This window comes from Myotis myotis, unplaced genomic scaffold (assembly GCF_014108235.1).
Source record: "Myotis myotis isolate mMyoMyo1 unplaced genomic scaffold, mMyoMyo1.p scaffold_m19_p_13, whole genome shotgun sequence".
In the NCBI taxonomy this organism is placed as follows: Eukaryota; Metazoa; Chordata; class Mammalia; order Chiroptera; family Vespertilionidae; genus Myotis; species Myotis myotis.
In genome coordinates, this window is record NW_023416317.1 from 46,985,500 (window position 1) to 47,057,588 (window position 72,089).

Here is a 72,089-nt window from a genome sequence, read left to right on the forward strand (position 1 = left end):
ACCCTTTGAATCTGGGTTAGCCTTGTAACTTGCCTTGACAAATACACTATGGCAGAATAAGTGGTACGCAAAATCTGGAATCTGTACCTGATAAGGCTTGTAGATTCTGTTTTTACACTTTTGGAGCCTCGAGATTGTTTTGTGAAGAAGCCCAGGATAGTTTCCTTGAGGATAAAATACCATGTGGAAAGAGAGACCCGGGGGACAGCCAACACTAATCACCAGGCATGAAGAGGCATCTCAGAACAATTAAAGCCATGAGCTGACTGCTGCCACGTAAAGGACCCCAGGCAAGACCTGCAGAAGAACCACCCAGCTGAGCCCAGATCATGTTGTTGATCTGTAGAATGTAGAGCTAATAAGTTGTTATTGTTTTCAACCACTAAATTTGAGGGTAGTTTTTCTGCGGTAATAAATTGCTGAAGTCATCATAACCAAATGCAATGTATAGACACTACTTTCCACTTTTAAATAAATCAACTGTAAAAAGATCCTTTGAAACAAATAAGGAGATTTGAACATGGATTACATATTTGATGATGTCAAGGAATTATTGTTAATTTTGTTGTTTCATTATGTAAACAAAAAATGATATAGAGAGGCATCCTGTAGATTTATCATGGAAATGACCTGATATATGGGATTTGTTTTAAAATAACAAAGCAAAGAAAAAAGTGGGGAGGATAGATGAAAACGAATATTTGAGCCATCCCCATAATCAGGGACATCACGATTAAACTTGACTGAGGATAGTTGATTTGGTTTCAGTGTATAAAGCCACTCAGGTTTTAATTAGAATGTCCTCTGGTATCATATCTAAGTTGTTTTTTTTTAAAAAGGCTGTCTCTTTCAATAAGCATACAGTTCATGTTTATGTATATGTAAAGATAATTAAAAATAAAGGTATTTTAAGTTCGGTTGAATTTATTACTAAACCAGTCCTAATAATAATTGAGTAACACGTTGTAACAATGCTCTTACTTTGGGCTCACCTATGGGTTAGGGAGTCATATAAAGAGTGGCCTTTCAACGAGAGGAACCTGACAGTCAGTTCTAGCAATGTCCCTACAACAGTGCTACTTTAACATTAATATCTCTGAGCCTTGGTTTCCTTATCTGTCAAATAAAAACAATCCTGACTATAACCCATGAGAAAAGAAATGAGACTACATAGCAAGGCTTCCAACACAGTGTCTGGCAAATATTTTCTTCTTCTTGAAAGGAGCTATTTGCATTTGTACGTACTGAGCTTTATCTCCACCCTATACTCTTTATATTCTCTTTACCATTCTGTGCAGTTTAATGACCATTAGTACTAACAAGGTTATTGCCAATAAGGTGAGATTAAGGGATGTTAATGAGGTAGCATTTTATGGAATGTGTTGCCTCCCATTACTGAGGTGATGATAAAGGCAGTGAAAATTATCCGGGGGTAGCAGGCTACTCTATTCAAATTTCATGCACCAGGAAGTTGCTGTCTCTATTTTCCCAATGCAGTGTTCCTTTAAGGGAGCCGTGCAAGGCAATGTGGAGGGCAGTTACATGACTTGGGCAGTCAGGCAAGAAGCACAGACACAAATGTGTTACTTAATATGTCATATTCCTTCTCTTGTTGGTGTCATTTTTAATGATAATCCTTTTGCAACCTCCTAAGACTTTCTCCCAAGAGTGAATCAAATAGAAGACATATGGCCCTGCTTTTTTAAAAAAACAAAACACTTTATTTGCATGTGGCTATTCTTATTATAACACCACTGAATTGTGACTAAGACCTTTAGCTCTATTTGGTTAGACCTGTACTGTATTTTTGGCTTTCTTCAGTGTTGTGGTTTAAAATAGTGCAAACCTTTCCCTTTCTGCATTTTTCTATACTTGTCTTTTTCTCCTACAAGGTCTGACACTCTTTTCCATGCCAAGCAGATCAGCATTTCTCTTTAGCTTGAGATTTCCTCATATTCTAGAGTGTAGAGCCTCTGAATTCTGTCCAGCACCTCCCACTCAGCATTATCTGGCCGGGGTAGCTAGGGAAACCCAAATCCTCATTCTTCCCATTTGCCCTTTTTCACTGTGAGATTCCTTAAAAGAATGATTTTTTTCCCCCAAAACTTAGGCAAAGCAAGGCAAAGCATAACTTTATTGTTATCTGGAGAAATGGTTACACCCCTGACTCCAGAGGTCCTAGGAGCTAGGCAGGGTCTTGTTCCCCTCGCCCGGCCTCAATGTCCTCACCTTAGTATGGGTCACCACTCAAATACAAAATTTGAGATGACTCAGAGCATTCTGGCAGGATGCAGAGGAAAAAGAGAAAGACAGATAAGCTAGGGAGAGTCCTCAGGTGGATGGGAGTGGAAGAGGCCCTGTAGTTACTTTCCAGCCTCCTGTATGCTGGCTTTTTGTTTGAATCCTCTGGAGTCTCCACTTTTAGAAAATATGTTTCTTATGCCTTTGGTCATATTTAAGAAACAGTTGCCACATCCATGGTCATGACGACACCTAGGTTTTCTTCTAAGAATTTTATAACCTTAGTTCTTACATTTAGTCTATTATTAATTCTGGGGCCATTGTTGCATGTGGTGTGAGGTAGGGGAATGACTTTAATCTGATGCCTGTGGATATCCAGTTGTTGCAGCACCATTTGTTAAAAAGACCATTCTTCCCTTATTGAATTATCTTGTTGAAAATCAATTGGTGTAAGGATTTATTTCTGGACTCTCAAATCTATTCAATTGATGGATAGGTCCATCCTTATGCCAGTACCACACTGTCTTGATGACTGCTGTTTGTGTTAAGTTTTAAAATCAGAAGGTGTGAGTCTTATAACTTTGTCAAGTGTTATAACTTTTTATCAAGATTCTTTTCTTATTTTGAATCCCTTGCATTTCCATATTAAATTACTTTATGCACTATTTGGACCAACGTATTAAATTGTTTAAAATATTATACAGTTACACTATACATATACTTACCAAACATGAATTCATCTAAAATTTTCTGAAAATTAAAACAAAATAGAGGAAGAAGAGAGATTTCCCCTAAAACTCCTTTTGGTGTTCTCACTGTCAGTTGAGATGAGTGACATAAGTCTCTGAGATCTTAGCAGTTTTTTTTTTTTTTTTTAGTTCCCATGTACTTCTCAAAGTTTGAGCATTTTATCAAGATAGGTACTTCTAATATTCAAAAAGTCACAGGGTATATTTTCAGGATTATTTCTTACTTTAGAACATAATCCTACTAAGTATAACCCTTACATAAACTCCTTGAGGTCAAAGATTGGATTATCAATGCCATTTATAGCTTCTCAAATTACATTGGAGAATTTTGGACATCTGGATACTCTTCTACTTCTACTCTACTGCTATTTATACAATCTTAGCTCTTTAAAATTAGGCTTGGTTGGTGGAATCCATTATTCAATAGACATCTAACTGGGAGAGAATAATTTCATTTGAAGGCCATGAAGCAGACAAACAAACAAAAATAATGAGAAAGACAATAGATTGACAAATGGATTATACTGGCAGAGTCCATCAGGACAATACTGAGAATTATGAAACTGATGGAGGTTAGTTGAAAATTGGGTTCATACATGGCTTATACTCCAGGACACGTGATTTTGCTCCAAGCCATGATGGCACTTGGCATTTCATTATTGCTTAGTGAAAGCACAAAGCAAATTCCAAAATAGCTCTTTTTGAATTTTTTAAAAAATAAGTTTTATACCGTAACTGATTTTGGTAAGACGGAATGGAGTAACTCCCAAATATTTACTGCCATATTGAATGCTTTCCAAAGGATCTATAAACAATATTGACATGCTGCCAAAGGCAGGTGAAAATAGTAGCTCTCAGTGAACAGGGGTTGCAACATAAATTTAGGTCTCTGCAAAATGTTAGTAAGTGTATTTTTCTAAATTCTCTATGTAGACTTACACAGAAAGAACCCTCATTTGCCTTAATCATCACAGGGAGATAATTAATGTTGGAACATAGTCTAATCATAGTCATTAGATCATTTGTCCATATTTTGGATCACTCTGTGGTGTATCTGGCCCTTTCAACATTAGTCTTCAACTTGTCGCCCATGCTTAGAAGTATAGAATTTTAAGATTAGAATAGATCTAGGACAAACCTCCTCAACATTAAAAATCTCTTATAAGATGGAATCTACCCTGTGCTTGACTACTTTTGGTAATGAGGAACTCACTAATTAAGCCATTCATTTCACTTTTGTGGGGCTCAAAACAATGAATAAAAACATACCTCAATGTAACTTTCAATCATAGTTTATTTTTACTCTCTGGACATATGTCTTCTAGATATTTAAGGTAGCCATCATCTTCCTCCAGGGTCTCATTTTTATCTTAATTAAATGTCACTTTTTTTTTCAAGCACTTAAATTTTTAATTTTTTAAGCAAAATTTAGCCCCTTATAACTGAAACCCAAATTACATCCATTCCCATTAAAAATGTAAGAATAGCCCTGTCACACAATTATGATGCTAAATTTTTCATCTAGGGAGGAAGAGCTAGGTCTTCAAATAAATCCAGTTAAATCATTTTCATCCCTTGTTAATAGGTTGCAGTGTCTTGTTGATTTCATTTTCTGATTTTACAGAATATGATCTCATTTTAACTGCATTGGAGTCGGGGGGAATTGAATGCACTCCCAGATTTTCAGAACCATGAAGAGAGACTCCTGGAAGTAGAGAGTTATACTTTGACTTTGCCCCTATTTCATAGTTTCACAGGTGGGGCTAGTCATCCAATCTCACTCCACCCTTTATGGAAAGGTGATGGATCTCAGAGATATGCAAACCTTCACTTATCTTCTAGGCAGGTGAGGGAAACAGCTGGGCCCATAAACCCTATTCTTCAGTAACCACCTCTTTTGTCATGTTTCAGTCCATTTAACCTTCTAGCATGTATGCACATTGTAGTCACTCAATTACAAGAGCTAAAGCAACATAACAATTATAGAGGTATATTATGGCACAGCAACTCAAGAGCTCAGGGACTCCATTAAAATTTTAAAGGAGTTAATCCTCTGGGAAGTGTTCCTATTAATTAAATAAAGGTGAAAGAAAATAGTTTTTACATTTATTCCCTGTTAAGGAAGGTGGGCCATAGCCTGCATGCAAAGGAGCTGTGTGATCACAAGTAAATGCATCACTTCCTCGAGCATTTGAAGGGTGACAATTTCAGGTCATTTATCTGCAAAGCAAGCTGGGCCAATTATTGTGTAGTTCTTCCTGGAGAAGTAAAGCTTTTGATCACAGAAGGTTTCTGAAAGTCCGTTGGGATTTAAGCGCTACAGATCCGTGCTGCAGCACAGGAGACAAGCAGCCGAGCCTCAGTTGATGGTCCATCATGGAATGGACGGGAGAGTGGAAATCCATCTGATGGAGTAGATCAGTAGCCATAGCCCAGAGTTTGCCCACTGGACTTTCATTCCTTTGTCTCAGACAGTCACTGATTAAGAGATAAAACTTTGGGACCCAGTTTTATACTTGCATAGTCACAAAGAAAGAAGATGGAATGGTAGTTTGGAAATAAATGTGTGTGCACTCCTGGAAGGGAGAAGATTCTAGATTGGACTAATATTTATTAGGGGACAAGTATCTGGCAACTCCTTTCTCTTGCTGTTATCATATTTTAAGGAAAAGAAAATTGAGGCTTGTAGAAGTTATATAATATACCCAAAAAAGTGGTAGAGTAAAAAAAGTGATGCTGGGTGCTTGGACTCCAAGCCCTGGGCTCTTTGCACTCTGCCCCATGACAAATCAGTAAGAGCATATGAGAAAGACAGGGATACCTGTGCTAATGGAGAGAATGTGAAGGTTGGGGTGACCTGGGTCTATAGGGAGAAGGGAAACCTAATGTCAATTGGTAGAAAATCAGTGTATTGCCTGCCTGGCATGGCTCAGTGGTTGAGCTTTGACCTATGAATGAGGAGGTCATGGTTTGATTCCCAGGCAGAGCAGAGCACATGCCCAGGTTGTGAGCTCAGTTGACAGCGGGGGATGTACAGGAGGCAGCCAGTCAATGATTCTCTCTCATCATTGATGTTTCTATCTCCCTCTCCCTTTCCCTTCCTCTCTGAAATAGACACACACACACACATAAAGAAAATCAATGTAGAACTGAAAAAGAGGCTGATGGGAAGGAAGATAGTTTGTGCATGCCACTGAGGTCTTTACACTTACCTTATCTCTGCATTTCTGAATCATTATATCGATACTAGTGGCCCGGTGCACAGATTCGTGTACATTGAAAGGAAATTAATTAGAAGAAATATTTTAATATTGCTATTCACCCTTTCTCTATAATAGAAGTATCAGAGAAGAAAGAAAATTAGTAAAATGTATATGAAAATAATATATAAATTGATTAATAAATAAACAACAACATGATATAACAACAACAAAAACATGATATAAAAACAACATAAATAAAAACAATTATCTCCCTGTATACCACATTAAGAGTAAAAACACTTTCAGAGTGCTTGACTAATTTCCCTTGTGATGAAGTATTTACAACTTTAACTTTAATGTCACATGCTCTTCGAACTCCAGAGAAAGCAATATATAACTGACCATGTCTGAAAATGGGTTCAGGTAGGAATATTCCTACTCTGTCTAGATTGGCGTCAGCAAGAGCTTTATATGTATTGTGCATGCGCGAGTCAACATTTGTTTTTAAATTGCCAGTGCGCATCATATGTACTGGCTGGCCGGTTGGTCAGTCAGATGGTCGGACAGACATATGGTTGGTCACTTAGCCTTATATATATATAGATTTGTATTTTGTAGACATACAGCTTTGTGTAATGTAGATGCTGGAAAACTGACCAGGTCCCTAAACACTTCTTATGTGCCATTCTCCTGTAAAAACTAAGAAATAACCATGACAATATAAAACACGACTTAGTATATTTCCTTGTGGTTGACTTAGAAATACCTTTAGCACTCATAGTTGCTCTGTGGACTGATAGGGTACTTACTCTAAACCCCCTTGAAGCTCCGCCTTTGAGGTACTAAAGTGACCTTTCTGAGTGTTTTGGTGGGGTGTGGAGGGGGAAGGTAATCCTGTAGTTAAAGAAATTTTGGAGAAAAAGAATTAACTAAGCTAACTGGGTTTTTATAAGTGGCTTAACTCTACATCTGAATGTGCTCTATGAATGAATATTCCACAGAAGAATCCACAGTAGAAGGTTTCCCAAGTATGTTTGAAAATAGAAAACCTTTTTCTTAAGGTTCTGGATAGGAATAGGGCTCTGCTAAACCCCTGAGAGAACCTTCATAGGCAGTTGCAGCTATACCTCCTGCTCCTGGATTTTAAACTTTAATTTTCTCTCAAATGGAAATGTCACTGGGTAAGGGCAGCATCTTCAGCTGTTGTCAGTCATTTACATGATGGGTAAATGTGTGTAAGAGTCCTTAAGAGGAAGTTTTGAATTCACATTCTCCTTTTCTGATTTAAAGTCGGACCAAAACAAAGACATTAGAGCGGATTGTCAGAAGAGCTCTGTTTCAGTCATCCTCTGATGGTATCAGCGAGGAGGTGAGTTGAAGGTCCGTGCAGCTGAATTAATCAGTAGGTCTTAATGGTTCTTATGCAGCAAGAAAACCCAAGTACTGATTCCAGGGAAAAGATCTGGTAGCAAAGGCTGAAATCAAGTGGTGGGGTTACAGAATGACTGGATGCTAACACTCCTGAGAAGCATTATGGGGTAGGAGAGTGGTCTGCAACATGGGAAGATTCAAGTACTAAAGGCCAGCTACAAAACCTGCAAAAAGAAAGTCATAGACGTTCTATCTGGAATCCCTTGATGTCTGGAACACTTGAGAAATAACAAAACCTTTCCTAACGCATACTTAATGTATAGTTCTAGAAAGATGCCCTCATTCAGGCTGTATGGCAGATCCCCAAGGCCTCCTGAGGGAAGCGGGCATCCTTCAGCATTCATTTGCTCTCGGTGTTGTCCAATGCTAAGTGGATTCTTAGCTACTATTTAGTTTTAACCAAACCAACACTCACAAAATAGACAATTGACTTTACAAGATTTCTGCAAAGCAAAGTGTAGATTGAAAAGAATTCTAATACTGTAATGTTGATTGTAAGTAAAATTGACTAGGTATTCCACCAGCAGAAAGGATTTATTCAGGAAAGAGAAAGGATTGCAATGTGGTATGTGCAGCCTTGGCATGCAATGTGCAAGCTCCCTAGAGAAGAAAAAAGGAAGTTCTTCTTAGAGCAGTGGTTCTCAACCTTCCTAATGCCGCGACCCTTTAATACAGTTCCTCATGTTGTGGTGACCCCCATCCATAAAATTATTTTTGTTGCTATTTTATAACTGTAATTTTGCTACTGTTATGAATCGTAATGTAAATATCTGATATGCAGGATGTATTCTCATTGTTACAAATTGAACATAATTAAAGCATAGTGATTAATCACAAAAACAATATGTAATTATATATGTGTTTTCCAATGGTCTTAGGTGACCCCTGTGAAAGGGTCGTTCGACCCCCAAAGGGGTCTCGACCCATAGGTTGAGAACCGCTGTCTTAGAGGGAAGGAGGAAGTTAACGGGAGAGGCTGTTATCACCATAGAGTTCTTTCTATAGGTTTTTCAGGTCTGGCAAAGGGTGTGAGAGCTCCTCCTACAGGCTCTCCCCATTCCTGTCTTGGTTAAGGTTTCAGTCATAAATTTGATAGCAACGAAAGTAAGCAATAACAACATCATAAGATAACGCGGCTTCGGCTCTTACTCCTTTAGCAACCTGCTATTATAAAAATCTATTCATATTTTTTAAATGTCCTAAAATAATTAGAACTTTCTATATTGGTTGTGGAGATTAATTATGATAGGGGTAAGCAATCAGGACAATTGGGAGATTACTGTTAGAGAGATCATTGGATCTGGAGTTCCATGTGGGTTTGCACCAGGCTCTGTGTCTTTGCTAGATGGGTGACCTTGAACAAGTTAAAGGGCTCCTGGGCAACTCAGTTTTCTCATCTGAGAAATAGGGCCAGAAATCTCAGGGGTGAAAGAGATAAAGTTTTTAAAGCATCTAGCGTAGTTCCTGGCATAATTGGTATGCCAAAAAAAAAAAGAAAAAGAAAAATTATGTCCATTTGTTTTCTCTAGTCAGTTCTATTTTGAATTTTATGAGATGTTTGTTTCTCAAATCCCCAATTAGGTAAGCAATCTAAAATAAATCCCTGGAAAATATTTGTAACTTTCTTTGTTTATTTTTTTTATTTCATTTGAAATTAGAATGGAGGCTAACAGTCATCATGACATGTTAGGCATAAAGAAAGGGGTTAATAAGCCTATGTCCTTGAAGCCCTTGGTAATTGCTGGGACATGTTGCCATGCTTGCCACAGTTTTATTAGTACCAATACACACATAACGTTTGACCTTTGGAAAGACTTTGACATCTGAATCTGTAATACTGTGAATTATATATTTCTCATATATATATATATATAGTTGGTCTTTCTCTAAGATTCCTGGCTCACAGCTCCCCAAACACTTGGAGTTTCCTGAGATAAGGGCGTCCTTTGTTATGTTAATGAAGTGACCTTTGGAAAGCCCTCAGGTAACCCAAGAAATGGATCTGGGGCTGGTTGCCTGGGAAAACCAACCTTGTGATTAGAGGGTTGGAACTTTCAGCTTCCCCACCCCTCCAATGATTTAATAAAGCCTCCAGAAACACCCCAGAGGACTGGGCTGAGAGTGCTTCCTGCTTAGTTAACACCTGGAGGTGCTGGGAGAGTGGCTCATCTGCAGAGAGCTGGTAAGTTCCACAGCCCCATGCCTTGCCCTATGGATCTTTTCCATCTGGCTGTTCTTGAGTTCTATCCTTTTATAAACCAGTGACCTAATAAGTAAAATGTCCCTCTGAGTTCTGTGAGCCGCTCTAGTAAATTAATTGCAACTGAGAAGGGGGTCTTGGGACCCTCTGATTTATAGTCTGAGCCTCCCTCCCTCCTGCCCACCCTCCCTCCCTCCCTTCCTTCTCTTTATCTACTAGCTCCTTCCAGTAAGTTCGCAATCCTTACTCTGAAACTCTTCTTGGGTTTTGGTGTTTGTTATTTTTATAAGACAGAACCATTAAATCAATAGTTTAACAAAGAAAGGGTTACCCCCGCGTATACTTTACACCAAAAACAAGGCTTGTGAGCATTAGGGAAAAACAAATAAAGATCAGTCCTATGATTAATCTGGCAGGAAAGATGATTCTTTTTTGATGTTTATTTTCTGCAGTGCGTCCCACATTGTCACTACCTGCCAGATGGCATTGTGATTGTGTGATTGCTATAATGAATATTATTAATAATGCAACTAACTGTGATCTCAGTCTTCTTTACTAACATTAAAAGAGCCCTGAAATGTTTCCAATTTAGTTCACAGACTTCTTTTTAAGTTAGTTTATTCACCACATGACTAAATGCTCTGAGCTAAATCTCTGAGTGGTATGCAACCAGTAGATGTATATATGGTACTACATACTATATATGGTAAATGTGCCACATTTCACAGAGACTCTACAGTAGGTATTCTCTCTATAGCCCAGAGAAGTGCTATCCAAGAGAAATAGAACATGTGGCACACATGTCTTAAAATTTTCTAGTAACTACATTACAAGGTAAAAAGGAAACAGGCAAAATTAATTGTAAAACTATATTTTAGTTAACCCCCAAAAGAACAGCTTTTCTCAATACATCTATAAGTATCTATAACCACATCACTTACATTTATTCATGAACAAAATGAAAACTGCATGCTGAATGGAATGTAAAAGCCAAGTGTTATTATACTTGATAGAGAATGTCTCTAACTCTGAACATGAGATGGTCAAAGTAAGATTTGCCCTATACTAATTAGCGTGGTCAGGTTCAGATAAGTCTAACGGCTGGAGTATGTGCAGGAGGGCGAAAGTCGTGCTTGGACAAGGAAAGAGCTAGTTAATGATTATATTTAAAGGTCTTCCATTTACTTTTCCAATAGCCTAGTGACATTTATCCTAAGTCACTTAAGAAATGTTCTAAAATGTCACAGGTCCATGTAGCATTGCCATATGGAGGGCTTAGGTCTCAAGATTAGTCTGTACAAGGACTGTGACTCTATATTGTTATTGATGATATAATTAGAGGACACTGTTTGGGCTAGAACAGGAGTTGCGGGGTGGTATCATCATTTTGATAACTCAGTTTCATTTAATACTCTAACCTTCTGGAGAATCTATAGATGCTGGCCCTCTACGGCCTTAGACCAGAAAATGACACAGATACAAAGCAAAGAATGAAGCTGGGGGCGGGGGCCAAATTATTGGTGCATTTGCCCTCTTAATGTTTGGCATGACTATAAAGTAAAAAGATGAGATATCCTATGTAGTGAAATAGTTCTATTACTTGATATATAAACTCACTTAAGTACTAGGATTCTGAAGACTATTCAGGTAATTCATGAAGAAGGTCAAAGTTGAGAATGAAAAAAAAAAATGGCCAGTAGGAAAACACAGTCTTATAGGTGGAACCAACAAAACATAGAAGTAATTATGATTGGTGAGAGTTGCTAGAGTGGAGCATGGGACCAAATTGCTGGAGTTGAAGCCATTAGAACATCAAGACAGCAGGCTTGGCCTTGGTGGTTGTTTACTATTCCAGAAGTTCAACCTATTCTGAGAGCAGGGTTTCGAAATAGCAGATCTGTTGGTATTTTGGACCAGACAATTCTTTGTTGGGGGTGGAGGGCATTGTTCTATGTGTTTAGGATAGCCGTGGGCAAACTACGGCCAGTGGGCCGGATCCGGCCAGTTTGAAATGAATAAAACTAAAAAAAAAAAAAAGACCGTACCCTTTTATGTAATGATGTTGACTTTGAATTTATATTAGTTCACACAAACACTCCATCCATGCTTTTGTTCCGGCCCTCCAGTCCAGTTTAAGAACCCATTGTGGCCCTCGAGTCAAAAAGTTTGCCCAACCCTGGTTTAGGATGTTGAGCAGCATCCCTGGCCTCACTAATTGCCAATAGCACATCCCCTCCAGTTGTGACAACCAGGCATGTCTCCAGCTATTGCCAAATGTCTCCTATCTAGTGGACAAATTTGTCCTCAGTTAAAATTGTCCCCAGTTGGAACATTTAGAGTTAAGACTGATTTGGAAGATGAAGATGAGAGATTTTAAAAAAAAGTTTCTGATGGCATTTAACAGGATTCTCAGGCTCTAAAAGCAACACATTTCAACAACGAAATGAAAGGCAAACTTAGCATATTTGACAATGCAAGCATCATTGGAAGAAGTGTTATTTTTTTTTAGTAACTTCTCATTTTCCTGGAGATAACACTCATTAGAATTTGTGTGTTCACATATATTTGTCAAAAAGGTTTCTCTTTTCTGTATACCCACACCATATACCCACCTGGATTTGTTGACAATCTCAGCTATTTAATGCACAGAGTAAGTAGTTCCAATAATAGGATAATTACCAAATACAGCCTATGACAGTGTTCACTGAGGCTTGAAATAGTCATTGTGGTCTCATGAGGTTGCCCACATGCCTGTGCTGGATGCACTATGTCTTGGATGTCTCTGAATAATCTTATTTTCTTGTATTTTTGTTGACTAGTTGGGAGGAGATTTCATGCGGGTAGGAAAACAAGCTAAAACTCTGCAGTTAATTAACTAACACTGGATTTGAAGCACAGTCTAGAGAAGAAATCCCACCTACCTTATTTCATTTGGGCTGCCCTATAATTGCTTTGCCTGTGCTTACAATTTTCTCATTTAATTGAAGCTTGAGTCAGTTCTTGGAGGTGCTCCAGTAAGGAAATATTGCCAGGTGGAGCTGGAAGGAATCATCAGTTGAACCACACAAAATAACTTCTGGAATAAAATTCCTGCAAGTTGGGGGCACTAAGTTTCTCATATTTTTAAAATGGGAAGTGTAAGAACTGTTGGTTGTCAAACTCATGAGTTGAACACATGGTAAACACCTTTAATAATGCCCTCATGCCGAAACCGGTTTGGCTCAGTGGATAGAGCGTCGGCCTGCGGACTGAAAGGTCCCAGGTTCGATTCCGGTCAAGGGCATGTACCTGGGTTGCGGGCACATCCCCAGTAGGAGATGTGCAGGAGGCAGCTAATCGATGTTTCTCTCTCATCGATGTTTCCAATTCTCTATCTCTCTCCCTTCCTCTCTGTAAAAAATCAATAAAATATATTTAAAAAAAAATAATGCCCTCACGAGGTTTTGTAGGAGGTAGCCTCAAGACCCTCAACAGCATCTCCTGGTATCACCCTCTACCTTAGCCAAGCCAAACTCCCTCCTCCACCCCCCAGACCCTTTCTTCTGTTGTGTCTCTTCCCAAAATACTCCCCTTGCTGCCCGCCTGCCTGGTGAATTTCACTCCTCATTCAGAAACCTTCCTGTGTTTCCTTTTCACTGATGCGCCACGGACGAACCCTGTAGATCCCTATGCCACACAACTGGTTAACACCGCTGTCTTGGAATTATACTTTATCTTTTTTCTGACTCTGAATTGAGAACTCTGAAGGTGGGCACCCTGTTTTGGTCCCCTTGGTATTTCTGTCTAGCATTGCATTTGTTAATATTAGTTATATCTCTCCAAAGCGGACAGGTGTAAGTGACTCAGTAGCAAAGAACAGCCAAGAGCCTGCTCATCTTCTAGAGAAGGATGCTGTTGATATATGCTTCTACCAACTCAACCACTGTATGATGCCATGGTCAGCTGACTTAACTAGCCATTTCCACACACTGAGCATCAAAACCAGTCCTACCTTTGACCTCATTCAGCAGGTTTGAGTCTGCCCCTGGGGCTCTGTCAGTGACTTCAACTATGCATAGTTGCCGGAGGACATGGAAGCTCATAGGGAAAACAAGACATGGACATATACGTATTTGAGAGAGATGCTTAAAAAGACTTTTTCAATTTGTATTTTTAGCGATGTTATGAGAATTTGTATGAGAATCTAGCCGGGTGAAAATGGCTTGCCACACGTATGGCCATGCTCGCCTGCAGAAGCATGCACACCGGCTCCATAACTGCGCACCCAGAGGCCCCTGACTCGCTTGGCAGCTGTTCTCCCTCCCCAGGTTCTGGACTAACTCTGCCAGTGATGACAGGAAACGGCTGCTAGTAAATGCAGCCCGGAGCCAGTGCCCTTTAGCAGGAATCATCTGTTACTATGACATGAGCCAGCATGTGCAGAAAAGCCTGCCCCTGAATGTGCTGGGGAGGGTGGAGCAGAGCAGGGAGAGGAAGCAGACCAGCCAGGATTGCAGTTGTGGTGAGATGTTAGTTCCATGGGCCTGGAGAGTTTTCAGGGGCTGATTTCCTGGACCAGGTGGATGGGGAGAAAATGAAAAAGGATCAGAAGGTCTTGATACCCCGCTCCCCACTGCCGGCCCCATCACTGGCCAGTCCCAGTATTCCCAGCATGCTCCTTGGCTTTTTGCTATAAGCAAGCTCCGAATCATCTGCTACTTTAGGAGGAAGGAGGGCAAAAAAATCAAAATAAAAAAATTTCAAAGGCTGAACTGTTGATAAAAAGCTCTCCCTTCTGGGCTCAAAGGTGGATTTGGGTTTTGTAGGGTCGATGCTTCTCTAGTTTGTGAGTATGTGTATGCACGTGTGTGTAGATCTCTTAAGACAAACAACATTTAAAATTCATTTAAAATTAGGTATAAAAATGAATACCTATTTTCATATATTTTTATTTTAAAATAAATCATAAAAATTGTAACATTAAAAATGATAAAAAATAACACAGACAAAAGCCTAGAAAATATAAATTTTATTGATTACCTGTAAATTTCTATTAATAATTTTAACTGCTAGTGTATATTTATGTATATATATATATCTGTGCAGATATATATTTATGTATATATACCTATATATATATATATATTTAAGTATTTATATGGTTAATTCTGTAAAAATGTACAAAATTATTCTAAAATTGAGGCGTAATTACAAATAATGCATTCAAATTGTGGCCATATTGTATCAAGATTCATAATTATATGTATATATCTATATAGATATGTACTTAAATATTTATATTTGATATGCTAAGCTCCGATTTGATACATTGGCACACATAGAACATGCATCTTGACATAGTGCTGTGTGTTGTATTGCTACATGTTTGCATTTTACTAACATAGGATCTGGTTTGATACAGTCTATTTTGCATGACTCACATCAATAAAGAGTGCACTTATAATTGTTTAAGATACAGCATCACGTATATTCCTGACAGAAGAAATTTTTCATTTTGACTTGAGATTGATTCGAATGAAATCCTCTGCTTTACAGATTTACGTCTGATGAATGGAGGAAATTTCCACAGATGAGCGCCTGCCCCCACATATTTCAAACCTATTTTTCTTCCATTGCCTACATACATCTGATGCCAAGAGCCTTGGGACATGTTTGTATCATGCTTCCACCTCAAGTCCTGTGCCATGATGCCAGGTGAGTCAGCACAGTAAGAATATTCCTGGACGTTATTATGACCTTCCTACAACAGTAACTTTACATGAAAAGAACTGTGAGCAACACTGAACCCAAACAAAATACATGTCCTTCCTTAGCTGATCAAAAAATACAGACAACCCCTCTAATGTCACTCCACATAAGAAAGCAGATACAAAAGTTTTAAGCAATTGTGATTTAAACTTTTTGCTTATGCAAATTTTGCAAGATCTTAAGACCTTGTGAACCTATTGCTATAGCTCCTCCTAGGACCTTGGAAGAACCTTGTGAAAATGAAGGTTTCTGAAATTTAAGTTTCATTATTGTCATTGTAGGTCCTTCCTGGTTTGAGCTAGAAGTCCATGGCTGATCTTTGTGAGAGCTTTCCTTAATTAAGTAATTAACTAACTAATTAATTAACAAATCCATTCATTCTTCCATGCATTAATTTTTTTCACTCATTTGTCATTTACTGTTATAGTATATACTGGTGACTGCTCTGTGAAGGGACAGACATACAGATAGATAAAAGCCTAAACCAAAATCCAGAGTGTTAGTCTTCTCGAGGTCCTATTACTCTGATTACTTTTGTAAGAAACAAAAGATATAATTGTCTCCTCTTTGGTTTGACAGCTGTTTTCAAAGGGGCCACAAGGTGCAAAGTTTTCTTCCAACTTTCCTTCTGATTTTATCTGTGAGGTTCAGAAAGCTTGCATTTAAAATCTTTTTCCCAACTGGTGACGCCTATCTGGCCAGCCCATCACACTCCTCCAAACACCAAGAGAACCCAAAATTCTGATACATTGGGCAGATATAGATACTTTGATAAAGAGAGAAGTAGAACCTGTGCTCATTTGAGGATCTCTAAGGAATTTTTAATCATAAATTCTTAATCATCATTCCCTGTCATGGTTGCGTGAGACTTCCCATGAGAGACTCATACTTGAAGGCCTATAATCTCAAAGATGGAATATTTTCCTTTTTTCTTGTGATCTTGGGCCCGTTCTTTTTTTTTTTTTTAGATTCATTTCAGAGAGAGGAAGGAAGAGGGAGAGAGATGATGGTGAGAGAATCACCATCGATTGACTCGCTCCTGCATGCCCCCTACTGGGGATCAAGCCTGCAACCCAGGCATGTACCCTGACCAGGATCAAACTGTGACCTCCTGGTTCATGGGTTGACACTCAACTACTGAGCTACACTTATTTATCTTGATGAAGCTCAGTCTCTACATCTATAAAACCTGGATATAATGAGGAAAATATGAGAGTATTGGTGGTATGCTTGGCAAGCAGGAAGCTATGAATAAAAGTAATTTCCTTTCCATTAGGACCTGAGTGTTTGGGACAGGGGTAGTCTGCAAGAAGATGTAGAACAAGCTTTCTCTTCACAATGCTGTGTCCTCATGTGAGGACATAGAAGCTGTTCAAATTTCCATCTGGCTAGTTATTCAACACATGAATAAACTCTAAGTGAATCTGCTCACTTAAAATATATTGTTCATTAGATTCCACATATAAGTGATATCATGTGGTATTTGTCTTTCTCTGGCTGGCTTATTTTGTTTAGCATAATACTCTCCAGTTCCCTCCATGTTGTCTCAACGAGTAAGAGATCCTTCTTTTTTACAGCTGCATAGTATTCCATTGTGTAAATGTATCACCGCTTTTTAATCCACTCATATACTGATGGGCACTTGGACTATTTCCAGATCCTATCTTTTGTAAATAACGCTGCTATGAACATAGGGGTGCATAATTTCTTTCTGATTGGTGCTTCCGGTTTCTTAGGATCTATTCCTAGAAGTGGGATCACTGGGTCAAATGGCAGTTCCATTTTTCAGTTTTGAGGAAACTCCACCTGTTTCTCATAGTGGTTGTACCAGTCTGCTTTCCCACCAGAAGTGTACTAGGTTTCACATTCTCACCAGCACTTGTTTATTTATTGATTTATTGATGGTAGCCATTCTGGCAGGTGTGCGGTGGTACCTCATTGCTGTTTTAATTTGTATCTCTCTGGTGATTAGTACAATGAGCATTCTTACATATGTCTCTTGGTTATTCATATGTCTTCTTTGGAGAAGTATATATTTAGGTCCTCTGCCCATTTTTTAATTGGATTGTTTGTCTTCCTTTTGTTGATTTGTATGACTACTTTATATATTTTGGAAATTAATCCCTTATCAGATTTATCATTGGCACATATATTCTCCCATGTAGTGGGTTCCCTTTTCAGCTTGATGCTGGTTTTTTTTTTTGCTGTGAAGAAACTGACAAACAAATTAGATCCAGAGACATGGAAGCATGCAACAGACTGACAATTCTCAGAGAGAAGTGGGAGAGTGAAAAGAGATTAACCAATGAACTTATATGCATACTAGGGGCCCAGTGCATGAATTCGTGCACCTTGAAAGGAACTGTGGGCCACAAGGCTGTGGTGGACACAGGGGTAGGTCTCGGTCCATCCTCTGTGCCCCAGCCCAGCCCCTCCCACCGTGGTCCCCAATCCTCTGTCTGCCAGCACCCCCACTCCCACCTCCTGACGGCACTAGCCTCATTCGCACCTGCTGATGGCGTGGAGTGATTAGGGCCGGGGCCAGCAGCAGGTGCAAGCAGCTGCTGCTGCCCTTATTGCTCCTCAGGAGCAGGGGGAGGTGGAGAAGCCCTGAGGGGCGATCAGGGCTGGCAGCAGCTGCTCACACCCGCTGATGGTGCAGAGTGATTGGGGCCGGTGCCAGGTGCCAGTAGCAGGTGTGAGTGGCGGCTCTGGTGCTGGCAGCGGGTGCTAGCACCCAGCGGGACCGTGACACGTGGGAGCAAAGAATTTTCAGTAATCACCAGAGGCTCGCCCCAGTGACAGGGACCAGCGTCCCACCTTGGTTTGGCGCCCCTGCTCACTGCTCCATCATCCCGCTGCAGCCGATGCCTGCCATGTTCTGTACTCTGCTGCCTGCTGCCAACACCCGCCATGTTCTGTGCGTGCCCCCTTGTGGTCAGCTCATGTCATAGTGACCAGTTTTTGGGTTGTTTGGTCTATTTGCATATGAGGATTTTATATATACAGTAGGTCCTCGGGTTATGTCAGAAATCCATTCCTACAGCTTGACATAATGTGATTTTTGCCGTAAGTTGGAACCCACTTACATAAGCACCTACGTCACTCAATGGAGCACATACACAGCAGTAATGAAGTAAAACAGTAAAAAAAAAAAAAAATTAAAAGAAAGATAACAATTCCTGACCATTACTTGTGGTAAATAAATAATAAAAAACATAACTCATATATGTACATATGTTGAAATGATGGAACTTTTTTTTTATAAATAAATGGGAGATGGCGACGTAACCATGAAACGATGTATGTCGAGTCTGACGTAACCCGAGGGCTGCCTATATAGATATGCATAACCCACGGGAAAAGACAATATAGCAGTGAAGGCCTGGGAAGCGGGCAGAAGGGGTCAATGGGGGAAAAAAGGCGACATCTGTAATACTTTCAACAATAAAGATAGATTTTAAAAAAGGACTAGGCATATAAAAAAGGTAAAATATCTGGACTAAATAAATAAATATGTGTTTGTGTAAAAAAATAAAGTATATTGCTGGAAGTTAAAAATGATCTGAATTAAGGAAAAGCTTGGACAAATTGCTAAAATTCTTTAGTCCATGTCCTTGCTCCTGGCACCAATCCAGGCCCATGGAGTTGTCCAATATCAGAAATACAGAAAGAACATGCAATTATTTCATATGTGATATTATCTACACTAATAAAAGACAGATATGCAAATTGACCACACCTTCACCACACCTCAAGCCACGCCCACCAGCCAATCAGAGCAACCATATGCAAATTAACCCAACCAAGATGGCAGCTGGAAGCCACGGAGCTGGAGGGAGCAGGAGGCTTGGTTGCTCCAGTGATGGAGGAAGCCAAGCTTCCCGCCTGTAGTGGCTGGCTCTGAGCTCCACTGAAGGCAACAAAGTTTCAATTATAGAAGGTAAATAAATCCCAGAATAATAAAAAAAAAAGAATAAAAGGAGAGGCAGGGAGCTTCCATCGCCGGAGGGCTTGGCCAGCCTGAAAATGGCCCTCAGCCCCTCACCCAGACTGGCCAGGCAACCCAGTGGGGACCACCACCCCCCCCCCACCCTAAAGGGGGTGTGGCCAGCCTGAAAACAGCCATCAGCCCCTCACCCAGGCTGGCCAAACCTCCATGGGGTGAGGGTCCCCACTGGGAGGGCCTTGACCGGCCTGTAAACAGCCATCAGCCCCTCACCCAGGCTGGCCAGCCACCCCAGTGGGGACTCCCCACAATGAAGGAGGTGTGACCAGCCTGCAAACACCCATCAGCCCCTCACCCAGGCTGGCCAGGCACCCCAGAGGGAGCCCCACCCTGATCTGGGACACCCTTCAAGGCAAACCAGCCGGCCCCCACCCGTGCACCAGGCCTCTATCCTATATAGTAAAAGGGTAATATGCAGACTGACCCTAACAGCAGAAAGACTGGGAATGACTGGTCACTATGACATACACTGACTACCAAGGGGCAGACGCTCAATGCAGGAGCTGCCCTCTGGTGGTCAGTGTGCTCTCATATGGGAGGAGCTCTGCTCAGCCACAAGCCAGGCTGATGGCTGCCAGTACAGCGGTGGTGGTGGCAGCCTCTCCTGCCTCCTCACCAGTGCTAAGGATGTCCGACTGCAGCTTAGGCCTGCTCCCCACTGGCAAGTGGACATTCCCGAGGGCTCCCGGGTTGCCAGAGGGATGTCTGATTGCCAGCTTAGGCCCAATCCCCTAGGGAGCGGGCCTAAGCCAGCAGGTGATCATCCCCTGAGGGGTCCCAGACTGCGAGAGGGCACAGTCCGGGGTGAGGGATGAACCCCCCCGCCCCAAGTGCACATATTTTTGTGCACCGGGCCTCTAGTTCATTATATTCCAAGTCACCTATAATGTTGCCATTAGGGCAGATTGTATGGGATACTTGGTCCATATTGCACCAAAGGGAGGGATATTAATTTTCATTTGGGTTGGATATGAAAACTGCTATGCACACACTGAGTGACATCTCATTTTTCCTGATAATGATGTTGATATGTCTCTGGAATACCCATATGCTCAGCATTTGCTGTTTCAAACTTGTTCTTCATTAATTATGCCTTTACAGAAGCTGCCAAAAATCACATTCTATGGAGGATGTAAATTTGCGTTCAGACCTGGGTGAAATTTATATGTAGATGAAGCAACAGACTCAAAGAGGCAAAATTTGTGCAACCGAATAGGAAAGCTAGGAATTTAACCCTGTTGCTCTGATCCTAAAGTTTGCTTGGAGTTGCCATCACGCCACATGCCTTCCCATCCCAGAGGAACTGATGAGTGGAGACAGCTTTTTTGATCACTGCATGGAGAAAAACGCGGAAATCAAATTTTCAAGTTGCTGCTTCACAAGCAAAAGTGTGATTTCAGCCGTTCCAGGCTTTCATCTGGGAGTGTAGAAGAGATTTGATCTTTAAAAATTCATAAATTCCCGCAGAATCTACATTTCAAGTGTCTGAAATTATGAGCTTTTACCGTTCGGGAAGTGGAAAAAAGGAAGGATGTGGTGAGGGCTGCGCAACAAAGATAGACTACCTTTCTTTGTAAGCATCCTACACTTTCACATATCATTTTCCTATACATTACTTCAGTGGCCGGCAAACATATTTTTGGAGAGGGCCACATAGTAAGTTTTTGTAGCAGTGTTCTTCCACAGTGCTCTGAAATAGATGAAAATCTGATGAGAAAGCACTTTAAAATGCAAGTTTTCCTCCGCCTCCATCTTCCTCTTCTTTCTCTCTTGCCTTTTTATAGAGGTTCAGAGCGTTGGCTTTAGAGTTAAAAGCTTTTTCAGTTGGGTGACATTGGGTCAATTACTCTTTAAGTCTCAGCGTTCTATCTGAACAATGGAAATTGTAATAGGAAGACACTCACAGGCCTGCTATGAGGGTTAAATAAGTTAATGGATAAAAATTATTTATACTCATGCCTGGCACTTAGCAGATGCTCAACAAATATGACCAGCCTCCTACTCCTTGTCTGTTCCCCCTGCACTTCTCTTTCTCTTCCTCATGACATAAATAGTTCTTCAGGTACAATTTTTAGTGTTTTTTTCTTTTTAATTCGACACCAGAGGCCTTTGCATCCTCAGGGGATTAGTTTGTACATCAGAATTTTCCCAATACTGTCTCCAACATACATGCTTATGGGTCATATGTGCATAATGTCATATGGCTAAGTATTCCTTCAAGGTTAGAAGCCCCTTAAGGCTATACCTTTTCGGGCCTTGACACAGTGCTCCAGCAGCCCTCTTGAATGTTGTTATTGCTCCAATAATAATATTGCTTTGTTTATTTATGAACTTGGCATTCTGAAGATCCTCTGCTGGACATGCATCAGTTTATAAATTAGAAAGAAAAAACACCTATAGCACACCTACCATCACCCTGATTTGTAAGGTTATGCAAACAAACAGCCATGAGATTACTTTATCCCTGCAAGACTGCGAACAGAATTCTTTTAGCGACTGGTCCCTTAGACAACGTTGGTGGTGTTAGTTGATGAACATACATGAAAACCTTGAGTGAGGAATTTTAATTTTTGATAGTCAGGAATTAGAAAGCTTCACCATAAGCTTCCCAGGGGAAGACCTCAAGCTACCGGTCTACCATGCTCCTCTCAGGACCAGCCATGTCTCAGATCCATCAGTGACACACGGAGACAGAAGGGCAAGCAGACGGGAATGTTCGCACACAAATAAGGGCACCGGGGAAGTTGGCAAGCTCATCTTTCCCCTCCTGCAGCTCCTGCTTCTGTCTTTAACACATCGATTGGATCAAGCCTGAGTCTTTCTTTGATCCTCCTGACACCCTGCTTACTATTGTTTATTTAGCTTATGATTCTTCTGCCCCCAAGGTAAATCTTCATACTGCATGGATCAATAGACAACGGGGGTCTTAATTAAAGCTGCGGGATAAAATTGATACTGGCAACTAAATTCCTCCAGTGTCTGGAAGAAAAGGAAATGCTATTTCTCATGGAGGCTTTTTCATTGTCTTACACTGTCACTTCTGAGGTTTGCTGAAACATTGGCTATCCCATGGTAGGTTTCTGGGACACAGCTTAGATCCAAGGTAGACAAGTACAGAAAAAGGGGGTCCTTTGACAAAGCTTGTGTCTTTCTAAAGGAGAAATATGCAGTATATTGGTGGATGTTAAATGATGTGAATGCTTACCTGAGCTGCAAAAGAAACACAAATCTAAGTCTTAAGTTCTGTCTCAGGTAGAAAAAGACAGAATTGCAGAGGCATTTGGAGACATAGTGTATAAGGGTTTTGATTTCACTAATTTGACTGTCTCTAGCAGTATGTATGTATGTATGTATGTATGTATTTAGCTTTTATTAATTTATTTTCAGAAAACAGAAGTGATCATGAGGGGGTGAAAGAAGAGTCAATTCCCCTAGGAAATTCTGAATAATTGATGAAAACATTATGAAACAGGATAATTCTAGCAGGTTTTTTATTTTATTTTATTTTTTTTAAATCCCTTGAATGAACCTTTACACCTCTGTACAAGTCATGAGAGGTGTCCCCAATCCTGGTACTGAAATAACTACAGTGAAAAGCATTAAGCCATCAAGCTCCTAAGGCTCCTAGCTGATGATTGAAGATGTGAGGGCAGCTGGGGAAGCCGGGAGACTTATTGACGGGAATTACAATTAGCAATTGTTGTCATTATGGGGACTTGCTGGTGTGCTGGACTTAAATTCTGATTCTGCCATTCAGTAGTGCTGTAACGAGCACATTATTTAATTTCCTTATGAACTACTATTTGCCCGTCTGCAAAATGTAGTGAATAAGGGTATCGTGTGAAGTTTGTGTGTGAAAATTGCTAGCACAGCACCTGAAATGTTTTGTATGTTTCTTCCCTGGACCTTTGGCTTATATTCGAGGGAGCTGCTGCTCTTGCTGATGTCCATAGGGAAATGAATCTGATAGGGGTACCTTTTTGTCTCTAGGAGAATATCCAGCTCTTTCTTCCATTTTTTCACACACCTGTGGTATTTAGTATCATTTAGGGGGAAGATATTTTTGATGGATGACCTTTCAATATAATTCACAGAATAGGGAGAGGATAATAGTCATATTCCCATGAAGCTGATGAGATTACTATTCTAGAATCCCAGGATGGGGAGATGGAGAGATTAGAAGGAGGGAAGCGATGAAAACAAGGAACACACAAACAAGAGAGTAGACATTTAGCCAGTCAAAAGTTTTGTGTGCCTTCAAGTCTTTTTCCTGTAGGTTTAGTTAAATATCAACATTTAAAGAAAAGGGAATTTTAAAAAAATACTATGTGGCACACATTTTATATCTACATGTTCACATGAGTCCTTGGGGTTATCTAGTAGGATCATGTATGTTGAAACACTTTGACCTGTGTTCTATGCTGAATTGGATGGCTGGTGTGCCAATCTATATATATAAAAGGCTAATATGCAAAGTTTCCCCTCCAGAGTTCGACCGGGAGACTGGGAGCTTGCCGCTTGCTATGATGTGCACTGACCACCACAGAACATGGCGGGTGACCAGCAGCCGTGGTGGTGCACTGAGGGAGCAAGGGAAGGCGGAGGTGGGAAAGCAGGGGTGGGGGTGGGTATGGGGGGAGAAGGGGGAGAACTGCACAATGGCGGTGTGCAGGTGGGGAGGGAAGGAGGAGGTGGGGAGGTAGGGAACCTGATTGGCCTTGATTGCTGTCCAGGCCTAGGGACCCTACCCATGCATGAATTTTGTGCACCGGGCCTCTAGTCTAGAAATAAAAGTATTTGTGAAAGAATACATAACCTCTTGGTGTGAGTTTCAAATTTAGGAAGAAAGAAATCTCGAGTGCTCAGTGAAATTACTTAGGGAATAAACATTTATTACAGAATTTAAAGGCACTTAAAGCACACGTAAAAATGTAAACTACATTTTATTCGCCTTGTACAAGTCTACTGTATTGCCTTGCCCTCCAATGGTAGAGGGGGGAGAAATCCTTCACAAGGAAAGCCCCCATCTATGGATGAAATAACATTGCAGTCAGAGCTGACATCAATTTTTTATTTACCTTCATCTTTGGCAAAAATAGTACTTATTTCAGGAGACAAACACATTCTTATGAGAAGAATGTATAATAACTTGATGTATAAGTTGTAGTTATGGACATGTACTGAATGTTTCTCTAGTATCTGTGTTTGTGTGTTTGTGTGCGTGAAAATATAACATCAGGAAATGAGCAACAAACTAAAAGGCAGAATCCTGGGTTTTTTTACTTCTAAATTTTACCTATTAGCTGTGTGACTTTGTGAAAGTCCCTTAATCTTTCTGAGTCTCAATTTCCTTACCTATAAATCCATGCCAATAAAACTGTTTATATCACAGGGTTAATATAAAGATATAAAAAAGAATGGATACATCAGAACGTTCTTTATAAAGTACCATAGAAATTAAAGTATTTTAGGTAAAGGGTACATTTGTGCACATCAAAACTGTAAAACCGCATTAATCTTGGAACACAATAGCTGGCATATTTCTTAAATTCTGGAGCTCAGATATAGCATTTCACTGACTATTTTCAGTCTCCTAGTCTGGCTCTGATGACCAGATCAAGGAATGCCCCTGGTCATAGCGATAGAGCATAAATTTGGGAAGAACTAAGGCTGATGTTATTCAGAACATACAATTACATCCATGCACCTCCAGCTTTGTGCATCTGCTCAGCCTTCTCCAGAGCTGCAGACCTGGCATTGTTCCTTTTGTGCTTGAGGGCATCCAGGGATGAGTAAAGTGCCCAGATATATTCAGAGCCAAGACCACCAACCACAGTAAAGAAGAGCAGGTGAGTCGTCACGCAGACAATACACCATTATCTTATTCCCTCTGAGCTCATTCATTGGTGTGGTCCATCTGGTCTTGGCTCAAGAGGTTTCCCATTTAATGAAGCTTTAAGCAAACATTACTCTGAGGGAAATAAATGAATCACACATCAGGAAAAAACATTGAGGTTGAGCTGATTTCCAAATAAAAATGAGAAAATAGTACTTCTTCCTGTTAAGAAGAAAACATGATTATCAGTTAATTAGAATAGATGAGAATATAATAAATTAATATAGACTAGAAGAATTTGTCCCATAAAAAAGTCACTTACACAAATTTTTTAAAGATTATTCTTTGTTGTTTGAAAGTATTACATATGTCTCCTTTTTTTCCCCATTGACCCCCTCCAGACTGTCCACCCCCCCTTGGTCTTCAGTACCCTATTATCTGGGTTCATGGGTTATACATATATGCATACAAGGTCTTTGGTTGATTACCTCCCAACCCCCGCCTTCCCTCCGAGATTCCACATTCTGTTCCATGCTTGAGTCTCTGGGTCCACTTTGTTCATCAGTTTATTTTGTTACTTATATTCCACATATGAGTGAGATCATGTGATACTTGTCTATCTCTGACTAACTTATTTCACTTAGCATGATACTCTCCAGGTCCCTCCATGCTGTCTCAAAGAGTAAGAGATCCTTTTTTACTGTTGCATAGTATTCCATGGTGTAAATGTACACAGTTTTTTTTATCCATCATCTACTGATGGGCACTTGGGCTGTTTCCAGATTTCAGCTATTGTTAATTGTGTTGCTATGAACAGAGGGGTGCATACATTCTTTCTGATTGGTGCTTCCGGTTTCTTAGGATCTATTCCTAGAAGTGGGATCACTGGGTCAAATGGCAGATCCATACTTAATTTTTTGAGGAAACTCCATACTGTTACTCGTAATGGTTGCACCAGTCTGCATTCCCATCAGCAGTGTATTAGGGTACCCTTTTCTCCACATCCTTGCCAGCACTTATCATATTGATTTGCTGATGATAGCTGTTCTGACAGGTGTGAGATGGTATCTCATTGTCGTTTTGATTTGCATCTCTCAGATGATTAGTAACTTTGAGCATGTTTTTATATGTCTCTTGGCCATCTCTATGTCCTCTTTGGAAAAGTGCCTATTTAGGTCCTTTGCCCATTTTTATTTTTATTTATTTATTTTTTTAAATATATATTTTATTGATTTTTTACAGAGAGGAAGGGAGAAGGATAGAGAGCTAGAAACATCGATGAGAGAGAAGCATCAACCAGCTGCCTCCCGCACGCCCCCCAACTGGGGATGTGCCTGCAACCAAGGTACATGCCCTTGACCGGAATCGAACCCGGGACCCTTCAGTCCCCAGGCCGACGCTCTGTCCAGTGAGCCAAACTGGCTAGTGCCTTCACCCATTTTTAAATTGAATTGCTTGCCTTCCTTTTGTTAAGTTATATGAGTACCTTATATATTTTAGTTATTAATTCTTTATCAGATATATCAGATATGTTCTCCAATACAGGGCTCTCTGTTCATTTTGTTGCTGATTTCTTTTGCTGTGCAGATGCTTTTTATTTTGATGTAGTCCTATTTGTTTATTTTCTTCTTAATTTTCTTTGCACTAGGAGATGTATCTATAAACACATTGCTATGAGAGATGTCTGAGATTTTGCTGCCTATGGTTTCTTCTGGGATTTACATTTAAGTATTTTATCCATTTGGGGTTTTCTTGTGTATGGTGTAAGTTGGTGTCTAGTTTCATTTTTTTTTTTTTGCATGTATCTGTCCAATTTTCCCAACACCATTTATTGAAGAGCATTTACACATTCTTGAGCCTCAGTTTCCTCACCTATCAACAGGGATATTCCTGCCACATAGTAGAAGCTCAATAAATGGTAGGCTTCATGACTGGATGACTAATCAGAAATATCTTTTGCCCTCTTTTTCACATCTCTAAAAAGAGGGTGTTAGGAAGGTAATTTCTAAGGTTCCTTTAAGCTTGAACTTTATGTGAGTTTATGAGAAGTAAAGAGGTATGTCAAATTTTAGAGGTGACCACATCCAATATCCTTATTTGCAGATGAAGGACAAGTTGTTAATTCCATAAAATGCATTCTCTGACTACTTATTACCTCTGTCACTTTATGATTCCTGTAGAAGGGAGGGTAGTGTGGTCCATCAGGATTAAAAGACTGCACCGGAATCCAGGGGATATGCCTTGGGAATCAGCAAGGGGCAGCTGCTCTTGGACATGTGACTCATCGGAATGTCCAGTGTGTGCATTCTGTGCATTGCTGCAGGCACAGACTCACAGGGCTCAGGTCCCACTGCCTGAGAGGAAACATGACTAGATTTCAAATTGATTTGAAAGCAATGAACCCTTCGTCTCATCAGGCACTTTCAAAAGAGTTTGCAGAGTCAATAGGTGATGGGGGCTTTAATTAAAAATAAGAGGAGAAATTAAAGCTTGACTATAGCATCAGAAAGGAAAGATGACTTTAGGGATCAGGAGAAATATTGTCAGAATCCCAGAGCAGAAAGAGCTGTTCCTATTGAGGTCAAGTAATTTAAATGCATAACACACAACAACAACTGAGAGAAAAGCTTGGCTCTGGCTGGTGTTGCTCAGTGAGTTGAGCATCATCCCATGCATCAGGAGGTTGCCAGTTTGATTTCTGGTCAGGGCACATCCCGAGTTGCAGCTCGATTGATGCTTCTTTCTCACATTGATGTTTCTCTCTCTCCCTCTCCCTCTCCATTCCTCTCTCTCTAAAATCAATTTAAAAAAACACTAAAAAAGAAAAAAGATTGTGTGCATGCTCACATATTACCCTCCAATTATTCTCATCCAGCCATTCTCTACCTTCTATAAAGAGGAGATCTCATTTTCAAGACTTGACCTTAAAGACACAATGAATTGGGATAAAAATGAGGTTCCACAGGCTCTTATGATGGGGGGTGGGGGCCTTGATACTGGTGTGGTAGGTGTATGCCATGGCAGGCTCTGAGCTTGCTGCTATTGGAGGATGAAATGCAAGTCTGGTGGGAGCCCTCTTTGTGAACCAGGGCAAACTTGCTATGAGATGCCTGGGTCTGTTCAGAAGAATCATGAAAACAGACATTTCTGTTTATACTCTTTCATTTATTGATTCATTATACAAACATTTAGTTGCCACCAATGATGGGAGAGTCCCTACTCTGGAAATACTTGGAAGATAATGATATGAATATGGCAGGGTGTCCTCCCTCTAGGACAGTGGTTCTCAACCTTCCTAATGCCGCGACCCTTTAATACAGTTCCTCATGTTGTGGTGACCCCCAACCATAAAATTATTTTCGCTGCTACTTCATAACTATAATTTTGCTACTGTTATGAATCGTAATGTAAATATTTGATATGCAGGATGTATTTTCATTGTTACAAATTGAACATAATTAAAGCATAGTGATTAATCACAAAAACAATATGTAATTATATATGTGTTTTCCGATGGTCTTAGGCGACCCCTGTGAAAGGGTCATTCGACACCCAAAGGGGTCGCAACCCACAGGTTGAGAACCACTGCTCTAGAAGGTTGCAATATATTTGGCAGGGGGCGGGGGGGGGGGAGGGGCAGGGGGAAGAATGACAATAAATGGCTAATTATGCTGCCAGGTAGAATGAAGTAAGTAGGGACACACACATCATGCTCAAGAAATAGAGAGAAAGATTATGGAGAAGGAAATGACATCCTTTGAGCTTTTACTCTTTGCCTTAAACCGTATGAGACCTTTTTATTTATATCTTTCACAGTCATGAACAATTCTGGAAGGGATATAAAATAGTCCTTATTTTATTGTTGAGTCAATTAAGGCTCAAGAGTTTAAGGAAGTTGCTCAAGGTCACACAGTAAACTTTAAAGCTGAGGTTGTAAGCTTTAAAGCTTCCCTACTCATGGGTTCCCCACAGCAGCCATTCTCCAGTGACCTAGTGGAAGCAAGAGTTGGTCTGGTAGTCAATTTCAGTGAGGAGTTTTAAGCAAAGGGTTTATTGATTTCAGTTACTGCAGGCTAGTAGCTTTGAGTGCCTTGATTTGAATCCCAAACTCTTTGAGATCCTGACTGCATATATCCCTCAAACTTATCCTCAACATGTTCCTGGGGGCACTCTGACGTAGAAAGGAGGTGTTGCTCATGAAAGACGATTGGTTATCTGGCTTCAGAGTCCTTGTCCTTCCAAAGTAGCCTATTGTTTCCACTTGTCAATCAGCTTGTCTGGATAGTCTGGAATGATAGGTGCTGGGAACAAGGTACACTTGCTTTCGAGGTTGATCTGGTCTCAGTCGGATGGAGAGAGCAGCCCTCTTTCTGGTTAACTCTCAGGATCCACGTTGACATTCTTCTCTGATTCTGTGCTTGCTGTAAACACTGGATATGCATCAAGGAGAATCTTTACATTTTGCTTCTGTGGCACTTTAGAATACTCCTCTTTGGCTGCTTCTTTATTCATAATGGGTCCTCCCTGACCCCTCTGCTGGTTAAACACACAGATTTGTTTTCAACCTTGAGTTTTCTTTTCTTTTCTTTCTTTTTATTCTCTTGACGATAACAATGGTCTTAAGTATTATTTTCAAAATTGAAACGATCCATTTAGAGTATTCAAGGAAACAACATTTATTTTCCAGAATGTGTTTTTAAACTTGTAAGGAAGGGTTGAGAATGAGGTTTGGGGTAGAGGGTGGTGGGGGCCTCTTTATTCATTTTTCCACAATGGGATCTGGAGTTATATCCTGCCTGAAGCTGTCTGATATGAGCCTTCAAGTCCTACTTTACATTTTTCCTACCTTCATTCATCATCCATGACTAAGTGCTTACTAGATGTGTTGTCTAGCCTTGACTTCTCCCACACCCTGAGCTCTAGAATTGACTATCTAAATACTTGCACAGCATCTCGCCTTGACGGTCTGAAGTTAACATACACAGAACAGAAGTCTGGATTCCTCTCTCTGCTCCCTGCAATATAATTCTCCCTGGAAGCCCACACTTTAGTAAAAGACATCTTCAGTTACCTACTTGGTCAGGTGAAAAATCTAGGGGTCATCCATGGATTCTTTTCTCCCTCACATCCCACTCTAATCTATCAGAATATTATGTCATCTTTACCATCAAAATAATTATCTTGTCCTACCCTTCTCACCATGTCCCGTATATTCAAAATACAATCTCCTTTTGCCAGCACTATTACTATAATTTGCTTTCATATTTGCCACTCTCGAATTCATTATCTGGCTGCTGAAGAGATCTCTCATATTTCCCATCCTCATTAGGAAAAGACTAGATGTGTTTAATAACAAAGCCCTACTTGATCTGGCTTCCTCTTGAACTTAATGGTCTTCCATTTTTTCCCCCTTTTATGCTATCTTTTAGCCACATTGGCTTTCCTTCTGACACATTGAGCTCATTTCTGACCTGGGGTCTTTGCTCTCCCTGTTCCTTTGTGTGGACAGCTCCTCCACCATTTTACATGGTTGCCATTCAGTCTCTGTCCTGAAAGTTCTTTAACCATCCTTCATCACACTCCCATTTTCTCATCATGAAGTCTCTCCCGTTTTTAAGTCAGCAATGACATGTTGAATCTAATGTTTCATATCTCTCTGACATCCACTTTCTTCTAGCTCAAAAAAACCCTCTGCATTGAACAGGGCCATCCAGTTGGGTTAAGTCTACCCGATAATCCCCATATTTCAAGATCAACTCACTTCAGTTACATCTGCAAAATCCCTTTATGGGTACACCTAATCAGTGTTTGTAGAATAATCAGGGAACGGGAATTTTAGGTGTGCGAGATCTTGAGATTTCTACCTACCATAGAGTCCATCTTGAGCCTGGCCCTCGCAGCCAAGCTCACCTAGTCTATTTAATGAATCTTCTCTGTTCAAGGGTTGACACTTTTTTCCCAGCTTTTAATTTGGTCTGGCTCCATCTTGCTCAGTATATTGGGTGCCGATACATTAGGTCTAGTGTCAATCCCCACAATTCTGTTTTTCATGGGACAGTCTCCTCTATCCCTCTGTAACCATGAAAGTCCTTATGTTTTATCATGCTGCTCCATCTCACGTTCCCATTCTTTGCTTGCCAAAATTTCACTTGCTCAGATCTTTCTAAATGTTTCTTATCATTCAGGGTCTATTAGAAGCCTTTCTCCTCTAGGGTTATTCCCATATCTGCAAATTCCTTTCTCCTTTAACCCCAGATTACATCCCCCTTTCACATCAGATTTCAGCAATAAAAAAGATTAGTTTAAACATAATTAGATTAAAATCTATATTTTAAAAATCCTACATGGACCCAAGACTTACCATTCTCTTTGTGCCTCTCTCTTCTTACCAAATGCAAAGGAGTTTAATCCTATATAATAAAAGCCTAATATGCTAAGTGTCTGGTCCTCCAGTTGGCCTTTCAACCAATCAAAGCATAATATGCTAGTGATATGCTAAGACCACTCAACTGCTTGCTATGATGTGCACTGACCACCAGGGGGAAGACACTCCGACCGGTAGGTTAGCTTGCTGCGGGGGGTCCAGCTGATTGGGACACACCCTGGACACACTGACTGGCCAACCTCCCCAGCCCCAATCATGCACTGGTGGGGTCCCTCGGCCTGACTTGTGCCCTCTTGCAATCCCGGACCCCTCGGGGGATGTTAGAGAGCCAGTTTTGGCTCAATGGCAGAATGACCGGTCGCTATGACATGCACTGGCCACCAGGGGGCAGACGCTCAATGTAGAAGCTGCCCCCTGATGGTCACTGTGCTCCCACAGGGGGAGCGCCGCTCAGCCAGAAGCCGGGCTCACAGCTGGCGAGCGCAGCAGCAGTGGCAGGAGAGGCAGCGCTAAGGATGTCCGACTGACAGCGTAGGCTCACTCCCTTTGGACATCCCCCGAAGGCTCCCGGACTGCAAGTGGGCACAGGCTGGGCTGAGGGGACGCCCCCCCTCCGTGCATGAATTTTGTTCACCGAGCCTCTAGTCCTTATAATTTCTGTAAATAATACTCAGAACCAGATCCATAATTTTTATGCATATTATCAAATATGCATTAATCTCATGCCCCAATATCTATGTGTCTCCTTTCACTAGGTAGCTCTAAAAAAAAAAAAAAAAAAAGAAAAGAAAAATCCTAACCAGATATTTAGTTGGGAAACTAAATTACAGAAATAAAGTTGGACTGCATACTTCGGCTGCATCATTACTTAAAATAGCTCAGAAGACCTAGATTACTCACAGATAGAAACAGGGCCTTTTCTTTGCCTAAGATACAGAGCCTATACCCTGACAGTCCTTCAATTACTTCCTGCTGATTTCTGTTTTATATATCTCAGCAGAATTCCAAAAGTCACACATGAGAAGAAAGCCCCAGAGTGGAGTTTTATTTTAGCAAAACCTCATGAGGACCTTACTGGTTCCAAATCAATACAGTAGCAAAATGCCAGCAGGAAGTGTATTAGTGCTATATTTAGAAGCTTTAGTCGAAGCTGAATAATGAGATCTGAAACTTAAACTTTCCCTTTTTGTTTTGCTAGGAGAGAAATAACCTCAGCCTTGCTTGTAATTAGGTGTAATTGTTTCCTTGCAAAAAATAATCAGAGTGATTTAACCAGTGATCTGTCTGTGTTTTTCTGATAGTTCATTCTGCCGCCGTTGTTGTGGAGTGAGGTGTGGCAAGGGTAGGACTGGAAAGTTAATGCTTTTGTTTCTTGAATCTCCTAACTCCAAATTTCTAGGGATCACATTCTTTTTTGCTCTTTCAGTTACATAACCACATCTGCACTGCAATTACTAGCAGTGTAAACACCAAGAAGTTTCAAGGATGTTTTACTTCCGAAGAAAAAAAATCGATCTGGCTTATGGTTCAGTGGTTCAACAGAGATGGGTGATCCTAACAGAGTCCAGCCCATCATTCTTTGACTGGGTGAACTCAATGAAGAAGGTGTAGAATATTCTAGGAATGGACTCCATGCAAAACCAAACTAATTTACATCTTTGAAATTGCCATAGACTTATGGAGTAACGAAGGCATGAACGCTGCGGGTTATGGGAGCAGATTTCAGGATTGGAGCCAAAGAGCTTGGTTTCCTTCGGAACTCTGACCCTTCCTAGTTGTGTGATCTTAAGTCAATTTCTTAACCTCTCTGGGCCTCCATTTTATCCCTTCGAATAAAGGGATGTGTAATTCTTAATGATATTATATAGCTTTCTGACTGTGCAGTGTGATCTGGGAATGCAAATTCACGTTCTGAACCAATGAACTCCTCCTCCCAGGGCCCTGCCTTCGTGGACTTAGGTCAGGGCAGACAGAATAGGGAAGAACTTTCTATGTGATGACCCAGTTTATAGTACGTGGACTTGGGAATACTTGTTGATCCTATCCCCTGAAACAGCTCCAAAGGGACATTCCAAGCCTATAAAAGAGATCCTATAACAGCGCTGTCATTGATCAATGGAGTTTGGCTGCAGGGAAATGAATACAAAAGTAAAAAGAAAAAAGGAGCTTATTATTGTTGATAAGAATTCTAGGTACTGGGATGGATGTTTTACATAGATTATCTTATATAGTTCTTAAAACTACCCAGAGAATTATGTTTTAAATCCTCTTTTAATCTCTGTAAATCAGAGAGATTAATCACTTTGCCCAAAGCCACACAGCTAAAATGTGACAGGCATGTATTTACCCAGTTCTGTTTGATTTCAAAATTTTCTTTTTATTAGACTAAACTGCCATTACCTTCAAGAAACTTAGTATCTTACTCATAGTCAAGTAGAAATCATAAATATTTACTTAATAATACTGGGCAAAAATAATTATATCTCAAAATGTAAGTCTTCTATAATATACCCAATTAGTATCAGAGATGAGAGAAAAAGAGATTAAATCAAAGCTTATATCAACAAGCTGAAGGAGAATTTGATTCAAGTGTCTAGGTAATTGTAGCTCTAACTGATTTTTCTGAAAACATGCAGGTATAAGAAGCATTGTTTTTGAGCATGAAGTTCCCAGACAATAAATGCCAAGAAAGCAGAACTGTTCAGACCACGTTTTGAATGTTTCCAACATGAAAAGTTGATTTAACATAATACATGACTCAGCAATTACACAGACTAAATGGTGTGCCTTGAAACAAAATCTCAATCTAAGACCAGGTTATGGGTTGATTCTTGCAAAACAAGGATACTAGCCCTCTACCCATGAACAGAGACGTTGCTATGCTGCTCTGTGTCCTAGTGCTTGTTTTAATGGAAACATACAATGGGAGAAATGATTGTGCTGTGAACTGACATAGTCATGTAAAAGGGACCTATTGCCCAAACTTCCATCACCATAGGACAAAGTCACAGGAAACAGAAAACACTCAACCCCATTCCCAACATCATAGGGCTGCTAGATGATAAATTAAGGTGAAAGTATGTATATAAGTGCCTTTCTCTTTTATGGCAAAAAATATTTTTTAAAAATATATTTTTATTAATTTCAGAGAGGAAGGGAGAGGGAGAGATAGAAACATCAATGGTGAGAGAATCTTATTGATTGGCTGCCGTCTGCATGCCCCCTACTGTGGATTGAGCCCACAACCCAGGCATGTGCCTTGACTGGGAATTAAACCTTGACCTCCAGATTCTTAGGTTGATGCTCAACCATTGAGCCACACTGCCTGGGCACAAAAATACTTTTAAAAAGTCAATCACAAAGTCTAAAAGCCATGGTTTCAAACAGAGTATTAAATCTGCCAATGTCAAAAATAATAATATTTGGAAGAAATAATGGGTAATGTAAATATAATTTCATAATAACTTATATTCCAAAATCTCTATATATAAAAGCCAAGTGACCAAAATGACAGAATGACTAGAATGACCAGTTGCTATGACACACACTGGGGGGGCCAATCAGCCTGGCCGGGGCCCCAATCAGCACCCCCCAATTGTGGCCCTGCCCACAATTGGCCCCACCCCTACCTGAATTGGGGGCGGGGCTGGTCAGCCAACCTCCCATGTCCCCTCCCTCCCCCCGGCTGGCCCGATCAGCCCCCATTGGGGCAGGCCGGCCGGACCCCACCTGTGCATGAATTCGTGCACCGGGCCTCTAGTTAAATAATAAAATTCAGGAAGCTAGAGAAGCAGTTAAGAAAGAAATTGTGTGTTCAATTCTTCCTTTTGCATGGGTGAATTCAGTAGATTCTAGTTGATTCTTTACATAGCTATTAGAAAATTGTAGGTTCAATTACATTTTATAAACATTAAAGAGAGTGAGCTGCTGAAACCAGCTTGCACTGGCTTTGGAGGCCCAATTGTATCTCTTTGCAACTCTGCATTCAGTGGCACTGTGTTGGTGGCCTGAAATTGACCGTGATGTTAATATCTGTGCCATCAAACTGCAAATGGTACATATTAAGGATTTTTTTAAAAAAAATTTCAGAGGGCCTGTTGTTAATGCACCACTGCTTAAAGTTTAGCAGTAGTGGAAGTATACCTTTGTGTAATCACTAGAAAAAGTAAAACAACACAATCCTGTGATAGAAGGCACAAATTAAATGAAAATGTGAGGACACATGAAAACAGAGAATAGCAGAACAATAGTAGCAAAACAAATCATATTAACAGAATGTGAGCAGCAAAGAAGAGGGAGGGGCAAGTATTCTGGGCAAAGGAAGACAGCATCCAGAAGGATCTGGAAGCAGAGACCAAGGTGTATTTGAGCAATAGAAGCAGCCTCGTGTTGAAAGGGACAAGAGTTTAGAGAGCGACTGACTGATTAAGCAGCAGGAGTAAAGGGTCTTTTATGTCACTTCAAGTTCAGATTTCTTCTTAAAGGTGAATGGAAGTCCCTGGATGCGTTAGGCAGGAGAGAGGAATGATCAGATTTGGGTCAAATGAAGCTTTTCTTGACTAGAGAATGGAAGATAGAGTGGGCGGGGGGCTGAGAAATGTGAGAGTGGAGGTCCCTCAGGTAGGAGGCTGACGTGTACTCCTGGAGGGGTCATGTAGTAAAAGCAGAGAGACTGCTCTGGGTGTGTGCTGCCTCTACGACAATGGGCTGTAACACAAATGCCGAATGCTTTTTTTAAAAAAAATAAAAATCCTCTTCCTATTTTCTTTCGTTAGCAAAAATAAGTACTAATGCAGGTCTTTTGTAAAAGTGAACTGGCAGAATGTGAACTTTTAAAAAGTGGGGAGTACCTGTCGTGAGCTTCAAAAACCTGAAGTATACAACCTATAAGGAATGGAGAAGAAACTGGCAAACGCCATGGTAGTAGGGAAGGTCACCTCTTAGACCAGGGCTAATGAAATACAGGTCATCAAAAACAGGAAAGCTACAGCCTGGCTGGTGTGGCTCAGTGGTTGAGCATCCATCCATGCACCAAGAGATTGCAGATTTAATTCCTGGTTAGGGCACATGCCCGGGTTTGGGGCTCAGTCCCCAGCAGGGGGTGTACAAGAGGCAGCCAAGTGATCATGATGTTTCTACTTCATGGATGTTTTTATCTCTCTCTCTCCCTCCCTCTCTCTCTAAAATCAATAAAAACATATATATTTTTAAAAACTAGTAAAGCTATAATGGGTCTGAATAATATAATTAGTAAATTTGATCTAAAAAAGATATACTTATCCTATAGCTAATAAATTCCATAATTGGGAATAGTTCAAACTTTTCTCTTTGGCAACAACTTGAAATTAGCTTAAAAACAAATAAAACTGTTACTTTAAAAGGTTAAAAGTTTCTCCCAAAGTTTTTCATTTCAAAGGTAGTAATGGATATTTTTGTATATTTAAACTTAATAAAAAATAGCAGCAATAATTATAATAGTCATTAATGTGATGTATTAGGCATCTATATCAAGAAAGTTGTAAAAAAAAATCAAGTAACTGAGAAAAGCAGGAGTAAGGAAATAATCAAATTAACACAGAAATGGGTTTCTTAGAAAATAGGAAAACAGCAGAATTAGGCAGTAAACCCAAGAGCTTATTTAGAAAAGCAGGTGAAACAGAGTAGGTAACCCCAAGTTGCCTAATCAAATGAGTGCAAAAGTGGGAGTGGATGAAGAAAGAAGTGTATAAACACAGAAGTACAACTGAGAACTTACCATGAAGACAGAAGATCCAAAAATTTGTAAAAGAATATTTTACAGAACTCTCTTCAAATAAATTGGAATAGCTAGATGAAATGGGTAATTTTCTAGGAAAATACAAGTTACTAAAAGGAAACCTGGGAGATAGAGATTTCTGCATGGGCAAACATGCAAGATACTGAGAAAGTTTTAAAGACTTTTCCCTTAAAACAGTGCCAGGCACAGATGGTCTCCTGGGTGAATTCTTTCACCTTCAAGGAACAGAAACTTCCCTATGATTTAAATTGTTCCTAAGAACAGAGTAAAAAGGAAAGCTTCCAAATTATTTTTCAAAAGCCAACATAACATTGCTTCTAAAACCTTAGAATGAGAGCCCAGAAAACAAAACCAGAGACAAATTTCAGTTAGGAGTATCATGAAGGTTCCACAGTCATGGAGGGGTCCTGAGTCACCTTAGTTCCATTTCTTAACGAGGCTGGAAGAATTGGACAAATATAGTCACTATTCACTTGAAAGATTATATATGTAGTTTTCTTATATTCAACTATAGAAATGTTTATTTTAATTTAATTATTTTATAACTAAATATAATTTTATCTTTATTTTGAAGACTTTCCATTCTAACAATAGTAATTAATAAAATAATAGAGTTCATTTAGTATTGTTTTGTTGCTGAGCCATGTTAGGCTGTTGTTTTTTTTAGTAATATATTTTATTGATTTTTTTTACAGAGAGAAAGGGAAAGGGATAGAGAGTTAGAAACATCGATCAGCTGCCTCCTACACACCCCTGACTGGGATGTGCCCACAACCAAGGTACATGCCCTTGACTGGAATAGAACCTGGGACCCTTCAGTCTGCAGGCCAGTGCTCTATCCATTGAGCCAAACTGGTCAGGGCTGATTTTTTTAAAATAATTCTTTATTGTTGAAAGTATTACGTATGTCCCTGTTTTCCCCCCATTGACCCCCTCCAGCCTGCCCCCCACCCCCTCTCTCCTGCCTCAGGCCTTCACCATCCTGTTGTCTGTGTCCATGGGTGATGCATATATGCATACAAGGTTTTTGGTTGATTACCTCCCACCCACTCCCCCTCCCCTGCTTTCCCTCTGAGATTCCACACTCTGTTCCATGCTTCCATGTCTCTGGATCCACTCCGTTCATCAGTTTATTTTGTTACTTAGATTCTACATATGAGTGCGTTCTAGGCTGTATTTTTAAGAATCATCTCATTTAATCACGACTGAAACTCTTGGTGAGGACTATTATTATCATTCCCCCTTAAATGGAAAGAATCTGAGCACCAGCAAGTGTACTTAACAGCTAGACAGCACTGAGACTAGATTTTAAACCAAAGCAGCTCGACTCTAGACACTCTTCCATTTTCACATGAATTTTAGTTAGTAAAGTTGCCTTCATCTGGCACCCTGAAGGAAGTCACGCGCTGTGCAGATCCCAAGGGCTGGAGAAAACACCTTTCTGTGAGGTCCAGGGGTGGCGTGCATGCTCCTCTGTAATAAGTGCACTTGTTGGAACTGAGTAGTGGAGATCCAGGCTGGTTACGGGCAGAGCTGTCAGCCAAATCCAAGAAAGTAGAGACCTGAGGAGGGCGAGTTGAGTTCAGTAGGCATAGAGGGAATGAGGCAAAGGCATTTATGCCATCAGTAGAAAGACAATTGTGTGTGGATCTTAGGTCAGAGAATGCTTTTCTGGGCCAATGACTCATGATAACTAGAACTATATATATATATATATATATATATATATATATATATATATATATATATACATACACATATACACACACTAGTAGGTGTATCTGTGGGTAATGTCTATGACTTTCAAAAGACTCTCAGAAAGGTAATGCATTCATAGAGGTTATAGGTCCCTGATGCCAATGGGAGTAAGGTGTTAGAAGGAAGTGGCCTGGACAGCTGTCCAGCCTGGAAGAAGGGTGCCTCAAACTCTAGCCTCTTCTCCTCTCCCCTCCCCAGCAGGGCCTCTATATCAGATCTTTGCCTTCCTGCTCTCTCCTGTCCATTCTATGGCTGTGGCAGTGGGGGAGGGGAGCACCCTTGCCTATGAGTATTTAAGCCTTGGGTGTGTGTATATGTGTGTGATTTTTGCCAAGGACCTGGAGGACATAAGTATTTCCAGCCTGGTTCTGGGACCCAAAGCCAAATCAGGTAGATTAAGAACAAGCAACAAAAGCAGGAGACAGATGCAGGAAGAGTTGGATGAAGGACTGGTGTGCATTCCTTTTCTTCACAAATGCAAAATCCCAGAGCTTCTCCTACTGCCCTGTATCCTGCCAGGACTCATTGTTCACTTAGTACTTTCATGCTCTGACTCAGTGTTTTTCACATGGAGCCATGATTATTTGGGATTGAAAGAAATAAACTGGAAAACTCATATTTTCCCCAAGATAAGTTCCAAAAAAAGAGAAGAGTATGGCTGGATGCTCACAAGAGTTACCATGTAGGGTGGGCTGTCAGGTAGAAAATGATCTCTTACTGCGGAAAGATTTCTTTTCAAACATCCTCAGTGTGAACCTTAATAGGCACAGCCAGAGAAGGAGTGCTGCGTTGCTAATACAGCTGAAATTAACCACTGGAGATGGGGCGTGTGGAGTCTGTCTTTTAACCAGGACCATGTTCGACGTGGAGAGAATGGAGCTGAGAGCAGGAGAGAAGGTGCTGCAAAAGAGCAACAAGAGGAAAGAATCCAAGAAAAAACGAAATTGCCTGTAGCACGAGAATAAATAAAACAAGCGCAGGAATAACTTATTGGTACAGTCTCAAAGGCCTCATGAAGAGTAACTCTTTGATTTACCTTCCCTGTTTCCTGTAGTGGCTGCCGGACAAAATTAAAAATGGGCCTGTGAACCCGGTGAGACTGAGACAGATATAAAGTATGCTTCCGAGGCTCTAGCTTTTAAGTGCCTTTCCACTTAATTGCCCTTGGTTGCCAGCTATGGAGGGATGGAGAGAGAAGGTGCAGGGCTGGCTTGAAACACACGGAGAATCTCTCAAGACTGAGTATCCTGCTCTGTGTATGCCAATGGCTACCCTCCTGCATTTTACTCTATGCCAGTGCTGCATTCCTCCTTCCAACGGGGTGTATGCTAAGACCAGGTATGATAGATTGCTAGAGCAGGGACAGTTTTAGAAACATCTATCACCACAGTTCCACATCTATCGCTACAGTTCCCTCTAGAAATATCACTCAAAATTGCCCAGGTTGTTGATGAGGCCTTGGTTGGACATAGTTCTGGGAGTGGACAGGGGGAATAAAATCTCTCTTCTCTGCCTCAGTCCAACTCTTTCATGATGGTATTGCTCTGTGCCCCTCTGCTCTCATAACATACTGATTCATATGCAATAAACATTTACTGCATACCCACTGTAACCGATATTTCTTGCCACAATAATGCTCCAAAATAACCACAAATCACAGTAGTACACAAGAATAAGTGATTATTGTGTCTGGAGTTAGCTGGAGGACAGTTAAGTGGTTGTTGATCTTGGCTGGGTTCACTCATGAGTCCGCAGGTTTGTTGGCTGGTTGTTGGCTAATCTAGAATGGCCTTGGTTGGGATATCTGGGATGACTTGGCTCTCCACCATGTGTCTTTCATTCTCCACTGGCCTGGCCTGGGCATGTCTTTTTGTAGTGATGGCAGAGGCTCAAAAGGGTAGGCAGAGGCACAAACCTTCTTGAGATGTAGACCCAGAACTGGGACACGGGCATTTCTGCCACATTCTCTTGGCCAGAGCAAGATGCAGTCTAGCCCAAATTCAAAGGCTAGGATAGGAAAATAGACTTTCTCTCTTAGGAAGAAAAGCCGCAAAGTGACATGGAACATAAGGCCACAGGGAAGGAGTAAAAAATTAGGGTTATCATTGCAATCTACCACAATACTGTCTGCCAAGTCTCCAGGTTTGTAGACCCCCAAAATGTCTTTCGCTTTCTACCATGTGATGTACATGAGGGCAGCAGCCCATTCTTGTTAGAGAGAAAGGGTAATCCTGGCTATTTCACTGTATATGTCATTCTCAGGTGTTTCTCCCTCCTCTTCCTCCTCCTCCTCCTCCTTTCCCTCCTCCTCCTCCTCCTCCCTCTCCTCCTTTTTTGTGGAAAGCAGGAATGGTGTAAATGGAAATAGGAGGAGCTCTGTTATTAAACCTTGTAACCTAGACTATAAGCAGAATGACACTGAAACTTACAGAGTGGTGTGCTATTGATACCCACTCAGATCCCTGTTACTGAGCTGGTGAACGCATCCTGTAGTGTTGGCTGCTAATGGCTCACAGCTGTCCTTTTCTTCAGAAATGGCTGTCTTGCTACAGGAGTTATGCACACACCCCTACCTGCCATCCCAACAACCCTTTAGCCAGTGCTTGAAAGAAATAGGAATATAAAAGCTTGCCCCCTGGCCTGAAGGGGGAACCACCTCTGTAGTGCAACTTGTGCTAAATGTCTTCCCTTGGGGTCAGCCTGAATTTAGTCTTCAGCTGAACCTACATCTTTGGTCTGCATCTGCTCCTGCTCCATCCTGCTTACCTCATTCCCATTCTCCTGAGAATACTGCATCAGCAAACCATGTGTACCTAACCCCCTGTCTCAGACTCTGCTTCTAGAAACCCAAGCCAAACTAGTCATGCAACAGAATGCAGTCTAAAGCATTATCCTCTTCTTCATCATCGAAGATCAACCGCCTGTTCTAGCTCTAGGGTAGCTCCAGTGTCATAGAGGTGGTTTCTCACTAAGGGGCAGCAGTGCCCAGCAGGCTTTGGCAGGATGGCTGGCTGAACACCAGTGATGCCTGAAATGCTTAGAGTCACCAGTCTTCCCCTGTGAGGCATCCTGGAGGCTCTCAGACACAACTGGCTGAGACTTGGAGAAAGGAGAGGGAAGGAGTTTCTGTGTAAGCAGAGAGAAAATAAATAGGAACCATTGGGATTATTGATGTTGATATCAGTCTGTCGAGACTAGCAATCCAATCCAGTGAGATCCCGTAAAGCTTGGGTTAAATTTGCATCCTCAGAAAGCTCAGTGCTTTTGTTGTACAGCTGATGGACCAAAGTCAGTTTCTCTGTATGAGATCTAAGGGTGAAGACACATTGTAGTATCTAATGTTTCACAAAAGCTACCACCTATTACCATGTCTCCGCAGGGGCCTCGGCACCCACTGTGAAATTAAGAATATAAGGTCTGCTATTGAGGAGCACTTAGACTTTCATATTCCCCATCAACCTTCTGACTGGCATCCTGTGTCAGTCTTTATCCTCTAATCCATTCTCCAAATGTTGGTCAAATTGATTCTGTTAAAGTTAATTCTTATCATGTTACTACTCTGATGAAATTCCCTCCCATTTGAATACAAGTGAAATTCAGACTACCCAGCATGACATAAAAGGCAGCTTATGACACTGTTCCAATGCTGTTCGAAACTTGATCCTTCTTCAGTTTTTTGCTGGGTCTAAACTGAGCTACATGCTGTTTGCTGAGCAGGCCAAGAGCATTTTTCTTGACTTGGTGTGTCCTACTTCATGATTTATGACTAGTAAACTTTTTACTCATTGTTGATGATTCGTATTCATCCTCACCTCCTTGTGGAGTGTCTCTTGACCATATTAATGCCATTTCTGTCCCAGGACATCTTACGTGCTCATCATATTCATTCCGGCACCCAGAATTGTTTGATGGATGAACAAATCACGATGCATAACTCTCCTAGAAAACCTGCCTAGAGTCTGAAAGCAAATACTGTAAGTAAAAATACACAAAATGGTTCAAGTGAAGTTAGCAAAACAGAATTTCTAAGAACTTCAGGCCATTCTTGCTTTTATATTTAAGCCTATTTTGTATGACTCCTTAATATTACTTATTACTTATAATACAAAGTCTGAATTGCAGAATTTCTGGACATTTTCTTGTCTTTGAATTGTATGAATGCTGTATGGGTAGACATATGTCATATCAAATCCAGCTCAAAGGAATAAATCAGGCCCCTTTCTTCTGTTAATTTATATATTTTGTTATCTTCCAAATTTAGGTTAAGCATCTATACTAATAAAAGCATAACATGCTAATTAGAATGGACATTCTTCCAGACGTCCTTCCAGATGACCTTCCGGACAAAGTGGTCGGCCGGAGGAAAGCCCAAGTCCCAGGTGCCTGCCAGCGGCCGGAGGGAAGCCTGGGTCTTGGGTGCCAGAGGGAAGCCTGGGTCTTGGGTGCCAGAGGGAAGCCGGTGCCAGCAGCTGAGGGAAGGAAGGCCTACTCTTGCACGAATTTCATGCATCGGGTCTCTAGTGTCTCCATAACAACCATTAATTTATTAAGAAAAGTTAAAATTGTAATAAGCGATAAAATATATGAAGCTTTGGTAGTTTCTCTTCAAGATTCTAGAATAGTTTGTGGCAAGGGAGGGAGGTGGTAGAGGGGGAAGCTCTTGTGAGATACAGTCCACATCCATCATACCATATGTAGCATAGTCTTCAAATGGATCTGGGGTTTGAACTTTTTAAAGCAAAAGATACCACCCATATGTGTCCTCTTTGATATCCAGCATCAAATCACCAAAGTTGGATGACCAAAGACACACAAAACCTCATTAATAAGTAGAGGATGGTGAAGGACCAACTAATATCCATCTCCATGGCTCTCTAGTTTTCGTGTGCAAACAAATCACGGGGGAGCTTGATACAAATGTTTGGCCTAAGCTTAACCACCCGGAAAATCCTCAGTCAGATAAGTCTGGTTGAGACTGAGGGTAGTCAGGGAATCTGCATTTTCAGTACATGTCCCAGATGATTTTCATACAGGAGGAACTTCAACCAGCTTTAACTATTCCCTAACCACAAAAGCTAAAAAAACCCTGAAAAAAAGGAATACAGAATGTATCTTTCTTAGGAGCAGGATAATAGGATAATGCCATGTTCAATCATTTTATTCTCTCTCTCTCTCTCTCTCTCTCTCTCTCTCTCTCTCTCTCTCTCATAGATCATTATCTCACTTGCCCCTCTCTGACTTTGTTATACTTAACTCTGTTGGTAAAAGCACCACCTTGGTCAAATTCAACTCTCTGTTTACTCCATAATTGCAGATATGACCCATCTGGCACTAAACCTACCTGAAACTTCTAAATTAAAGTAATATTAGCTTTTAGCTATGTCTATAAGCATTCAATACATAATATATTTCCCCATATCTACCCGATACATGAAGTTTCCCAGGAGTAAAGCTATCATAAATGACCACATAGTGGATGGCTTTGTTCTATGTTGAAATTGCATACCTTTCAAAATGATGATGAGGAGGAAAATAATAAACCTTTTTTAAAAACTGAAATGAGGAGTGGATGAGTCAACACGTGGAAGCTCTGGCCCATTTTTTTTACAACTTGACAGGGCTTTCATGTGTGTACTAGTAAATGTCACTTCCTTTCCACTGGTATTAAGAACATTTACTGCTCCTCGTGTGCCCCCCTCCCCGCCCCCCCCCCAGCCCCTTATTCCATGTCCTTCTCTTCAGTGAACTTTCTTGGGATGATAGCAAAGGTATGTTGGTCTGAGCAACCTGGTGAATTTGGAAACCTGCGAACCAATCAGTGTGGCTTCACTTTGGCTTTCCTCAGGGCACAGAGAAAGAAGAAACAACTTGAAGGGTTACTTCTTTCTAAGGAAGAACAACTGTCTTACTGTCTTGGAAGATGCATGCTTTCTCAGCTTTTATGCAAAATGATCTCTGTCCTGTGAGTCTTTGCATAAAGAGTCATTGAATGATGGTGAGAGGCCTTGTCTTTGAACATGTTTTACCAGTAATGCCAAGGTCTGTTCTTAGAACTGCTCATTTTATGTTCAGCCTTTCAGTGAAAGATAAAGGACAACAGGCTTACATTTGTTTATGTCAAAACCCCGGAGGCCAGAGCTGTAAGACATATTCAGAAGACAGGGCTGTGCGTCTTTTCTTCCTCTTGCATTTCTCCTGGTGCCTAGCACAGAGTTAGGGACATGGCAGGCTGTTTCAGAAAGGCATTCTGATAAGATTTTACTGTGACAAAACCATCTTTGAATTTGGCTTATGTTTCTAGAGTTTATTTTCATGGTCAGTTGCTTGTCATTGGAAAGTTCAGGACTCAAACATAGAATAATGTTAGATGCTTATCCATGAGAGATGGTCACAAAGTCATAGTAGGACCACAGGCAGAAAGTTTACTGGAGGCAGGAGTTTTGTATTTTCAAAATCTGATGATAGCTGCATTTAATAATTGGAAGAATAAACTCTTTGATTTTTTAAAAGTTTATATTACATAAATGATATGTAGTGGAAGAAAATGGAAGCTTCCATCTTTAGCACTGGCATCGTGTAGCTCACAAAGTGTAAGTGATCTCCTTTCACATTCAGGACCACCTTAATGCATAGACATTATTTCTTCTTCACAAATAAAGACACTGAGGTGCAGAGAGGTGATGTGAGTTTGCCCCATTTCACAGAACCCAGGACTTCTGAATCCCAGTCCTTTTTAAATAAATTTTTTAAAATTAATTTTAGAGAGGAAGAGAGATGGAGAGAGTTAGAAACATCAATGATGAGAGAGAATCATCTATCCTCTGCCTCCTCCACACCCCACACTGGGGATTGAGCCTGCAACCGGGCATGAGCCCTGACCAGAAATTGAACTGTGACCTCCTGGCTCATAGGTCGATGCTCAACCACTGAGCCACCCTGGCCATGCTGAATCCCAGTTCTTTACTAGCTGTTTCCTTTAAGATGCTTCCTTGGGTATCAACATCTCTGATAGGCATCTTAGAAGTAGGGATCTTGGCTTTCTGAAGTGAGATTATGTGTGGGTTGGAAGTTAGGACATGAACCATTTGATTTTTTAATGTGTTTTCCTTTCCTTAAGTCACTTGGTTCTTCAGTATATTTTAGCAGTGTCCTTGGCATTGTGTTAACGTTGGTGTTGGCACGGGGAGGTGGTGGTGGCGACTGGACAGGTGATACACTCAACTTTGTAGCACATGGTGGCTGTTTCTAGCCGCTGCCTAGCTGCTACCTTACTCACATGTTTCCAGGAGGATGTGAATACTTCCTTTTACAAAAACTGGACTCTAACCCAATGTGACCCTGAAGTCTGAGCTGCCTATTAATGTCTATGAATGAGAGAAAAGCACTTTGTTCTTAAAAATCCACTTGCTCCTTCTTCTTGCCCTTGAAGACTTCCTGTTTGAAGCAGCAGGGGACAGAGGAAAGCTAACACAGTTTGTTCTTTAGATTTCCAGTCATTTTTCTACCTGTCAATGTCTTAAAATAAATGTAGCTATAAAGGACCACAAAAGACCTCTGATTTTGTCACTCCATCACAAGCCTTAACATGCAGGAGGAGTGCATGTCTGTAAGGGCTCAACTGTTAAGGTGTGCTGGCCAGAAGTCCTCCTTTGAAAGTTACAACAATCAGCAGGCACAAATCTTTCATAAAGGACACTGCAAATAAGCATTTTTCTAAACTGCTTGGGGTTGTGAATCCTTTTTCTTTTCTGGGTCTCTCTCAGCATCCTGTTTCTTGCTGTGATCTTTCCCTTTCTTGCACACACATTCAGTCTCTGTATGTTAATCTCCTATGAGTCTTCCACAAGTGCATTTGCTTGAATGAAGGAAAAACAGATGTTGACTTCCATATTGTGACGCACGCTCACAAGAGGAGCAATTAGTTTATATCTATGACAAATCTATTTGCTCCGACACTGACAGCCCTGGAAAATATATGTTCCTTTTGAGACCCAAGCCATATTTTGTTTTCATCTAGATGTTCAACAGAATTGAACTCAAGTCAGGTTCATATTCCCCCAGTGAGAGTCTTCAATTGTTCTCAGAAATAAATCCTGTGACTATTTCAATTTTAAATATTGGAAAGGCCTTTCCTCCCATATTTTTGCTTGCAGTTTTAAAATGAACTTAACCCTTGTCTAATATCATCTGCTGCATCAGAGGCAAAATGCAATGACAAGTGACCTCTAGTTATAGTTATTAAAAATTATTCCTAATTGTAGAATATATGTATATATATATGTGTGTGTGTGTGTGTGTGTGTGTGTGTGTGTACACACACACACATACATATATGAGGTGAACATGTTTTAGAGTGTTCCTACTGGAATAAGGCTGCTGCTTAAGGAAAAACAGATTTTATGACTTTGTTGCCTTTGAAGCTGTCTTAGGATGGACATATAAACGACACACACACACACACACATCTGACATGTCTGCCTCTCTTTTACAATTTTCTAGCACAGCCTGTTGCATCTTGCTCTTATCCTGACCTAGCAGAGAGGGTTTAGTAGTCTTCTAGTAGTCAGGCCTGAATTGCTGTGCAGCTATAGGGCTCATGCCTCGTAGATATGAGGTTAGCATCTGATGTCCAGCCAACAGCAACATGATTTAGCCTTTTTGGTTCATTAAGAAAGGCTTGCTGAATTCAGCCTTATCTTACGCCATGGAATTCCAATTTCCCTACTCTGTCTGGAGCCCTGCTCTGAACAACAATTCACTTATTTTCTGTCAATATTCTGACAAGCTCATTCTAGAATTTTCTCTATTAGAACTGCAATCTGTTTTACGTTCTTGACTTTGGTTCAGACCTTTCAGGCGAAGATCTGCCTAGTCTTGCCTCCCATAGTTGACCAGCTCTGTTATGCCATCCTTATCCTTATCCCCATTTCTTATCTTCAACCCATACCCATCTTCATCTCCATCTTTACTTTCATCTATCCTACCATCCTCAACTCTATGCACCAATATTTTTGTAGCTTCCTACACCCTACTACCACCCTCAGTCGCAGGATGACTCAATGTGCTAACCTATTCTGAAATTCCAAACCAAATTGTATAGCATTCAGTCATGTATAATCTATGGAATCAGCCAAATGATAGATACAAAGTAACATTTAAGCTAGGTGAGTAACAGATACTCAGCTGAGTAGGTGCTACTCCAGCTTCCTCAGTAGCTCTTCTCTGTTCAGGCCCTTTCCTGTTTCCTCTAGTTCCTATCACTTGTGTCTCTATCTTAACTCTATCTTTGTTCATGTGTTTGTTTGTTTTTAATCCTCATCTGAATATGAATATATATATATATATATATATTTTTTTTTAACAAAAATTTACTGTCAGGCTCTCCAGGGACACAGGACCTCAGGAGGGGTTCTCATTGGACCCCTCTAAGGCATTCAGTAATATCAGTAATTAAATAGCGATGCTCATCCCCCAGGATAATTTGATATGTTTTTACTGACTTTAGAAAGAGAACATCAAACTAACATCACATTTCTCACCAGCAACAATGGTTGCTAAAAGATGAGAGAAACATCCATCAGTTGCATCCAGTTTGTGCCCCGACAGGGGATTGAACCCACAACCTAGGTATGTGCCCTGATCGGGAATTGAACCCGCAACCTTTTGGTGTATGGGACGATGCTTCAACCAGTTGAGCCTCCTGGCCAGGGCTGTTCCCATGTTTGTAATATAAGTGTCTATGCTTTTTCTTTGCCTAAAACCCAAACCTCTATTTAATAGCTTGTCTATTATTCTTTGCCCAAGCATGCCGTTGTGCAAGAAACATTCCTCTGATCAGTGTTCCTTATTCCTTGGAATTTGACTTGTTGGGTCTGAAACAAAGTTTGGAGATAATACTCAACTTGCTTTCGAAAACCAAGAATTTGGGGATACCTGGAAGGTCAAGATCATCTTATCAGATATATTCATTCACAAGTGGGTACTTTACACAGCTCTGCTAACTCTGTCGTAAGGTGCCAGCTAGGGTTTACTATCAACAATAAAGTATCTGACAGCTATGTAGAAGATCTAAAAAAAATGTAATAATAAATTTTTGTGTAATAGAATCTGTTCAAGATAGAGCATTGAGATTAGCTGGCAGACACAGAGATAAAGAGATCTGCTAAGAAAGTCATTTAGTAGATAATAAATCTAACCCAAACGAGGCCTCTGGGTCCCACCCCAATGCATCACATATCTTAATTTCAGAAATGCAAATGCTATAGGATTAAAGTAAAATGAAATATTGCGGGAAGATTAAGCATAACCTGTGCACTATTAATCTCAGCCTTCCTCTGAGAGTCATGTTTCAGACAGAGGTGGCAAAGAACTCCCCAAAGAAAGCATTTCTGTATGGGAGCCTATTCACCAGGAGCAAACAAGCCTTGCTTAATGTGTAGATATTATGGAAGAAAGACTTCCATCTTCACTCTCTCTGGCTTTCTAGAAGAAGCATTGACCTTTGCCATAGTCAGAATATATCAATGTTGTTTGTAATCACAGCTCCTACACTACTGACACTACAGCACCTGTAAATTGAACTTAGAAACACAAGACAAATTATGCAATTTGTGAGATGCCCAGAAAACTGCTACCGTGGAAGTTAACATGAATAACAGCCTCATTACAAGTTTTGCTTATTCTAAGCTACATGGAATCTTGTCTTTCCTACCAATTCATTCTCTGCTCTGAAAATTATTTTAAAATATTGGAAGAATGGGCCTTTTTTTTTAATAGCAAAAAAATATTTTTTCTTATAAGCTGAAAAGAATGGTACTTTATAGAATCCCATGATCTGTACAAATGCTTCATGTCAATAAAGAATCATCAATACTTGTCAAATCTGCACTGAAATTTCCAGCACCTGAAAATACAAATTCCAGCTGTCCAATTTCAAGTCAACACAGCTTGCCTCAATTCAGTCCTTTGACATAAAAAACAACTTGAAATTTATTGAACGCCTTTAAGCTGGCAGTTTAGACTTGTCAGATACCCGTAGAGTACAATTGGCCTGAGAAAATCCAACTTCGGTCACATACAAGGATTGCAATCAACCAAATTTTCTTCTTTAGGCCTTCCAATCAGTTTCCTATTCAATGCACTGTTTGGTTCCTGACATTACAGAGATTTATAGGGCTCCTTTTTCTTGCCAGAGTGGGATCAATTTTTTTTTTTTTTAATCACAACCTAGAATAGACTTATTTGCAGAGCTTAATAAGGCCCCTTGGAGTCAGAAAATTAGATTGTTTCAATCATTACTTGCCTTTTGTGTATGAAAATTCTCTCGTCTGTTTTAAAAATTTTCAGGCAATGAGTTATTAAAAAGAAATCTACATTTTTACTTCTTGATCTAAAGTTCAAGACTTGCTCGGTGTCACAGTTTCATCCTCTCTAATAGTTTTGATCTTGCTGGTTCCTGGATTCCTCTTGACCTCTGTGACATCCTCTGGAATAGGAATCTTTGGAAATAGTGACTTTATATTTTGCTCAGTCAGACAGACATATTTTTAGCACCTCCTCTGGATCAGACATTGAATTATTTTAGGGCATGAACTCACCAATCTTCCTGGGGCGAGGAGAGGATGGCTTGAATGAGGGAGGGCGGGGGGGGGGGGGGCGGCTCTGGTTTCTACAGATGAATAAATGTCCCAACATCTCTCCTTTCCATCTGCCTTGATCATGCCCCTGACATATGCAGATATGGCATGTCTGCCTGGAAGACCTCCTCATTGATCTCCAGTGGCCAGGAGCTATAGAGTGTGTGCCCTGTGCCAAGAACAGGCATATTGCTTGCTCTTATAAAGCCAACCATGTGGCGATGAAGACAGAAAATAAACAAGTACAGGAAGAATAAAAGTTTTGTTGGTGCTATGAAGGAAAGGGACAAGGTACAACAATAGGAAATAAGTGTCATGAGTGCTTTTTACTTAGGGTGGTAATGACCTGACTTATATCTGGAGTGCTGAGAGAGAGCTGATTTGGCAACCCCTTTAGGACCTCCAAGATACCATGGCCAGATGGGCTCAATCCATTGTGCATCCTGATGCTTGACAAAGGGATAGTAGGGCTTCAGTATGATCTGTTTTTTGTTTTTTGTTTTTTTTTTTTTTAAAATCTTTATTGATGAAAGTATTACAGTCAGGACCTAGACACAGAACCTACACAGAACCTAGAGACAGAAGAACTTCGCTGGAGAGAACATGGCAAAAGATCCTGGACAGAAACTGGACACAGAACCTGGAGAACCTGGCTGGAGAACCTAGCAAGAGAACATGGACACAGAACCTGGCTGGAGAACCTGGACAGAACCTGCCAACCAAACCTGGCTGGAGAACCTAGCGAGAGAACATGGACACAGAACCTGGCTGGAGAACCTGGACAGAACCTGCCAACCGAACCTGGCTGGAGAACCTAGTGAGAGAACATGGCTACAGAACCTGGCTGGAGATCCTAGACAGAACTTGGCTGGAGAACTGGCTACAGAACCTGGCTGGAGACCCTGACAAGAGAACCCGGCTATGATGATCACCTGAAGAAAAAAAAAGAAAGTATTACAGATGTCCTCCTTTTCCCCATTAACCTCCTCCTTTCTACTCCTGCTCCCTCCCCAGGCCTTCATGGCACTGTCTGTGTCCATGGGTTATGCTCGTTATGATTTGAAACCCTAAAACTTTTCCCATATAATCCCGAAGACCAAAATCTAAAATATTTGCTGAAGCCCTGGTAGCCAGAATCAATACTCATCCTCACTCTCTACCTCTCATTATCATTGTCTATCTCTATCTCTTGTGTAATTACTAGTAAGACTTAATTTCTTCTTTCACTACTGAGTGTAAAGGAGAAGGATTACTGATGGTAAATTAACCAGTGGCAATTAGCCCAGATTTGGAACTGGATAGATTTTGGTTTGCATCCTAGCTCGGCTACTTGATAGCTGTATAACTTTGATCAAGTTATTCAGTTCTACCCGCCATAGTTTTTTCTGTTAGCAAAATATGGATATTCATTCTAGTTTTAGAGACATTGTGAAAATTGCAATAAATAATGTATGTGAAGTGTCTGGTTTGGTACTTGGTACATGGTAATATCCAACAAAAATTTAATAGAATAATGAAATTAGATTTGGATTATTTCTGGGCATAGGTTGTGGTATTTAGCACTTTATACAGTCCATCTCTCTAGATTTTTGGTCCTCTTTGGACATTTTCTTTCTTAAACCTTGGCTCCTCTGAAGTTTATTCTTATTTTGCCACAACCCAAACTTTTATATTGCATATTTTCAAATATGGAAAAATATTACAAAATGTATATCATCTAGATTCAACAATTAATATTTTGCTATATTTGCTCTAATTCACTATAGTTCAGTGGCATTTGTACATTCACATTGTTTTGTGTTTCTTAGCTTTATTGATGTATAATTGACATAAAATTTTAAGGTATTTAAAGTACATTCATATTGTTATACAGCCATCATCACTATCCACCTGAAGAACATTTTCATCACCTCCCTTCCTCTTTCCCTTCCTTCCTCCCTCTCTCCTCCTACCCTTATTCCCTCCCTCCCTCATTCCCTTCTTTCCTCCCTACCAAAAAGATATATTTATTTCTAAATTCTGGTATCCTCACGGAGCCCCGATAATTCAGGAGCCATATGATTTTTATTAATGGAAGAAACCGAGATTTGATCATTTCATTCATCAAATTCACTTCTATATTAGTGCTAGTGGGGAACTAGATTTCAGAAATATCTGAACACACAAAACCAACTGGTAGAACCGACTGGGTTCTACTTTAACTAGAGACTCACCAATTCAACATTCTTTCAATTCTGTGTCCTCCCTTTCTCCCAAGGAATGTAGAAAGTAAAAAAGAGGCTTTCCTCCCTGAACTAAGAAACTGAATTCATATATTTTTGATTTGTTACATTATTGAATATTTTAGGATCTGACACACTTTCAGTGAAAACAAAAGTTTCCTTAAAGTAATTTAGAAATATATGAAATTCCTATTATCACAAGAGAAATGCTGATCCCTTTGAGTTATGCGGGGAGGAATAAATATCTAATTATTCTAGTCTAATCATTGTCATTCCTTTTCATCTCCCAGCACCTTCGTCACTTGTTGTTTTTTTCCCTACCCCATCAGCTTTTAAAAAACCGATCCCTTTGAGTTCAACTGAGATAAAAAGAGGCTTAAAAGATAAGAAATAGCAGAACTCCCCGCACTTCATGGGGATTACAAGTGGAATTAACAGGGCTGTATAAAATGAAGCCACAGCTTGGGGTTTGGAAATGACAAGGTTATTTATTCTCAATATCCTGGGCACTAGTTAGGTTTAATTAATCACAGCGATTACATGGCTGAGGCCAGAAAATTCATTTGCAGATGGCAAACTATTGGGTTTTGAATCTCTATCCCAGTATCCATTTTAAAAGCAATATCTAAACTTGGAAAAATATCCAGTTTTTGAAAACTGTCTAAATTGCAGTATAAAAATATCTATCTCTCTTTTTTCTCCCCAATCCCAAGGCCACACTCTACAGGTAAGTATTTTTTAATCATTCTCTTTTTTTATTCATTGGGCAGTTACCATTGAATTTTAAATGTTTTTTTTTTATTTTATTTTAAATTTATTTATTTATTTTATTTTATTTTTTATTTCTTGAGATATCAACTTTAGATAGCACGAATCGACTCTGTGCAATAAAAAAATCAAAATTTTAGGAACATATTTTTCTATTCTGTACCTCATCTTCTTGCCTTAAGGCTTCAATTTGGTCAATTATATTATTATTTTAGGTCTTCTACTAATTACCTTTATAACTATAAATGATATTCACATTCACATTTCTTGATTTATCAACTTCAGAGAATACTCTTAAAGGGAGACTAAATTAGTATATTTATAATTGCTTCTGTTTCTTCTCTTCCCTTCACCTACTAACTGTTGTTATTGTGTTTTATTTTGTTTTTAATTAAACTTTTGTACTTGGAGGTTTATTGCACTTATATTGTTTTCCAATACCAGTAACATTAGTTTCTGCATTTTGTCTATAGGTTATTTTTAAAATCTAAATTCCCCCAAATAGTACTTAGAATCGTGATTATATGACTATTACTTATTCTGAAACAGGTAAAGTCCGATAAAGAAGGAGTTTTATTTCAATATTATTAAATTCTGCTGCCTCTACACCCTAAATACTCGTGTCGAGACTCCATAGATTTTATTAATTAATTTATTTTTTCTTTTTTAGTTTTCTTCATGTTTTCTAGGTAATACTAGGTACTGCTGTGTTGTATATATCACATTAGCCTCTTTTTACATAGTTTTCCTGGAGTACCTCTTCAAGGGGTTTCTTTTATTTATTTTGTAACAGAGAGGAAGGGAGAGGGAGAGAGAGAGAGAGATAGAAACATCAATGATGAGAGAGAATCATTGATCGGTTGCCTCCTGCATGCCCCCTACCAGGGATCAAGCCTGCAACCCCAGGCATATGCCCTCACTGGAAATAGAACCTTAACCTCCTGGTTCATATATAGTCTCTCAACCACTGAGCCACACAGGCCAGGCAAGGGGTTTCTTTTTAAATGTGAATTATCTAATTCTTATGTTTTATGAGATCTGGCATGTCTGAAAAGCTTTTTGTTTTTCAATACATTTTAGGGTTTAGAAATCAGAAATTTGAAAAAAAAAATAGTTGCATCATCTTTTAGCATCCATTGTTGCTGGTGAGAAATGTGATGGTAGTTTGATGACTTTTTTTTCTCTGACTCTAGAAGCTTTTATAATTTCTCTTTGTTCTAGGATTTCTGAAATTCCCTGAATTATTCAATGCACAGATTCCATGCCCTCCCTCCCCCCAGTGATTTTGGTAGTCATTTGAATCAATTTGCAATGACATTATTTTTCCCAATTCAAGGAAACTTTCTTCTAGTTTGGTCTTGGTATTTAGCCCTATGTATTCTATCATTTAGTCCAATTACTGAACTTTCTTTACAATAACATGTTTACTGTTCTGAAACTTTCTTTTTTTATGTTTGCTGTCTCTTCCCAGATGCCTATTTTTGTTTTTGGAAAAAACAGCTTTTGTGCTATTTGAAGATACTCACTAGAATAACTTCAAAGTTCTCTTTCTTGATCACCTCCAATTCCTCTGGGTCAAATATTCTTTTATCCATTTGGGCTTTTTTTGGTGCTATAAATTTTTCCTAAATATCTAAGGATCCTTAGCCGTTGGTTCAGTTTTATGAAGGAATTTAGTAGATATATTTCTGTGCTCCATCGTGTCCTTTGGCCCTCTTTGGGTTTTAGCTGCTGCGACATGTCCCTAGCACTGCCAGTGGCCTACCTCTCTGCCTTAGAGGGTTTGAAATGTGCTAGGGCTCACCCAGGCCAGGACAGCATGGCGATGTGGGATGGGTAATGACTCCAGGGGTAACCCCTCCCCACTCTGTAGGAATTGGGAGGAGGAGTCAGTGGATAAATGCTTCAGACTCCTGTTCTTCAGAGAGAATTCTGTGTCATGTAGTTCATGGTTCCTAAGAGGGTCCCAACAGGATAGATTCCTAGCTGCTTACAATGGCAACCCTCAAGTTATACATTCGTTATGGAATGTCCTCATTCCTGTCTCACTCTCGCTGTAGGGCTGGTAGAGAATTATGAAATCAGAAATACTTTATCCTCTTCTAGTCTCATTGACTATAGAGATTTGGACAAATCATTCTGTCTCTGAGTCAGCTTTAATTTCCTAACATTTAACATGAGGATAGAATCAATGACTTTTAACACTCTGGTTAAATCTAAGCAAACAGAGGGTAGGCAAGTGGCCACTAAGTTCATTGCCAAGGTTACAGATTAAGAGCTATACAGGTATGATCCTTACAGGTTATGACATTTTGGTATGTGTCTTGGTCCAGGGGACCAGCTACAGTAATTGTGTGGGTTATGCTGAGTCCCAGGCTAGTTACAATTAAGCTTTAGTCTTCTCATTATTGTTAACCTGGGAAGGACAGATGCACACACACAGAGTCCTAAGCAGGGCAGTATGAGTTATTCCTAGGTAGATCCTTCTAAACCAGGCATTGTTACTGAGTAGAGATCTGTTCATTCTAGTGGTAGCTGATTCACTTCTCATGCTCATTCTCTATACATCTACATGGCCGTGCCTTCCAAAGAGAAGTTCTTGCTGTAATATATACAACTAGAACAACCTGAGCCCCAAGGATATAGCCTTTATTATTTCCTGAAGACCTGAACTAAGATCCTAAGGGTAGAGTTAGTGTTCTGGGGAAACTTATGTTGTCAAGTCCCATCCTGATGGTCGGTTGGGCTTCTGTCTCAGTTTTCTTGCATTGAGTTCCTGCTTCTTATTCTTCTCGTGACCCCCCAAAATTTCTATTCTGAAGGTCCTAGGTAAACCATATATTTAAAAGAGAGAGCTGTGGGTCTCGTTCTAAATTTATTCCATTTTGTTAAAGCAGCTCACTACTTTGACTTGCCCTCAGCAGTTTCATCTTCAGGAGACTGGACATGTACTATCTCTGTTTGGGGTTCTTCTGAGATAGAAAGGTTTTCAGGACTATAACAGAACAGCATCATATATACACTGACCTGGGGCCTGTCTCACCTTATGTAGGCACATGCGATCCCATTTGTGCCTATGTTCATCTCAATCGCAGGCCACATAGCTGACATGCCCAGCCTTTGTCCCACTCAATTGTGGCTTCTGTCCAGTCCCTCTGCCTCTCACGCAGTGCCTTGTACCTGGCCATGTTCACCAGAGGAATCTGCACATTTGAACACTCCTTGAAGAGTAAGTATGTGCCTCTGTGCACTCAGTAATGGGCATCGCCTGTGCGCCAGGACCTGGCAGGCTGATGGCTCTGTCAAAGCCATTCTCCAAAAAGCCTCATCCATACCTTTCTTCAGTCCCATTTGGTTCTCAAGCAAGGACTTCCATTAGAGAAATAAGCTGTCATTGCCTTTCATGAATCAGTAAGAGAAGAGTTGAAAGGTCGGCAGTCACAATGACAATAGATTACTACAAGCAGTTAAGAGCCCTCATTTTTTTTTAAGTTTCTTACCCCAACTGCTATTCAAATAATCAAAAAGGGATCCTTCCTGAAACGAATTTAATTCTCAGGAGGAATACAAAGACATTTAAAGGGAAACCAACTACATAAAGTGACATTAAAAGGTTTTATAATATTGTTTTGCTTCTAAAGGGGGTTTGTGAATGTCAGAGGTAACGTATTGACTATAGACCTAACAGCTCTTATCAGGGATGCTGAGCTGCCTTTGGCTCAACTAAAGCTACTGAATCATGCTCTTGGTATGACTTACCGTCATCACCTTACTTTGTGTTTGCCTAAACCTTTCTGGCCCACTGGACTTTATCCACAAATGAACAAAAGGTATCATCAGATCTGTAATGTTTGATGTTATCATCAAATTCTGATGTTTAACTTCTCATGTAAATTACATAGAAATAAATTCTTTAAAGTGTGGCTATAAAAGTTAGTTTTGGCCTCCAAGCTCCTGAGATATTTTCCGGTAGGCTCATGAGAAAATGTAGCAAGTTGGTTGCTTCAACTAAAGATGTGATTGTGAGTATCTAAACAAACAAAAGAGCTACCTTGAAAGGGGCACAGAATCCCCTTTCATTCACAATGGGGGCAGACTTCTCCCAACTTCATGGGCTCATCTCCAGGATGAAAATGCCCTTGATACTCTTATTTGCTGGCACTTACCAGCTACTAGTGGGAGCCAAGAACATTGTGGAGAAAGTATATCACCATGAACACAATCTTGGACAAGTCCCTTCATCTCCCTGAACTCATGTTCCCCATTTGAAAACATTAAGAATAGCTCTGACTCCAGAGTCATGCAAAGACTCCAAGAAAGTGAGAATAGTACACATGTGCATTCTGGTTTACACTTTACAAAAGCCTTTCAATAATTAGCGAGGCCCTGGCCAGATAGCTCAGTTGGTTGGGGCATCTTCCTGTACAACAAAAAGGTTGCGGGTTCAATTCCTGGTTGGGGCACATACCTGAGGTGAGGGTTTGATCCCCAGCTGGGGTGCATGTGGGAGGTGACCGATCAATGTTTCTTTCTCACATTGATGTTTCTTTCTCTAAAATTGATAGAAATATCCTCGGGCGAGGATTAAATAAGTAAGTAAGTAAATAAATAAATAAATAGGTGAGGCTGAAACCGGTAACTTCCCTTCAGATTTTTAGGACCATCCAGAATCTAGACATGGGATGTGTTTAAGGCATTTCACCTAGCCAGACAGTAGTTCTGAGCTCTAAATCAGTTGTGCCCACTTATATCAGCCCTGACCCTATACAGCTTGGCCAAACCCAAAGACTGCCTAATTCAGCAACCGAGCAAAACTATTAGTTTTGGTTTCCTAGTTTAAGAATTTTATATGGTGTAATAAGATTGTGCTCTTTTGAGGGGCCAAGAGGATACTTATTTTTATGATAAAAGCGATAACTTGCTCAAGGTAAACAAATTATATTAGTGATTAAATGAGCAATGTGAAAATTAAAATTCTTTCCCTGACCTCCTTCTCGTTCTCCAGGGGAAATCACTGATAATGGGTTTTTGTGTATCCTCTAGAAATTGTCTATTGTAACAGGAATGAGCAATCTTTCATACTCTTCTGTACTTTTCCTCTTAAATATATATCCTGTCTGCGTGCTTGTGGTTGTATGTATACATGGATCTACTTCATTTCTTAACATTAGGGTTTTTTAAAGTTTTATTTTTGTTTATTTTCTACTAAAAACAGTGCTATAAATACCCTTAAGGATATAATTTACATTATTTTGTTACATGAGTAAAAGCTACACTTTTTTTTTTTGGCTGCCAATATTTTTATTAAGAAATTTTCAAACCTACAGTAAGTTGAAAGGTAAGCATAAAGAGTCCCCGGTTTTCCTTTCTCTAGAGTCACTAATGGTAAGTACTTAATCACTTTTGCTTTCTCTCTCTCTAAGTATATACTGATATTTATACACAGGAGCCCGGTGTATGAATTCATGCACGGGTGGGATCCGGCTGGCCCGCCACGATGGGGGCTGATTGGGCCTCGCCGGCACAGGGGAGGGGATGTGGGAGGTTGCCTGGCCAGCCCTGCCCCTGATAGGGATGGAATAAACGTTTGGTTCATTTATCTTATAGAATGTTCCATAGTCTGGACTTGTCTCTTTGTTCCTTCATGATTAGATTCAGATTAAACGTTTGTTGAAATAATATTGCATATATGATATTGTGTGCTTCTCATTTCATCCCATCAGCAGGTAATACAATTTCAGTTTGCGATGCTCACATGACCACTTTGTTAAGATTGTTATCCCCAGCTTTTTCCATGAAATTTATGTAATTTATAACTTATTTACGTGATTAAGTTGAGACTCTTTGATTGTCCTATTACTCAACAAGCTTTACCACTTGCTTTGTTTTCAATTGATTACTGTCTGAATTCATAATCACATTCTAGCAGCAAAATTGTGATTTTGTAAACCTATTACTTTTTCTTTGGTACCACTCACAGAATTTGTTTAGATTCCCGTGTTACAATTCATCACTGTGCTCAGGTTATACTAAATTTGCCAGTGGAAGCATTGCATTTGGTCTCCTGGCTATTTTTTTCTTGCTTTATCATATGAGATGTCCCAGGATTACTATGTACTGTCCTGGTCCTAGAACTGGAGCCATTTGCTTCTCTAAAGAGCGCTGGATCCCTTTACATGGGAATTGTTTTTAGGAACCAAAATTTGAGTGTTAGGTATGCTCATTGCTACTATTGTACCTTTGTTTCTAGGCCCAGAAGTTAGCAAACTACCTCTTATAGGCATATTTTTGTATAGCCTTTGAGATAAGAATGCCTTTAAACTTTCTTAGGATTGCAAAAAAAAAAAAAAAACCCCACACACAAAGAAATATATATATATATATTTTAAATGAGGAATATACTGCCTGGGTGACGTGGATCAGTGGTTGAGCATCTACCTATGACTATGAGCAGGAAGTCATGGTTCGATTCCTGGTCAGGGCATATGCCTAGGTTTTGGGCTCGATCCCCAGTGTGGGGCGTGCAGGAGGCAGCCGATCAATGATTCTCTCTCATTATTGATGTGTTTCTATCTCTCTCTCCCTCTCCCTTCCTCTCTGAAATCAATATGCTATATATACATACATATTTTAAAAATGAGGAATATACTACAGAGACTGAAGAAGAGCAGAATATGTAACACAAAATATGCTACTTTGGCATTGGATTATCTTAAATGAAGTTTATGCACAGTGTTAAAGAGAATATCACAGGCCTAAAATGGCATCACTTGTGCTAACTCATGATAATAAACCTAGATTTAATATCCGACCTAACTGCTGTATCTACCTCCCCCAAAACAGAATCTTAATCAACTAGTCTGGAATTTTCTGAGTAACATCAATGAGGTAATTGAGATGATCTGTCACATGGGCTCTCTCTACCCTCTTACCCCAGAAACAAAGGCAATCTGCATGATAAACACCCTTACAGGTCCCCTTTCCCCAGGAAAAAAAAAAAAGGAAAATGCTCTGGTCTAATAATATTTTTTTCTTTTCTTTTGTTAATAGCTCCCTTGTCCTACCCTCTTCCTATAAAAATCTTCCATTTCCTACACCTTGGAGTGTCCCTCTAGTTCAGCAGTTCTCAACCTTCTGGCCCTTTAAATACAGTTCCTCATGTTGTGGTGACCCCCAACCATAAATTATTTTCGTTGCTACTTCATAACTGTAATGTTGCTACTGTTATGAATCGTAATGTAAATATCTGATATGCGGGATGGTCTTAGGCGACCCCTGTGAAAGGGTCGTTCGACCACCAAAGAAGTCGCGACTCACAGGTTGAGAACCACTGCTCTAGTTGCTAGATTAGATGCTGCCCAATTCATGAATCATTTAGTAAAAACAATTAGGTCTTCCAAGTTTTCTAGGTTAACTTTTGTTTTTTAAGAAGAGCCAGAACCAATTTATGGAGCTAGAAATCAGGATAGTGGTTTGTTTAAATGAGGATGAGGGGTCATGTTGGGAGTAAGCCTAAAGGAGAGCTTTGGGTTGCTCCTAATATTTTATTCTTAATCTTACTGGTGTGTATGATTTGTAGAAGTGTTTACACATTGTGAAAATTTACCCTTATGATTTGTGCACTTTTCTGTATGTATGTGATACCATGAAAATGAAGCTGGGGAAGTATAAGAGAGCTCCCAAAGATTGGTAGAAGTTGCTGAGCCTTAAAGAATTCTTATTTCTACGTTGGGAAAAAATATGCACATGGGCCAAAAGTAGGGAGGCCTGTTTTAACTAGGGACATTCTGGACCCAAATTTTATGTGAAAACAGCCAAAAGCTGTCAGCTCATTTTTATCACAGGCAGGCAGGCCATTTGTGCATACAAAAGTACAGTTCTTGAATAATCATCACATTTCCTTGTTTCACAAATGTGGAGCCTTCACTCCAATGGGAAGGTGATGACAGCAGTCACTTTTGTTGTTACTGTTGTTTTATTGTAGGCATTCTAAAATTAGAGGCAAATAACTTGCTGGAGCTTGGGATTTATTGAGTCTTTCCACTTTGTTTATTTTCAGCTATAACATTACAGTGGGCGTTGAGCACTTCCTAATTTTCCTTGTAAATGCCCCCAGCCAAACAGCGTTGGAAACTGGTTTTACTATCTGCAAAGAAAGAACATTGGTTTGGAGTTAGACAATTATAGGTTCAAATGCCACATCTTTAAACTTGTGACATGGTTTTCAGTAAGTAATAACATTTTGGCTAATAGCTTCCTTGCTAATATGTGGATAAATTCAACTCTTTTCAAAATTAATGTGAGTTTTTAAATAGTACTATATTTAAACACTCTTGGCCAGAACCCTGTTAAACAGCAAAATTTAACTCAGTTAACTTAAAGAACTTACTAGCTTTATTCAGCAATTGATAAATCAGGCAGTAGCCTATCTAGCATTAGGGTCACCGAAGGAGGAACACACAAGGCAGAAAGGGGTAAAGAATTATAAATTTACTGGAGGCCCGGTGCACAAATTCGTGCACCAGTGGGGTCCCTCAGCCTGGCCTGTGGGATCAGGCCAAAACTGGCTCTCTGACATCCCCCAAGAGGTCCCCTATTGTGAGAGGGCACAGGCCAGGCTAAAGGACCCCACCGGTGCATGATTGGGGCCCGGGAGGGATGCGGGAGGTTAGCCAGCCGGAGAGGGACTGCAGGAGGGCTCCAGGGCATGTCCGGCCCATCTCGCTCAGTCCCGATTGGCTGGACCCAGCAACATGCTAAGCTACTGGTCACAGCATTTTCCCCCTGGTAGTCAGTGCACGTCATAGTGAGCAGTTGAGCGGCCTTAGGATATCATTAGCATATTACCCTTTGATTGGTTGACCAGACGATCGGACACTTAGCATATTAGGCTTTTATTATATAGGATTGTTACATCTGCTAGCAGAAGCGCTGAGACCAAAAGGACATCAGTGGGGCAGAGTAGGGGGTATCAGGATATTTATGACTCTTGTAAAGGTCAGTCAGAATAACCAGTTGGACAAGGTGCAAGTGGTGGCCAGGTTTAAACAGTCCACTGGAAACTGGGTGAGGAGGTTTACTGGACACTGAAAGCCATTAATCAGGAAACTTACAATGAAAATCACAGGGAGGGGCTAAAGCCCCAAGCAGGGCATACTGTTTCTTGATAAACACCAATTAACAAACCTTGATGGCCTAATCACCTTGCCCAACCTCCCTCCTTAAGCCCACTGCTCATTCCAATACTAAAGTAAATTACCAGACTGCCAGGGAATCTCATATTTTTATGGGGCTTCCATACATACATTTATTTTTCTCCCATTAATCTGTCTTATGTCATTTTAATTATTAGATCAGCCAAAGAACCTAGAAGGGAAGTTGGAATAAATTTTTTTTTTTTTTTTGCTTCTTCGTGGGGTTCATCATTAGTCGAAGGAAGGTGCCTTGCATCAGGGAAACTAGGGAAGAGGGTGATGAGAGGAACACTTGTTTCTTTGGGGAACAAAAGTGATACCCCATTTGCAAGTAAATGTTAGGTAACTGAATTTTGCCACCCAAATTAATCAAGACATGCTGGGAAGTGTATCGTGTACTAATTCTTAGGGGGCAGACATGTTATGTGATGTATATATCTTCATATAGAACAAGTGTCCGAAGCCTTGGGGAGATTTTGAGTCAGTGAGGAAGTGATGAATACAATGCAAGATGTTTTTCTTCTGTGCTCTGTGTGTACATTAAAATCAGATTGAAAATGAAATTTATTTCTGCTCCTCTAGAATGATGAGAACAGAATTTCCCCAGTGGTTCAGAAATAGTTTTAAAAAACAATAAGAAAGAATTTAATTCCCAAGTGCTTGCTTAGCAAGCACCATGCCAGTTAAGCACTGTTCCTGTGTCATTGTGCAGGTCTCCAGTGGGCCAGAAGAGAAACTTCTTAATTAGGTTTCAATGGCCCTTGTTTGCCAAGGTGCATTGTTCAGGGCTATCTGGTGACTGATTGGCTAAGCATTTGCTCTAGTTTTTGCCTCTCCTCTGTAGTATTCTGCTGAGATGTGACTCTCTTGTAACTTTGCAGTTTCCTCTGACAACAGATTAAGTTTGTCTGCCCCTATCATCTGCGAAATGTGATGGATGTCAGGGGATGAGACCACATTAATTCAACAGGTGGCAAAGAACCCTGGGGGGAGGTGACGCCTGCTCCACGTAGATATGCTAATACAGATTTCAGTGCCTGATTATTATTCTCCAGTTCAGGAATCATTGAATTTGCATATCCCCAATGTTTAAGAATTGATTTCCTAAATGAGAAAATCTGGAGTGTAATGACCATGTGCCTCTGCATCACTGTGCATTATTTCAGGATCCAAAGGAATCTGCAGAGAGTAAAATTACTGAGTCCCCCTTGGATGGATGGAATTTTCATGTTATCTCAGGAAAGCTGTGGGCATTTTTTTCTCCTAATCGAATGAAATCATTCTCTGTTCTAAACATAGGATCAGAAGTGCCCGGGAGGCTGCTGGGAGGGTAAATAATTAGCTACTCTACTGCCTAGAGAAATAGCTTAGAGGTTTTTTGGGACTCGGCACAAATGGACTAGAATATTATGCAAAATTAGTTTTGGTTAGGCTCTAATTTATTTAATTTAATATAATTATCGAGAAAAGCAAACTGTGGACAGTTAGGAGCAAGAAATCAAGAGCCTGTGCAAAGGCGATTGGACATGAAATTTCTTCTAAAGGGATAATGACAATTAGATGTGACTAGATTTATTGCTGCCTTTTAACACTGCATGTAGAGTGTTTCCCTCAGGTGTACCTGACTGGACTTCACTTGTATCTTTATTATTTATAAAACGTTACCTTTATCAGAATTAAAACCCGATAAGTAAAGGTAAATAATCATTGATATCATTATATCCAACCAGCCCTTCCAAATATGGATGGCTACATTTGATTCTGAATCTATGTTTTTGAACCCCAAGTCACAGGCAGAAAATAACAAAACCAGAACTCTGAAGCAAGACAATTTTGTACTTGGATGGGTAGAAGTTTTAGAGGGATATCCATAACCAGTCCAGTTCTCCTCCCGGTATTGCTGACTCAACAGCAATATAAGAAAACATGATAAGGCTGCTGTGGGACTCTGAGATCCATTCGATGAGTTTCACGACTTTCAGACTTGTTAGGGAAGTTGAGTCGCAGGCCTCTGTGTTGTAGGAGCCATGAGAAGTAGGTTTTGAGTGGGATTGGAGATGATTAAAGACTGAAGGAGATGGAACCTCTGCTTAAGTCATAACTTTTCAGAAAATGGCCTTTGAGACCAGTTCACTGGAAAGTAGCTCAGGTTGCAGAGTTCTAATGAAGTTCAGTAATTAATATTTTAATTGGGCTTCAGTCACATCAGCGTCAGCGTCTGTCTGCTTTCTTATGATGCACAAAAAGATGTATCAGAAGGGTCCTTGTCACAGGAGCGATGTCATTTGGCTGAGAGGCTGATATTTAGCAGACCTTTGCGGCATATTCTTAATCAAGGAGTGCAAACCACCAGTGGAAAGCTGACCAAGTTGTCAGGTGCAGGAACTGCTGAAGAAGCGAGGACCATTAGGAAAGGTGGGGAGGGGTAGAGAGCCTGAATAAACAGTCATCAGAACTCATTTTTTTTTTTTCCAAATGAGTTAAAGATCTTGGAGGTTTTAGCAACTTTCAGAAGTCACATAAAGTTAGGTCCATGGCAGATTTAGACTTTGAATCCAGCTCCACCAGACAGGGAAACCTAGCTTCTCCCATTTTAATTTACTGCCTTTACTAAAATGATGAGGGTCCATCCAGACTAAAGCTCTACCATTATCACCGAGAGCTTTCAGAACTTGTGAGCCTGGCAATCCCATCTAAGGGAACTATAACCACCATGTCTTAATTACTTCTCACTATACTCTATACCAGCGGTTCTCAACCGGGGGGTCGCGACCCCTTTGGGGGTCGAACGACCCTTTCACAGGGGTCGCCTAAGACCATCGGAAAACACATATAATTACATATTGTTTTTGTGATTAATCACTATGCTTTAATTATGTTCAATTTGTAACAATGAAAATACATCCTGCATATCAGATATTTACATTACGATTCATAGCAGTAGCAAAATTACAGTTATAAAGTAGCAACAAAAATAATTTTATGGTTGGGGGGTCACCACAACATGAGGAACTGTATTAAAGGGTCGCGGCATTAGGAAGGTTGAGAACCACTGCTCTATACTTCTGTGAGCAGCCACGTTAAGTGTTCCTATTTAACACCTCAGGAAACAGAAAGTTTGTGACTTGCCAAAGCCTGCCTACTGTCCCCAGTTTACAATAAAGACATGTCAATTATTATATCAGGTCTTAGCATTCTTTGTCCCCAAATTCTAGCACTGATAATCTTAATACTAACAGTAGAAATAATAACACCCGTCGTTCACAGGTGAAGAAAATAAGTTGCAGAGAGGATTAGAAATAAGGGTAAGAAGCTAATGAAGGGTAGACACAGAATTCTAATTCTAGCTGGTCTGACTCCAGGACCAGTGCCCTTAACTCCCACACTTTTTACTGCTTATGGTAATATTTAATTTGATGTTTCACAGACTTTAAAAGTACTTTCTCATAAATTAACTCATTCATTATCATAATAATCATGTGAGTTAAATGTTATCATTGTCCACATGTAAATAGGAGGATATGGGAGATTAAATAACTTGTCCAAGGTCATATATCTGGTCACATGGGAGTCAGTGTGTTCTAAACGCCAGATTCTATTCATTAGTTCAGTAAGATACAACTCTTTTATGGTGCCAGTCAATGATTGCCAGCCAAGCTCTGTAAATGAGTCATCTTTCTCTCTGGACACTGGGGCAGTAAATTGTAAAAATGACCACTGTCCTCCACCCCTGCCAGCAGCCATGTCCTTTGCAATCTGACTTTTTAGCTCCTACCATCAAGATATAAAATCTACTTTTCCCCTTTGAGTCAGAACTGGCCATGTGACAAATAGCTTGGACCATTAGAATGCAGCAAAATAATGTGGCAGTTGCTAACCTGGGCCCCAAAAGGCTTTGTATGCTATGCTAGCTCTCTTGGAACTCTTTCCCATTGCCATGTGAACAAGACTTGGGTAGTCTTCTGAAGGCCTCCCAACGCATCCTGCTGAGGGCATCATAGGACAGCTAGTCATCAGTCAACCTTGCTGCTCATTGCAGATGCATGACTGAGCACAACTGAGAACACAGGAACCATGCAGATAAACCCAGGCCCAAAAGCTGACCTGCCAAAGTGAAGCTAAATAAAGGGATATATTTTTTAAGTCCTTAAGATTTAGGATGGCTTACTATACTTCAAAAGTTAAGTGACTTACCAGGGTGCTACATATTGTCTCTTGGCTTCCTGGGCATCCCTACATTGGATTCCTCTTCCATCCTTTATTATGATTACAAAGGATTTCTATTTTTTCACAGGTATTCATTAAAATTTGATCCTACTCTAAAACTGTCCCATGTGTTGCATTGAAAACAATTTTGGAGCAGGGGGATGTCCAAGTTTGAGTCTCTCTCTTTTTTTTTTTTAATTTGAAACTCTGCTCAGCCAGAAGGTAGGTAGAGTCCACTTCCCCTATTTTGAGTTGTCAAATATCTCAAGTTAGAGTAGCAAAGGGATTCTTTGAAGGCAGAGAGGCCATGGAGTAAGAAGAGTGCCTCAAGAGTCATAGAGAAGGTTTTTGGAAGTGATATATGAGTAATGCCTGCTCATTATGCACTCAGTGCCACCCAAGGAAGAAGAGAGAGAGAGAGAGAGAGAGAGAGAGAGAGATGGAGATGGAGAGATGAATGATAGGTAGATAGATAGATGATAGATATATAGAGGATAACTAGTATAATTTGAGATTGGTAGATTATGTTCTAATTGCATGAGCATCAAGTAATAGTATAATCATTGGCATTCTGATTGTACTAAATCATTTAGATTTGTATCCAATAGAAAATCACTATGAAAAGGTGATGGGATAAAAGCCTTAATAGTGCATTTCTGTTTTTTCATTAATTTCCCTGAAAGTGGACAGTGAAATCAATGAAAGTTAAGTAACTACATCCTTTACTTAATAATCCTTTTAGCATTAAGTCATGCCTGGTTTGGGTAGGAACATTTACAAATGAAGGTAAATATCCTATGTGGTCATTTGCAAAAAAATTGGAACATCCAATTTGGCTTTATTTATCTTTTATTGACTAAGCTGTTAATTTATTCATGCATTTATTAGCATATTTACTGGGTGCCTCTGCACTCTACTAAGTGCTTGGAAGACAAAGAGAGAAAATATATGGTGCCTCATAGAAAGTCACATATAGAAAGATATAGGGTACTTTATTATATATGGTAAGTACAATAAGAAAAAAATGCAAATATTATATGAGCAAGAGATTAGTGTGGCCTTATAGAAAACAGAGATACAAAGCTAAATGAATATAATATTAGATCACTTTGAATTGCCATTTCTTCTTTAACTCCCTGATTTATGGACCTATTTATTTTGGCTTTATGAAAAAAAAATCACCACATGTTTATCTTTAGTTCAGAATACAAACCATTTCCTCCAGAGTAGTGCCCTCAGCTTGCAAGGTGTTATTCCCAGCTGGTATTGTAACTGACTTTTCAGCAGGCCACATTCTATGGGGTAATTTTTGGAATATAATGTACATAAAATAAAATTAAATCCTAATAGGATTTTTTATTCACTTTGTTTTGTTTTATGATTGGAAGTGTTATTGTATATGATATCATATTAATGTTATAAGACTTCTGACTGATGCTGGCAGAAACATGTTAAGCAAATAAAGAAAATTTGAGTCCCGTATGTGTTATTTAGAATGAGGACAAATTAATTACTAGCTCTTCTAAGATTGAAGGGATCCAATGTAATCACCTTGCCATCAGGAGATTAATTGATCTCATAGTATAGTACCATATCTGGGGCTCCTGGTTGATCATGGCTATTAGGTAATTAAAATGAATAAGACACTCAACAAACTCAACAAAGGTGGTATCCAGACGATCCTTGCCACCATGGCCACATTTTTTGAATCTCATTGGGGAACGTGGGCCAATTGACCAAACGTGCTTAATCGACAAGCTCAGAGTATGCCATCTTGTTAATTAAGAGCCTCTTGTGCAATGGGATTCTGAGGTCCATTTACAAGTGGTGTATTAGCATATGTTTTCCCCAAATCTCCTTGTCAGCAACTGTTTTCCTCCTAAGGACATGGCCCTGTGTTCATAGATCTATCTAGACCATTACTTCAGCATATCTCTCCTTCTAATCCAAGTGGAAAATGAATTTGTAACCCTTAAGCTTCTGCTTACTAGCAGTGTTTTTCTTTCTTAAATTCTTTCATACCCAGTCCGCCTTTGAACGTGGTTATAATGCTATAGCTGTTCACTTCCACCTGCTGCTATCCTGCCATGTAGAACTGTCTATAAATTGATGAGTTTTTTTTGCCAAATAGTTATAGAAGGGTTTCTCAATCTCATCGCTATTGACAGTTTAGGTTGGATAATTCCTGTGGTCGGGGAACTATTTCCGTGCATTTTAGGATGTTTAACAACATCCCAGACTTCTACCCACTAGATGCCCATAGCATGCCTTCCATCCAAGTTGTGACAACCAAAAATGTCTCCAGACATTGCCAAATGGTGTTGGGAGTTACAAGATTACCCTCACTTGAAAAACTACTGAGGTAGGGTGACTGACTATACATAATTAAGTGGCTAGGCCAGTCCCATTTTAGATCTGTTTTTGTGGCCTATGTTTGTGCTCAAAACGGTCCCTGTTTATATGAAAAATTATAATTGTAATTGCTCCAGCCATAAGGGACTCCCCATGAGATCAAACCTGTGAGCTGCTAGAGGAGTAGTTTGTGTGCCAGAAGAAGACATGCGGTGTGTGTGAGCCATCTGCTCATTCTACTTTCTACTGCTTCAGGAGCTGCTTGGGTCCAGTCCCCCACACACCTTTTCCATTTCCTAAAGGTGTGCTGCTGGGTGCATCTGACTTCATGGCTTGGAGTTTCTAGATAATACACAGTCCATGATGTCTACCTCAGTTTGAATGGGCACATGGATAAGCATCAACCAGAATGTAGATAAGGCAAGAGTATTTTCCAAAAATAATAGTTACCTAAAGAATGCACAGCCTTCTTAATCCATAATATCCTTAGAATTGTGATGTTCTCGTCCGAGTTGTCACAGGCTCCAGATAACATCCCTCCCTACCACAGATTTCAAGCATCATGGAATCTGCCCAGTTGTGAGAGCCAAGTGGCAGAGTTGCTTGTACTGCAGCCTGGACCAGCTGGGTTGTTTTCTTTTGCCCTTGATCTCACTCAAAGCAGAAAACCTTTTTCATAACCTGGTCAATAGATTGGAAAAGCACCACCAAATATGGTATATGTTGCCTGTAAAAATCTCCCAAGATATCTGTGCCTCTTTCTTAGTAATAGGAAATGCAAGATTCAGGAATCTTTCTTTCACCTAAGAAAGTATATGCCAACATGCTCCAGATCACTGGGTCCTCCAAATCCAAAAGCACTCTGTATTTGTAAGGGATTCATCTCCTCACCACTATCCTGCACATGTTTCCCAGGCATTTACTGTAGTTGCTACTTTTAGCTTCCTAGTCTCACTAACACGATAAACCAGCATGACATATTCTGGGATGGTGAGAAGATCAAGGTCCCTGCAAGTTAAATTGTGAAACAGATACAGAACACTGAGATACTGCTAAGTCTGAGAGTAAAGTTGCATAGCTCCTCTGATAGGTAAAAGCAATGGATTCTGGTGTCTCTTTTGGGACAAGGATAAATAAGTGGTTGGGTTAATGGCAGCATCCTGGCTGCTGTAGATTATGTTAATTTCCTCCAGTAAACAGACCATATTTAGCAAATCAGCAGTAAATAGAGCCATTACCTAACTAAACCTATGATCATTAATTGTGTTCCACAAGGACCATCCATCTTCTGTACTAGCCAGATTGGTGAGTTGAGTGGCAAGATGGGAAGACTCAACACTCTAAATCTTTCAAGTCTTAAAGGATGGCACACACTTCTGAGATTTCTCCAGGGATGTGTTTTAATTTTTGACCAGTGTTTTAGTACAGAAAGGGCGTTTTAGAACCTTTTACTCACCTTCACACCAAAATAAACCTTCCTTCCTGGGTCAGAGAATGACTGTGATTATGCTAGTTGCTGAGGATGTATAGTCTAAAAGGTACTTGAGAATCAAGGAAATATACATGACATAGATGAAATAGCAGCTGGGACTACTATGAGGTAGAGTCAAGTCACAACCTGTTGAATACTTGAGCTCTGTAAAGTTCTCATTGTTTCCTATGGATCATGATAACATTCTAGGTCCCTAGGGGTTTGATTTAAATCAAACTTCCCTCAACCTCCCAACATCTTGGTAACCTCTCTACTCAATGCCTACTTAGCCTGGTTAGTGGCCACAAGGCCTTTGGGGAAGGCTAGGAGAAAGATTCATGGTAAGTAGCTGTTACGTGTTGCAGCTCCCTCCCCCAATACAACTAGCCTTCTCTTAGTTCAAAGAGGTCTGAATCTGGGAAGTAATTCAGATGTTCTTACCGGGATGGCTCAGCTACTGCCTGTCAGGCGGAGAATTTTGGAGGTTACAAATGTCAAACAGAACCTTGGTGGGCAGCCAATCCTTTTCTGTCACACAGAACACCATTATCAATGAACAATCACCATATATTCCTGTGGGTCAAACCATTGTAATCACTTGCGTCTATTGCTGTTTCTTTTAGCCACATGCCATTTTGTTCCTCAGGCAGCTGTGCCTTTTACTAAATGGTCATGCTATTCTAGCATCCTCCAGCCCCATTGAAAGTCAAGTGGGCAGTTTCAAATCCAGCATATTTTACCAAGAACTGCAAGAATATTCAGAAGAAATGCCTGCTTTCTGCCCTCCAGTTTCTTTTATTTTATTTTTGCCCTCCAGTTTCTTTAGTGCTTGATGAAGGGCATTTCTTCATATTCTTTGTATAAGACTTTGTAAGAGGCATTTAAGAGCGAATAGGAAGTTTAT